The sequence below is a fragment of the Gymnoscopelus microlampas genome (genome assembly GCF_963454915.1).
Source record: "Gymnoscopelus microlampas genome assembly, chromosome: 11".
NCBI lineage: Eukaryota > Metazoa > Chordata > Actinopteri > Myctophiformes > Myctophidae > Gymnoscopelus > Gymnoscopelus microlampas.
Window position 1 is genome coordinate 37,851,156 of NC_139948.1, and position 64,258 is coordinate 37,915,413.

General features: G+C 41.3%; 6 protein-coding genes across 15 annotated transcripts in view; 2 read left to right on the plus strand and 4 right to left on the minus strand.

The window, feature by feature from the left end:
• Positions 1-829: 829 nt before the first annotated feature.
• LOC311054733 (grainyhead-like protein 3 homolog) lies at positions 830-2,567 on the plus strand (the record flags this gene model as incomplete). The annotated part of the gene is made up of 1 exon (XM_084070738.1): positions 830-2,567. Exon 1 carries the CDS (start codon positions 948-950, stop codon positions 2,565-2,567), a length of 1,620 nt encoding a protein of 539 aa, XP_083926864.1. The 5' UTR covers positions 830-947.
• Positions 2,568-24,083: 21,516 nt separating this feature from the next.
• Positions 24,084-31,412, minus strand: slc25a10a (solute carrier family 25 member 10a). Its single transcript, XM_084071789.1, has 11 exons — positions 31,310-31,412; positions 29,015-29,134; positions 28,773-28,887; positions 28,637-28,685; positions 27,487-27,528; positions 27,317-27,360; positions 25,859-25,929; positions 25,678-25,770; positions 25,517-25,594; positions 25,023-25,079; positions 24,084-24,880 (listed from the first exon to the last, which is right to left on the minus strand). The coding sequence occupies exons 1-11, from the start codon at positions 31,397-31,399 to the stop codon at positions 24,779-24,781; spliced, it is 861 nt and encodes a 286-aa protein (XP_083927915.1). The 5' UTR covers positions 31,400-31,412; the 3' UTR covers positions 24,084-24,778.
• Positions 31,413-38,357: 6,945 nt separating this feature from the next.
• mrpl12 (mitochondrial ribosomal protein L12) lies at positions 38,358-43,157 on the minus strand. The gene is made up of 5 exons (XM_084071687.1): positions 42,975-43,157; positions 42,015-42,216; positions 41,781-41,849; positions 40,307-40,444; positions 38,358-38,968 (listed from the first exon to the last, which is right to left on the minus strand). The coding sequence occupies exons 1-5, from the start codon at positions 43,031-43,033 to the stop codon at positions 38,852-38,854; spliced, it is 585 nt and encodes a 194-aa protein (XP_083927813.1). The 5' UTR covers positions 43,034-43,157; the 3' UTR covers positions 38,358-38,851.
• A 1,278-nt stretch (positions 43,158-44,435) lies between these two features.
• On the plus strand, positions 44,436-46,277 carry LOC311055469 (methyltransferase-like 26 B; the record flags this gene model as incomplete). Its single annotated transcript, XM_084071658.1, has 6 exons — positions 44,436-44,638; positions 45,366-45,528; positions 45,711-45,770; positions 45,903-45,970; positions 46,063-46,141; positions 46,230-46,277. The coding sequence occupies 6 exons, from the start codon at positions 44,436-44,438 to the stop codon at positions 46,275-46,277; spliced, it is 621 nt and encodes a 206-aa protein (XP_083927784.1).
• A 461-nt stretch (positions 46,278-46,738) lies between these two features.
• Positions 46,739-59,806, minus strand: hgs (hepatocyte growth factor-regulated tyrosine kinase substrate). 10 transcript variants are annotated; one of them, XM_084071744.1, is made up of 20 exons: positions 59,672-59,806; positions 57,509-57,593; positions 57,268-57,343; positions 56,946-57,038; positions 55,973-56,090; positions 55,027-55,079; positions 54,863-54,931; positions 54,622-54,746; positions 53,930-54,032; positions 53,404-53,502; positions 53,201-53,296; positions 52,603-52,641; positions 52,269-52,511; positions 51,688-51,901; positions 50,698-50,870; positions 50,444-50,584; positions 50,020-50,197; positions 49,729-49,859; positions 49,435-49,617; positions 46,739-48,388 (listed from the first exon to the last, which is right to left on the minus strand). In XM_084071744.1, exons 1-20 carry the CDS (start codon positions 59,706-59,708, stop codon positions 48,260-48,262), a joined length of 2,385 nt encoding a protein of 794 aa, XP_083927870.1. In that variant the 5' UTR covers positions 59,709-59,806; the 3' UTR covers positions 46,739-48,259. The 10 variants fall into 10 exon arrangements, with proteins under 10 accessions (XP_083927870.1, XP_083927866.1, XP_083927869.1 ...); XM_084071740.1 differs by having other exon boundaries at positions 53,930-54,059; XM_084071743.1 differs by having other exon boundaries at positions 55,973-56,093.
• A 3,801-nt stretch (positions 59,807-63,607) lies between these two features.
• cldnk (claudin k) overlaps positions 63,608-64,258 on the minus strand; it is a 6,395-nt gene continuing 5,744 nt past the window's right edge. Inside the window, exon 2 of the mRNA XM_084072589.1 lies at positions 63,608-64,258. This exon is cut by the window's right edge and continues 486 nt beyond it. Within this exon, the coding sequence (XP_083928715.1) occupies positions 63,881-64,258 (378 nt within the window). The 3' untranslated portion in view covers positions 63,608-63,880.

Here is a 64,258-nt window from a genome sequence, read left to right on the forward strand (position 1 = left end):
TACATAATGAAGCAGTTGAAACACTTTAAAAAAAAACAGTTTTAAATAATAACATATTGTATTGGTATTGGCTACTAGATTATAATGACCAGTGATTTTTTTTCTATTTTCATTTATGTAAGCTTAGTTTTTTCCTTTAACCTTTACAGTTTAAATTAGAAATATATAATAGTCCTTTCCACTGTCAACAGCTTTGCCACTTAAGCTCTATTTGTAGATATGTGCTAATCTTGTAGATTATCTATTTTTGAACATTTATTTTAAATGTTGAAAGATTTTTACATTAGTTTGAAAATGTTCAGCTATAATGTCATGCCCAAATAGAGACGTCATTAGTGGCTAAATCTAATTGTGATCCTCTCACTGGATTTGACAACACCAAAACAAAAACAAAAAACAATCCCTGACATGCTTCACCGAATAGATACCAAAATGTCCATATCTGCATTGGAAATTAAACTGAAAAATGATACTGACAAACTATTAACATCTTAAAGCTCAGTTCCTCTCACTCTCAGACTTATTGTCGAGCACTTAACACCTTGTCGATCCAATCTCACTCTTTTGTTCAACGTGATAATGAGATGCATGATCCCCTGCCTTGGATTGTCCTGCAAAGTGGTCCCTAGTATCACAACATGCTCATACATACACATGCAGCTTTTAGTTTCTTCCCAGCCCAGGAAGGGTTAATCCCTCTACACCTGTCCTATCAGACAGTTTGAAGGCTCTCGACCAATCAGATGAAGAGTGGGAGAAACTACCTGCTGGCCTTAAATAAATCTGGGCCCCAATGAGGAGAAATCACAACTCTTGACTCATCTAGACATGTCTGATCATCTCTGTTGTTAGTTAGACTGACTTATAACACTGAGAGAGGAACACACACCTGGTTAAAGAGAATACAACTTAAAGGAAAATATCTCCACGTGACCCCGACTGAAGACATGACCAAAGATACTGAGACTCTGGGACTGGTCCAACAGAACGAGAACTTCAACTATAACCGCTACACAAACTACGTCATGGACTCCTGGAACTATCTGGAGAGCCCCATGACTGACCTGAGCAGGTCCAAGTCCAGATCTCACCAAACAGAGGACATGACAACTCTCTCCACGCTCTATGAGCAGTGCAAGAACCTTAAAGGTCGCAAAATGTCTCCCTGCAACGACGGCAGCAGTGTCTACAAGCCAACAGAGAGGACTCTTAGTAACTCGTCCCCCGAGCTGGTTTCCTTGGAGACGCCCCCCAGTATCATGAAGATGCTGTCTGACAAAATTCCGTCCAGCCTCCCCCAGGAAGCGCCAACGTCTCCCGTCTGCAGCCCCACCAAGCAGAGCGTCTCTCTGCCCGTCTCGGTGGCCCCCGCCGCATCTGATGTCGACGCGCCGTCTAGCACCGTCTACTCAGACTCCTACACCAGCAGCCCCCCTCCCGAGGGGTACAGGAGCGAATTTCAGTTCACCCTGGGCGCTCCCCCGGCCACCTCACCCAAGCCGTGTGAACTGCCCATGGTTTACCTGAACAAGGGACAGTTCTACCCCATCACCCTCCACGGAATAGACGGCACTGCTGGCCTTGCAGTCGCCACGGTCAAGACGGTGGTCATGGCTGTGTTTGAAAATGACAACAGGACCCCAGAGGTGCAGCTTCGCTGCTGGAACCACTGGCATGCACGTCAGCCTACCATCAAGCAGAGGGTCATTGACATAGCCGACTATAAAGAAGGGTTCAGTGGCATCAGCCATGTAGAGGAGGTGGCCTTCAATGCGCTCTCTTTCATCTGGAACCCCAATGAAGAGGCTAAGGTGTACATTGGCATCAACTCTCTGAGCACTGATTTCTCCTCACAGAAGGGCGTGAAGGGACTGCCACTCAACCTACAGATAGACACGTATGACTTCAGCATAGGAACCGACCGGCTGATACACAGGGCTGCCTGCCAGATCAAGATCTTCTGTGATAAGGGTGCAGAGAGGAAGATGAGAGATGAGGAGAGGAAGAGGACAAAGAGGAGGGGGGCCAAGAACTCTAATGAAACCAGTGCCGACAAGGGTTTGTCCAGCTCCATGAGCAATGACCACACCTTCCTCCAGGCCGTGGATGACCATGTCACCCAGCCCGTGCTTTTCATCCCAGAGATGCACCTCTCCGACCTGCAACGCTGTGGCTTGGCCGCTCCCCCGACAACTCTGGATGAGGTCGAACGGTGTTCTATGAAGCGGTTGCATCCCGACAGAGACCAGAGTAGCCCTCCTCCCAGCAAGCGGGCCCGCGAGGACGACTCACAGAGAGTTCTGCTGTACGTGAGAGCAGAGACTGAGGAAGTGTTTGATGCGCTCATGCTGAACAGTCCAACGGTGACAGGCCTGAGAGAAACTATTTCAGAAAAGTACGGCATGCAAAAGGACACCATTGGGAACATTTTCAAAAAGTGCAAAAAAGGGATTTTTGTCAACATGGACGACAACATTATTGAACACTACAGTAACCGATCCGCCTTCCTCATCGATATCTCCCAAGCCAAACCTGGTCAATTCCAGATCACCCTCGCCGAGCTATGAAGACCCCCAACCTTTTTTAGTCACTGCCTTTGTAAGTTCCACCCGCCCAGTGTTCTCCTACTGGTTCTGTTTTTATCTTATTTTATTAGTATTATTGATTTAAGTATTTTATATAACGTGAGAGCAATTATATTATGCTGTAAATATTTGTTGTAAATAAAAATTAATATGAACTTGTTTTGTGTTTGAATAGTTTAATCCATGTACCATGAATTGTGACATATTTCAATATGAGTTTTTAGACAAATTCTGTACATGATTTTTGTACAGTTATCAGCATTGTCAGAGGATATCATTCTTGCTGCTTGCAACAGGATATGAAAAGCCAATGGTGCCTTTTCTCATGCAAACCATAGCTATCTCCTTTGTGGCCATTAAATGGGACTATAAGCCCAAGGGGCAAATAGGCGATAGGGGTGAAGGCTTCAGGGCCTACTAAAGGGGCCTCTAAATATTCTAAATAGCAAATAAGAAAATCTAAATCATATGAATACGTAAAGCCAAAAGCAAATGAGTAAATGAACACAGCAAACACAATCCAAACCACGCAAAATTGATTAAAGGCCCAGTATAATATACCCATTATCTCAGCCCTACATGACCCTTGACAAAAACCCAGTCTGTAATACCGAATATGAAGTATGACACGGGTGGGGAAAACAGTGAAAGGTTAGTTGTCCTCCTTCCTGCAATAAATAAAATCAAACATATAGAATGCTACTCATTAAAACTGTCACCATATTGCTAATATGAATTACAAAAGCATAATATTGGTTCACAAGTTTCCTTCCCAGTATTAGGCTGTAAACCTCAAGCCTCCAAGTCTTTCACCAAACACCCAAATGCAGGCTTCTGGCCAAACAGAAGGCCGCAAAACTGGCCACCCTTTTTATGCACTGCCATTAAAGGGGTAGTGCTACAATAGCTTAGTTTTTATTTCATGTTTATTTATGTTTTTATTTAGTTGTATCAGTGAAAAAAAGGTAGTCGACAATTGTTTTTTGTCATAGTCTTATTAGTCAACTAAATTAATAGTCCTGAGCTCTGACAGGAAAGGCATGGTCACGGTTTGTCTTTAGCCTCCACTCTGGCTCTAGAATGTATGTGATCTTACATACATTTCATGTATTCCAAATACACAGCCATAGATTGGTCCCATCCGTGCATACTGATCTGCGTGACATAAAAGTGCTCGCTGTGTGTGTAATCACCCAATAATTAATTCCTAAGACTTGGAGTCAGATATTGTCCTCTATAGTTTCATATCCATTTGAAAGTTCTGCCAGAAGACGTGTGTTTAGTAAAATATCTCCACTTTTCCACGAGCAGCACACGGACAACTTTCTGTCCGGGCAAGGGGCCAGAAATGAGTGCAGGACTGAGTGAAGCACAAATGTATGGGGCACACAATTGGCGGGTGGTGTGATTTATTACCCCGCACCAATCGCAGGGGCGGCCTTAATGATCTGGAGGCCCGTTTCAAGAGCTCATATGGGGCCCCCATATCCCCCCCCCCCCCAAAAAAAAAGAAAAAATGGTATTTTTCTCTTTTAAAAAAAATGTTTTTTTATTAAAAAATAATTTGTGGACTGAAGTTGGTTTGCTTCCACAATCCATAATGGTGCATTTTCGAACTAAATTAATTAGGCTATTTGCACTTCCACCATGGACAGACAGCTAAAACAACTCTGAGCTGAGCTCTGATTTAATCAGATCTACATCCTCTTCTTGCATGAAATTCTTGGACGTCGGCCAGCCGGAGGCGGGACCCGGACTGGGATGCGATGCGAGTCAATTTTTTTTTTTTTTTTTTTTTAAACTTTGGGGCCCCCAACCTGTGGGGCCCTGAGGTTGGGGTCCCGTTTCAATTGAAACGGGTGAAACATAGCAAAGGCCGCCACTCGCAACGCACCTGTCAATTGTGTGCCCCATTCGTTTGTGCTTCCCAAACATCGACTGTTTCCAAAGGAAGTTTTCATAAGTTCAGTCCAGCAGTCATTTCAGGTCCGGCCTCGTCGCTGGCAGAGAATGTTGTCCGTGTGAATCTTGTGGAAAAGTGGCGATAAAATTCTGTTTTCAGAATCAGTGGAGTCAAATAGTGCTGGCATCGTGTCTTTGGGGCTGTTTGCCTGTTTCATAAAACTTTAAATGTGCCTCAAGGGAGAAATACTGTATCTGGCATAATATACCCTGCGTAATTACAATTATGGCTTATCAACACCCAAATATCACCATCCAAGCTGCTTATTCAATGGTAAACCATCACAAATCTCATTTTCTTTAATACCATTACTATTATTACATTTTAATTTGCTAGTAATGACTTAAACACCATAAAAAAAAAGCCAAAGGAACAAAAGCTATAATTGCAATCCAAGAAAATGTCAGGCTAAATTAAGCAGCCCAGCATTCAGGCAAAATGATGAGTCAATGTGTGCATATTAAAATGAATGTTGCTTTGAATCTTACTTTGCCAGAATAGTCTCTTACATGGACGTTTCTCAAAGTGTATTTGTTGAATCCAAAGGTTGAATAAATGCTGCGTCGCATCATGTTATTAATATAGCTCATATCTATGGTTTCAGAAAGACTGAAAGCCTGTTTTTCGGAATTACCTCCACATCTGTCCTCATCTGTCTGCTTTTGTTGCTCTTGGGTCTCTGGCTTTGTGTTTTATGGGGTAATTAACGTTTTCAAAGCGTATCAGTCTACTACTTAAAACAGCTGGTATAGTCTTCCAGTTGCAGTTAGGAGTGTTTCTTGCTCACAAGAAATTATGCAAATGTCAGATTACAGAGCTATAGCATCTCCAGGGGTGTTTTCATTATCTAAACCAGATTTATTATAGTTGCGTGCTGGTGTTCCTCACCCAAGATCTGCTATTTTTGGTGCATGCGACACCACGTGCAATGAAGTATATCAAGCCCTTAAACAGTAGGGGAAAGAAACACTGCTTTGAATCTGGATCTTTAGGGGGGGAACACTTATCACCCCGTATCTTTCTGTGAATGCCTCAGTAATACTTACAGCTGGCTCAGGATTCAGAGCTCTCTCACTTGTTTTTTTAATCATTATTTTCTCAAGTGCACTTGCGGCTGCACTGTTTGGTCAGAAAAATAATTTGCAAGACTGGAAGTAAAACCCCCCCAAAAAAGCAAACCAATAGCAAGCAACATGTGTTGTAAAGCATTAACTCATGGTTTCTACAGCGGGGCCAATCCCTAGATCTCAGCTTTCAGGAACACAGCATGTTTTAGCTCATGAGTGTACAGTATAGGCTACTGTATTATTGGCATGCCACTTCATTTGTAATGTGTCTTTCATGCCAACTGAAACGCAAATTAATCCACATGAGTTTCTTTTCCATGAACTATATAGATATTTTTAACCACTTTTAAACCCTATACTTAGAAGGCAGGAGTAAGCCAGGGCTCTATACCATGGGTCCCTCTCCTTTTCCCCTCTACGCCAAATCTCCTAGCTCAAATTAGCCAATCTACAAGCTCAGCCAGGGCATTGGAGATGAGCAAATTTCCAAATTCTGGTAGTTTTGTTGCAAAGACTGATCACCCTTCTCTCACCATTCTCTTCCTGACTCAAGAGTCTGTGTTCTTTGTCTTCTAATCCTCTCTACTTGACTGTGTCTCTTTCCAGGAGTCAAAATCTTGATAAAATAGCTGTTTAATCGTCAAACCATGCATTAATGGCTCCACTGACTGAACCTCAAATTGACGTTCAAATAGTATCCAGTTTCCTGACTTTTTCAAACTCCTGCTTGGCGTGCATACATGGACCATGGGATTACTGTGATAATTGGAAGCAACGGCAGAGAGAAAAAAGGGGAGAGAGTTATCTCTGGATGTAAGGTTGAAATAAATCAGGACTCATGGAAACCGTGTGTTTCACACCTCATTGCAGATATAACGGAATTTCCATATAGAGTAGTGGAAAGGGAGAGCAGAAATGTCTCAAACTGTCAGAAGATAGGAGGATCATGGGAGTGCAATAGCATAGTCTGACTCAATCTTCTGCATTGACATTTGTTGTACTACTACCTACTACTTCTAACGCGTGTGTGTGTGTGTGTGTGTGTGTGTGTGTGTGTGTGTGTGTGTGTGTGTGTGTGTGTGTGTGTGTGTGTGTGTGTGTGTGTGTGTGTGTATGTACGCGTGTGTGTGCACGTGTGCGTGTGTGTGTGTGTGTGTGTGTGTGCTCATTTGATTTATGTGCTCTATAGTGTTAACATGACATTGAAAGATACTCACTTCAGCTCATGGCTGGACCACTGCAGATGAAAATTGAATGAATGCATAAAACTTTTCAAACAGCCATAATGTAAACTGAAAATACTTTCTACTTGTATATCTTTAGGCCATTCAAGATTGATCTATTGTGCTCCAAAGTTTAAAAGAAATGCAACATTGCAGCCTAAAAACATTTCTCCACTTTCAGCAAGAGCGCATGCAGTGAATCAATTTAAAGTCACTGTTGAAGAAATGTATACCCCTAGGCGCTCGGGTGGCACAGTGGTAAAGTCACTGCCCATCACCGCGGAGGTTGTGGGTTCAAATCCACCATGGTGCAACCGGCTTTGTCAGCGTTTTCACAAACACAATTGGCCTGTGTTAGGGGGAGGGGAGGGTGATAATGGTCACTGCAAGTACTCCTACGGGCTGGGGCGGCAGGGAGTGTTGGGCGGGAGGAGTAGAACGAAGGTTCTACACCCCCCCCGGTGGGGGCTCCTCACTGGCAGGTGAGTCAGTAGGATACGACAGCAGTGACAACACAGATATATGTGTGTGGGGAGGAATTAATTGGCCTAACGACTAAATTGGGGAGAAAATGGGGTAAAAAATAATTGGCTACTCTAAAAAAAAAGAAGTGTACACCCTGCATGAAGAAAGGGTCTAGCTTTTTAATCGTAAGCACTTAAACCTTTAGCACTTAAACCTTAACCGTTAAGCCTGAATTATACTTTGTCATGTGATTGTGTCACAGCAAAAATAGCCAATCTACAAGCTTATAATGTGTTGCAATGCGCCGCCTTATGAGCTTGTAGATCAGTTGTTTTCGCTGTGTGACCAAAATAGGGACAGCAGGGTTAACATTAAACATGTCGTCCCTCGTGGCCACTGGCCAGCCTTTAGTCAGCACAAAGTATTGCCAGTTGTTATAGAACTCTTCCTAATTCATTGGGGACAGAGATGCCTTGAGGCACAGCTCAGCACTTCTTCTCAATGCCACACAGCAGTAGATAATCTGCAGGGCAACCCATTATACACAAATTCTGAAAGGGTGAATGGCTGTTACCAGGGTTCGATTTGCTGGGGGGGATGGGGGCGGGGCGATACATTCCTCTACTTTTAATATGCCACTCTGGTCATTCATTTTTAGCGCCGGTGGGCATATGTTTTATCCCTGCTTCTGGTCAGACTGAATTAAATATATGTTTGATATTGAAGTTAGTTTGTTTTTTTATTCACAAATAGCTAAGATATGAGATCTTGTAGATCTGCTGTATTCACCACACTACACACGATGCATCACAATGTGATATCCAGCTAACAATGTGAGCTGTATATGTGTAGATCGGCTATTTTCACAATTTTGTTTTACAAATTGAACCCTGGATGTCACTGCTGGGCATGTTGTTACTATTCCTATGCCAAGGAGGTGATATTTCATTGCACCCCTTTCTGTTTGTCTGCCTGTGACCAACATCCCAAAATGTTGTGGCCGGATTGCCATTAAATGTGCTGTGCACTTTCATGTTCACATGGGGAAGAAACCTATTGATTTTGGTGACCCCGTGACCTTTCCTCTAGCACCGCCATCAGGCCAAATGTTCAGTTTTCAACTGGCTGTATCTCTCGACCCCATTCGCATACACAGTTTACAGTGTGTACAATCATACTCCCAAGAGGGAAAATAAATCCTGTTGATTTTGGTGATCCCATGACCTGTCCTCTAGTCCAGTGGTTCCCAGACTGGGGGTCCCCAAATCATTTTGGGGGGTCCCCAGATGATTAGCTTAATGTGCAACATTGTTTTCTCACTCAACATTAACAAACCAACATAAGGTATTGTATACAGGGTAGGGTATAGCACATTAGCACATTTCTCAAATGAATAACTTGTAAGACCTTTTAATACTGAGGTCATGCTCATAAAATATGGGCTACTGTACACTAGTGGTGGATATGTAGTGGTGGGTTGTAATTTACAATAAGCACTCCCAGAATAATCACGGTCTCCTCATAAAAGTGATTTCATTGTTTACATTTCTGTCTGCAGTTTTGTTGATCATGAGCAGCCTCTCCAAGCTCTCTCACAAGCTCACTCTGACTGATTCTCCACCACCATCTGTTGAAGTTATTTCTACACTGACGTGACTGACCGTCTCCCCCTCTATGATTCAGAGTCGATGGTGTGTGGGTCATAATGACATGGCAGCGGTGCGAGCCCCAGACGAGATGATTACCCTGTCAGCCAAAAGTATTAGTGTTTTGATCATGCATGCGCCTCTAGCTATATGTTCATTCCACACCAGCCAAGGGCAACGGGATGATGAGCAAGAGAGTTCACAGTATGCTGTTCCTACTCCTCCAGAGCAATGTACTGTAATCACAAATGACTTTAGCAGGACATTTTAATGAGACAGTTTTATCTGTCATGGGGATTCTCGATATGACATGTAGCCTAGCCCGGCCCCCATCTGAAGCCCAGTAGCCGGGCTTTGGTTTCCCACTCAAAACACAAGTTGATTTCCATGAAGACTACACTGTAAATTCTGAGTATTATATAAATTTGCGAGTACAAATATAACCAAATGGACCTTACGGGTCAATTTGGTTACATCTGTTATGTGTACACCCTCTGAGTTGCGAATGGATAAATGGACACTGTGTTACTGTGTAGGCCCTATATGTTTGCATACTCCTAGTTAAAATACATATTATCCATTGAAGGATATACTAGAACTGGGATCGACTGTGTTTATGAAATTCAAACACATCAATTAAACACAAACAGTCTTGCAGGTGAAGTATCTCATTCCAGTAGGTACTTGTATTATGTTGTACAAAGTAAGTGTAGAGTAGACTACAGTAAACTCTACCAAGAGCCCTTTTGCCGGGTGCAAAACTGTGTCAGACTGATGGATTAAAGTTAGTCTTGCGTGCTTACAGTCACCTCTCGCGCAAGTATAATGTACAACTGAAAACGGTCGTTTATAAGGCAATACCAGCACTTTTGCTGCCAAGGAGGGCATGTGAAAACTGTCTCTCCCATTGCCATTCCACCAAGTTATGCAAAATAATATTTGCCTGTAAAATACTGGCACTGTAGTGAAAACACAGCTAAACTGCATTGCCCTGCTAGTAGCTAAGTTCTTATCACAGCCTTTACATATACACAGCTGGTAATGTATTTGAGCATGTCAATGAGCATGCATCGATCAGTTATTTTTGATGAAGAGATTTGGTGTAGAGGAAAAAAATGAGGGGGCCACTCCTGGGGGACCATGGTCAAAGTAGTATATAGGGTTTAAGTGGTTAACAAGCCAGCTGCTTAAGGAGTTGTTGTGTGGCAACACATAAACACGTGCACCTTTTGACATTCCATTCAACCAAATAACTGTCCTGTGTGAGAGTGCATCTCAATCAGGATAATTGATCAATTAGAGAATAGAGAGGCATGTGGTGCTACTGTGTTCCTGAGTGGGATTAATGGGCGTATTAACTTTGTGATGGAGAGCTATATAGGCTCACCAGGGCCTCTGAAGCGAGATTACTGTAGATGTTGTTTGCACACATGAGGTAGCCTGGGTGCCAGCCTGCTTCGCTGCGTTCGGTGGACTTTTTTTCTCTCCCAGAAGCGCAGAGAGAAAAAAAAATCCGCCGAACGTAGCGAAGCAGGCTGGCACCCAGGCTACACATGAGGCATGGTGAGATCACATCCAGGTTGAAATGTACTCCATTTTAAACTCCACCCTGTTGTGCTCCGTGAGTCAGGAGTAATCATGTCCCGTTGTCTATATTTAATAAGCACCGGCGGCATTCTCGCTCACGGTCTCCATATCACAGTGCAGTGTAATTTCCCTGCATGGCTCATTTACCTGTTCCATTACCTCCACCGGGACTGTTTCAGCCTGAGGATCACGGCATGTGTGCATTAAATGCAAATCACCCAACATGATGGGAAATGGTTGATGCAGAGATGCGTTTCCATTCCCTCTCGGCTCTCTACTTGTACATCCCGAATTACTATCATTAAAGCTCCCACATGGGGAAATATGCAGGCCTGGCAAAAGACACCCACATTCCTTCACAATCTTTGTCCACATCACGGGCTAGAAAAACCCAAAGAGCACCTTGTGAATTATCCAAATCAACCTGAGCACTGGTGCACCATTAAGCCAAACTTTGCCATAAATCAGCTCAATAGTCCCATAAATATGAGGAAGCAAACCTTTGTTCTCTGGCTTGAATTTACACACATAAGCTATGGTAATTCTATTACAAATAGACAATACACAGTAAAATCCTCTGTGTCTATTCATCCATTTGTAGGTCTGAGAGTGTCCCAGTGTATTTTGTACCCTCTCCCTCTCAGACTTAACCATTAAAACCGGGAAAGAATCTGTGTCATTTTATGCTTTGGCTATTAAAAAATAGCAGATATACAAGGTCATAGCACGTCACTTTGTGCCGCGCTATGAGCTTGTAGATCTGCTATTTTTGAAAAAGAAAACGGTCCGTGACCAAATACATATCATTTTGGGGGTCCTTGACATGAAAAAGTTTGAGAACCACTGATATGGAAACATACGTTTTTCAGAAAACTGTTAAGATTTAAGAAGACTTTGTAGAATCGGAACCTCAGGTCTTAGTGGGTTAAATGAACACTGAGGATTGTACTGTGCCTGAATGAGTTGACAATAACTCACAGTAGTTATTGTTGTCTCATATCAGAATCAGCAGGCTTAATCATACGTTTCACACATTGTCATTCAGCACACGTTAGTCACGCGCAGCCAGGACCTTTTGACCTGTTGCAAACATGGAGGGAGATGTTCTCTCTCCGCTCATGAGGTCACATACACCAAGCTCTGCTAATGAGTGACATCCACGTCCCTCATGAGGTCACACTGACACACCAAGCTCTGCTAATGAGTGACATCCACCTCCCTCAGGACTGTCGTCATATCAGAGGCCAAAGAGTGAGAAAAACAATATCCTGCTAAATGGCCTCTTCCGCTGCCAAATAGAGGAGCCACAGTATATTGGGTTTGTAATGGCAAGGTCAAATATGTCACCAACATTGCAGTTCCAGCTTGTGTACAAAGCAACATTTGTGCCATAACGGCAAGCCTTTTTATCTGAAATATGCATTCACTGGTGAATGTACTTATTTGAAAAATCTCAATTTATCAATCAACTGGGCAAGAGGAAATGTCTGTCTGTCTGTCTGTCTGTCTGTCTGTCTGTCTGTCTGTGTGTGTGTGTGTGTGTGTACTGTATGTTAATGGACAATGTACAGGCCCTGGGGATCAGTATATATATGCTAAAATATAACGGAGGCAGAAGGAGAGCGGTGGGTCGAGTTCATTCAATAACCTCAAAATTGTTTGGTCTAAATGTCAGCCAGGCCTAACCAGGCCTGCAACAAATAAGAATAAAATGGAGGGGAGCACTATGGCGTGTTTATTTTAAAAAGGGCTTATTCTCAGTCTGCATGTCACAAGGATACGTTGGCTACACTGCAACTCCCTGTCCCTGGTCAAATGAGCACTCAGGATTTGTATGTGTGATGGAGCCAAACTCAAGTTGTATGTAACACAAGGGACATACATCTCCACTGAGTGGATGCCAAATTACTGCACTAAAGCAGCAGGAGTGAATACACCTGATAGCATGGTCTGTTTACTGTACAGGGACAGAGGTCCCACAGCTATACAAACCATGACCCTAAATATCAGAGCGGTACACTATTATTGTCTCCGCCAGGCCGAAAGGAATGGCGAGAGAGTATGTTTTGCACCCTGTCTGTCCGTCCGTCCGTCCGTCCGTTCGTGAACAGCTAATCTCCGGCACCGTTGGCTTGATCGCAGCAAAACTGTGCACACACACTCCCTGGAAGCCAATTCAGAACCTCTGGACCACATTTTTCACATGGGCCTGTTATAGCGCCACCAGGAGGCCACTTTTTGCAAAACTTTTTTTTTACCGTACTCCTACAGATGTTGTCCAAACATCACGCAAATCGGTACACAGTATCTCTATAGTCATTAAACGAAACAGGTTTTTCAGATTTTTCAGATTCTATCCCGATTGGCTAAGAATGGCCTCCAAAGTTTGCAGGAGTACTCCGTTTTGAACAAAATGCCTCAAATCATGAACACAGCGTGCAACTTCCGTGAAATTTTGCACAGACATTCCCACTAGGCAGAAGAATTAATGCCACTTTAAATATTTTAAATCAGATTCATGGTGGCGCTAAAACAGGCCGATTTGTGTTTTTACCTATAACTCCACCGATCTGTGTAAAACTTTGTGCACTCCCTAGAGGCCAAGGAACAACCTTTGCCCTGCATTTCTCACATCTGCCTTTTATAGCGCCACCAGGAGGCCGACTTATGTAAAACACATTTTTGGATATTACTCCTTCAGATTTTATCCAAATCTCACGCAAATCGGTACACATGATCTCTATAGTCATATGATTGGATCTGTTTGAATTTTCATATTCTATTGGCTAAGATTGACATCTAAAGTTTGCAGGAGTGGCCCATTTTTAACAAAATAGAAGCGTGCAGGTGCAGAGTATCGTCAAGTGTTAAGTGTGAAAGGTGAAATGACCAAGTCCAGGCCTGGATTTACACAGTCCCCTTGACCTTTTGGTACCTACCAAAAAGTGACCTTTCAAATGACCAGGTCCAGGCCCGGATTTTCAGAGGCTTATATCTAAAAAGTATTTAATGCAAATTCTCTCTGTCACACGCACGCATGCACACACACACACACACACACACACATCCAATAACAGCCACAACACAGCCGACATAGTCTAGATTCACATCAGCCTTCAATTCCAAAGCCACAAACAAGCAGTCACTGAACATGTTTCACTGCCACACCGAGCCCCAACAGAGCTACATCTTGAACCACATCAGCACATGACACGAACAGCATACAACACAAACTGCAGCAGCAGCATCCAACAAAGGAAAATAGTGACAGAAAGAGGTTCCTACTTTGAGCCGTCTTCATCAGCCGTCTTCAGGGGAAACCCCGAGAAGGACGAGGTATTCGGCCGTTTGACCGTGCAGACCAAGTCTTCGGAGGAATCCCCCATGCAGACAAACCCATGGATAGAGAGAGATCTCGTTCTCTAGGGCAGGGCATCCTCGGATGAGCCTTCCAGCGGCGACTCCCGCCATCTCCATCCTCCATACATCTGGTTAGCTTCACCAGTACTTTATTAGAGGTGGATAGTCTGAGAGGGTGTTACACTGTAGGCGAGAACCTCAGTCTTCTGGGCATTGACGATGCATCGTGCATCGTCATATGTACAGTATGTGTGTGTGTGTGTGTGTGTGTGTGTGTGTGTGTGTGTGTGTGTGTGTGTGTGTGTGTATAAAAATTAAAAAAAGACTACATCAGGGAGCCATCTAGACCTCCTAGTTGTAGTAGTGAAGCCCAGTTCTTGCTCCCCTCCTCCACTGATGTCTTATTGCATAGTCCAGGCTTATAATGAAGAGGGGGGTGTCCCCCCTGCAACACCTCTGCCAGCCTTGAGTATCTGAAAGAAATAAAGAAAGAGATTCATTCAAGTAACCGAGAGCCACATATACGTATTGTATCCTGTCACAACATACAGCCTAGTAAACTAAAGTACCATGTGGTAAAGACAGACAATGCCTTTCCCACTTTACCTTTATAGCCTCACATGTTCCACTATATTTCTCATGATTTAATTATTTTCTGTTTAACATATGCATTCTTATCATGCTACTTATTTCGTGCTGTAGCATATTCACTATTCCCATATGTTACTATTGCAATATATTCACCATGGCCTTTGTAACTAGCCTGACACTCAGCCTGAATTTTCATTTTGTTTCATTCCATTATTCAGTCTCAAAGCCCTCTCAGTGCAGCAGATTTCTGAGATGGGGGCGTGGTCAAAGTTGGACTCTCTGGCGATTGTTTAATACTGGATTATCCTGATCCCGATTCGCTGTACAGATTTTCAACCGAGAAAAGCCCGCCTTTGACAGCGTCACCAGACCAGACCCTGAATGCGAAGCTAGCGATTCAGGGGGTGGAGCCAGGCTACTTTGTAACAGATCTCCATTACATTTTCTTTAAAAAAATCATTTCATATTCATTTCATTTTTACAAACAACACATATACAATTGTTTGTTTCAAACATACAGTACCACTTTATTAATCGCCACAGTTTAAAGCTCATCTTCATCACCAAACAAACACACATACTTGCCATGTCCTCTTCCTGGTTTGAGGATCAGAAAAGAGCACCACATGACCACAGTGCTCCTTATATAGAGGGGTATGGTAATTGGGGCATACCATATGAAAGGGGAGTGTGGTATTTTTCTGTGTACTATATATTCTAGAGGAAAAGAGTTGTGCTGCTAAAAACATGATTAATACTTACCTTTTGGATGATAATGATTTCTGTAAAGTTTGGGAAATGTTTTGTTTGTTGATTTCACTAGTACTGTAGGTGAATGTGTTGAGGCAACCTGTCCTTTAAGAAAGATGGTTGAGGCCACTAGAGGCCATGCAGGTAGATTATATGAGTCAGTTTTGTCTCAGGCACTGGAGAGTGAAGTCATGTGCACAATGCTGAGAAGCTCTGCCCTTTAACTCAGTCTGTCAGCGTCAGTGTATTTGCCTAGACTGTTTGCTTGTTTGAAAAGCATGTAAGTTTATTGTTTTGTATTTTTTTGAATAATTTTTTTTCGGGGAGCCCGATAATTGGAGGACTTAAAAAGCCAGCCCCTACCTCCCTGCTTCCCAGGGAGCGTGGAGCAATAGCTCCACGCTAGCAATAACTACCTTCCAAGGCAGGGTTTCTCGTGGGTGGGTGCCCCGTGGCAGACGGTGGCACCCTAAGGTGCCGTGACACAAGTCCAGGGGTGACACAGCAGGATACTAATATTTGGAATTCATCAATATCACTTCAGTTTAACCACTTAGACCCTCTAGATTTAATTAGTAAACCGGACCTTGCGCCATGTTGTGAGCTTGTAGATCGGTTATGTTTGGCTAATGTTCCCCCCAGAATAGGGATGCTGGGGTTCAAGTGGTTAAATGTCAAGTATAAGGTCAATCTGTCCAAAAGGAATTATTCTCTCAAGTTTTAACTGTGACACGCTGTATCTTAGGGGGAAAGATTTACATATTTGCGTTGCGTAATTTTGACATAAATGTAAAGTGGTATAAAGTAACAATGTTATTCAGGGGTGCCGTGGATGAAAAGGTTATTTACAGGGATGACCTGAGAGATATATAAAGTAGTTAAAATGATGGTAACGGAACAGGAATTAAGATTTATTCTCATCTATTAATCTGATCATTATGTTTCTGATCATTCGATTAATCTATGCAATGTAGACCACCCTTTAAGAAAAATACAATAAGAAACTAAATGGACATCTACACATTGTGTTTCATATATTTGACTTAATTCCCCTAGAAGTGAAGAATTCAACAGCTTAGCGTTGCCAGGAATCCTCTGGGATATTTGGTCTTAGAATTGCATTAGGTCCACCCTCATTGAAAATATATGAGGATATTATTAACTCTGGCCCATTTCATAAAGCCTCCGTGCTGACTCTGGAGCTGGATCAGATCTGACTAAATATTTCATCTACAGTATATACTGTAGATCAGTGGTTTTCAAACATTTCAGGCCGCGACCCCCCAAAATAATCATATTTGAACTGGGGACCCCCCGCCCTGACAAGATCTTGGAATTGTAGATTTAGTTTGACTGGGTTTGACTGGGTTCCACAGATAAATATTGTGAAAATAGCCGATCTACAAGCTCACAACGCGAGCTTGGTCAGTCGCTGGCATCAACCCGAAAGAGAAAGTGTGTGAAGAAGTGAGTGAAGTCTGTGAAGCTCCCTAACAGGTAGCTTATATTCAAGATGAGCTCAAAGTATTCAGATACAAGCTTATTAATACATCATCTAACTTTTAAGTTCAACCTACTCTAAAAATGATTCATGAAACAGCTTTGTTGCAAAGCATTTAATGATGTGATTATGTTGAAGCCGTAAATCAAATCCACAAAAACACTTTTGACTGTAAAGCCAACACTTCATACTCCCACATGGTGGATCTGGTGCATGAATGATTCCAGGCTTTCTGTCGGAGCCCCGAATCCCCATCCTGTTCTCTTTGATACAGTTTGTTCTCCCAGAGTAAACACAGAGAAGATCAGATATTTCACCTGTCATGGTCAAACGTCTGTATGAGAGAGAGGCTGATAAACAAAAAAGACACTCACATCCCAGACCTATTCTAGGCTGGGTGCTGGATCCAGGGTTGCATTGCTCATGGGACGGCCTTGCACGCTGTGCAGGAACCTATTTGACCAGGAGCACGCGCAGGCACACGCATAGATTTAAAACAACTTTAAATTCACACCTCAACAAAGTTTCACACCAGGTGGATTAACATAGGAATGAACCTAGATGCATATCAATTGTCCATTGTGTGACTGCGAGTGCAACCACGTTCCAATTCAGCATTGCAACACTGGCTGGATCAAAAACAGTAACAGTATATAAGAGTAAAAAATCTGCACACCAGTATTACTGCTTCCAAATACAAGTTTACTTATGTAACGTTTGTATGCCATTTTATCAATAATCTCTTTTCCTCACGATGAAGGGATATTCGCTTCCAGAGACATGAGGAACGGAAAGCTGTCCTCACCACAGGTACTACACCACAGGAGCTGCCTGGGGAGGCCAAAGCACTCAATGCATGGAGCAGATGTCTCTGCAAGCCTCAAAATCAACCAGCCAGGGTACCTGGTGACTCAGCTCGGATTCAATCGGATTCAAACTCGGTTGCTTGCACTCACATGGAGCATATGGTCTGTGCACTAACTTGACCATATGCTCCTTGTGAGTGCAAGCAACCGAGTTTGAATCCGATTCCTGTCTTGTCTTGTATGCGTCTCCTCTCTCTGCCCTTGGTTTCCTGTCTTTCTACTCTCCTACCTGAAATAAAGCATAAATTGCCAAAAATACATCTTTGAAAATAAACTACCCCAGTGAAACTAACTGAGCCAGCTTCATCACCCCGGATAATGAGGTTAGTTACGCCTCGATCCATTAATCATGTAAATGAATCAACACCGTGATTCATTTTTAACGAGGGCTGATTAAAAAGACATATTCAAGTGATGCTAACTGATGTCTGACATGTCCTCTGTAATACCACTTCTGTAAATGATAGAGCCGTGATAGAATTTTGGCTGGTCAATGTGCATAACGACTTTATCAATGAAGTGAAGTATAAAGCACTTTATTTCTGGGGTAATTAGTCAACTGAAGTCTGACTTTAATTATTTGACTGATTTATGAAAATATATGTCCTACCAAACCTTTCAAATACTAACACACCAAAACATGTTGGGTGAAAATATATTCTTAAAGGATTCATATACTGTATGAATTACTATTTACATCTAACTTGCACTCTGGCAGAAAACACCCTTGTCTCAGACAAGGACTCAAAACCTTTTTTTGCAGTGAAAACATAAAACAAAATAAAAAATAAATAACTATGTGTATTGATAACATAAGTGTAAGAATGTGCTGTTATTATCATCTTTGTTTAAGCCTCCGCTTCACTGTCTGCGCTTGGGTCCTTGCCTTCTTGCCTGCCTTCTTATGGGAACCTCTGTCATCATCAGTCATCACCCAACACCACAGGAGAGCAGTAATGCTCTTAACTGCATTTCTAACTATAAAAGTTTAATGTGTTTGCAATGTGCAGCTCTCATACTTTTCTGTTAATTGTTCCTTTTAAGTAATTTTGTTGTGCCAAAAATATTTTTGTATAATATAAATGTCACTTTTGAATGTATGGCTTATACCCCAGGGTATCAAGAAGAGAGAATAATAAAAACAAGCTAAATTCCAGACAGCATGAGGGAAACCCCCAGTGGATTAACTTCTCTCACTGAAGCTGGAGATGTGCATGAGTGAGCTTTATGGCTTTGCACATTCACTCACTTAATCACAAGTCAAAGTTAGAGCAAAACAAGAGTAATGCATGTGGGATTAAGAAACGTAAACAAATTCAGGCCCAGGTTAAATATAAATTATTTTAAAGCCCTGCTAGCAACCCATGACTTACACAGCCCTGGCTGCTCAGAGGAGTGCACTTTTCCAGTTCATATTTTCCCCACTGTTGAGAGTGGAGCTCTAAAGGAATACAAGACAGGTGGGCACTAGGGACATCTGGGCACCATATTTTTGGGATGACTGAGCACCTGGACGAGTGGGCACCTGGAGTGTTGGGCACCAGGACAACTGGGCACCAAAACCATCTGGGCACAAGAGACATGTGGGCACCTGGAGTACTGGGCACTTAGGGGTGGAGATAACTGGTCACCTGGACAAGTGAGCACCTGGAGAGGTGGGCACCGGGTTAACTGAGCACTGTTTTTTAACTTCACATAGCATGCTGCTTTGTTGTTGGTAAGTGATATTTAACCCACTGTTCTCTAAACCAAAACATAACACAACAATGAGTTTTTTTTCCTTAACTACAACAGTATATCTGCTGGCTGCTGCCATGCTAACGCACTTTATGTCTTACCTCAGGTACTTATCACACCTTATATATCGGTACCATGTGTACATTTGTGTAGATCTTTTTTCTTTCTTTTTTTTTATCTCCCCCCCCCCCTCTTCTTCTTCCCTTTCTCTTATGGAAATAACAAAAACGATGGAGCTTGCACAAAAACGAATTTCACCCGCGCTGTTTTACGCCTGTAAATCTGTGATGTGACAATAAAGTTGATTCTGATTTATTCTGATTCTGATTCTACAAACAAGGATATGAATAGGGAAGTGAATCTTTGACTCAGTGTCCCGGCTATATCAGGCTATGCTGATAAGCAATAGGATTACCTTGGTCTGTCTGTCGACTAATGGCTTCAGTAACATTCACTGATGTTATTAAGGTATAATAATCTACGCAAACCCAAAGCTTTCAGTTAATGATATACAGTAGTTTCACTTCTTGCTGCATGGGCCCAAATGGACTGAAATGAAAGCAAACTAGAAAAAGTGCTCCTCGGAGCACAGGTCTCCGCCAGGTCAGGTAGGTTATTGTGGCCTCCTGGTGGCGCTATAATAGGCCAATGTGAAAAGGGTGGCATTTCTTCTTAGGCCTTTCAATGGGATGACACTGCATTCATGATTTGAGGCATTTTGTTCCAAAAATGTGTTTTGCTAAATTAGACCTGCTGGTGGCGCTATAAAGGCCAATGTGAATGTGAAAAGGGGGGCATTTCTTCCTCGGCCTAGTGGGAATCTGCATGCAAACTTTCACGGAAATTGCACACTGCATTCATGTTTTGAGGCATTTTGTTTAAAACTGACCAATCCTGCAAACTTTGGAAGCCACTGTAAGCCAAATAGGATGGAATATGAAATATCGGACAGATCCATCAGAATCACATGACTATGGAGATGCAGTGTACCAATTTGCGTGTTTTTTGGACATAATCTGAAGGAATAATCTCCAAAAATGTATTTTACATAAATCGGCCTCCTGGTGGCGCTGTAAAAAGCAGATGTGAAAAATGCAGTCCAATGTTTTTCCTTGGCCTCTAGGGAGTGTGCGTGCAAAGTTTCACGCAGATCGGTGCAGTTATAGTTAAAAATGCAAATCGGCCAGTTATAGCGCCACCATGAGGCTGATTTGAAAATGTTCAAGTGGCATTTCTTCCTCCGCCTAGTGGGAATGTGCGTGTGCAATTTTATGGAAATGGCAAGCTGCGTTCATGATTGGAGGCAGTTTGTTCAAAATGGACCAATCCTGCAAACTTTGGAAGCCAACCTTAGCCAATGAGGATGCAATATGGGAAATCGGACAGATCCGGGTTGATCACATGACTATAGAGATACTGTGTACCGATTTGCATGACGTTTGGTTAAAAGCTGTAGGTGTAATGAGAAAAAATGGGTTTTGCACAAATCGGCCTCCTGGTGGCGCTATAACAGGCCCATGTGAAAAATGTGGGGCAGAGGTTCTGAATTGGCATCCAGGGAGTGGGTGTGCACAGTTTCGCAGCGACCGGGCCAACGGTGCCGGAGATTAGCTGTTAACACACAGACAGGACACACACACACACACACACACACACGGACGGACGGACGGACGGACGGAGGGTAAAACATACTCTCTCGCCATGCCTTTCGGCCTGGCGGAGACAATTACTAAATTATTCTGACACAGAAAATTGGCATGGAATGTTCAAATATGACACACGTCTATCTCCATTACTGTTGTTGTTCATGTTGTGTTTGATCCATGACATGCCTTTGTAAGGAGTCTGGCTGACTTAAGCACAGTGGGCTAATAGTATGTCTTCCATAAGCTTTGAAAACAGAAGAAACACAATCATTCATTGTTGAAATATTTCCAATACTCATAGACTAATTGCCACAGAGCTCCTATCAGTTAATGGGTTTCGTGCATTTGTTTCATCATTATCATTAACAGCAGCAGCAGTTTGTCCCTCTCACTCTATTACTCTGGATGTGTGCTGTTACATACCAGTTTTATACAGTAGACTAAGGTCCTTAGTCAATTAGAGACATGAGTAGAGGGTCAAAATAATTGCAAGGAAAAACTGGGACATTCAATTATAATTTGCAGTTTATCAACATTACTGTAAATGAACAATCATTGTCCGACATAAACCTTGTATCTCCATATTTCATACCTTTGTTTCTTTTTGAAAATGAATACCCTACTTTGAATGTCACGCAAAAGTAGTGAAAATAGCAGATCTACAAGCTCACAATGTGCCACATCGCGAGACGTTGTAACTTGTGAGATGGTAAATCAGCTATTTTCACCATTTTAGAAACGTCTTGTAACTTTAAGTGAAAGTGCTTAAAGCGGCACTATAACTTTAATGGATAAAATATGATTTTGTCCAATCTGTATGGTAGAGTACGTTAATACAATAATTATAACTTATACAATTGTGGTGGTTGTATTTTGTCTCCCTGCTCTTCTATTGAGACATTTAGATCCTGTGTACTGTGTCTAGGTGAGACATGACCATTGACACAATCCCGTTTCTCGTTTGACACAAATTTTGACCTGATGGTCAAGATTCAGTTTATCCCCTGAGCAAGCATGCATGCAAAAAAATCCGTGGTCCCTAGTGTGGAATGTTTGCGTGGACTGGTTTCAGCCTACTGATGGAAATAATGAAATTGGAGAATGTGTATATAAAAGGCAAAGCTTGGAGAGGTAGCTTTATTTTGTGTGGTCTTTGTTCACTGTTAGGAATGTTAGTTTTTCTTTTCTTTGTTGTTAGAAAGTGCTGCCAAAGCATCATGCCAAGTAAACACCCTATACAATAAATTGCATCAAGGCTGCACATGATTCTGCAGGTTATTTATTGTTCCTCTGGCTGTTATATCATGAACATGGGGAAATGGATATGGAATCTTGTGAAATTACATAAGCTGAACAAAATAGGCCTGACTCCATGGCCAGGAAAATTGTGATTTAGATTTAAAACATTCAGAATATACTGTGCTGATTAGCAGACACGTTTTCAACACATCTGACACATTTTCTGCTGAGCAGCTCCTCCTAAACCCGGGAGGGATTTCACAACATCGCTCTCCATAGGCCTATATGTACTGTATTTTTGCTTTACTGGAGTACATAATCTCCCCCCTTACCTACAGCTTGGTGGAGATGATGGAGCGTTAATTGTTTCTGGAACCACATCAAACTACTATGCAACTTAGCATGAATGTCTGTTGCATTGCACATCCCTCATCAAACAATGTTATTTACCTTTTTCTTATAAACATTAATTTGTATTAGCCTTGGTGCTCCGTCTGACAGAAGGTTTTTCTGTGATAAAGTCTTCACAGACCCTCTTGTTTTAAAACCATCCTATGCCAGTGGCAAATATAACTGCTACAAAGCATATTTATATTTATACACAGCTGAGCTAATGTTAAAGTCAAGTACCACAGTTTTCCCAATTCAGAGATGAAGTATATCAGTGCTGTGCTTTTGTGGTCTCAGCTTTTTGGTAATTTGATCATCACTGTCCTCCCGTTCCAGGACCACACACCATGAAGTCTGAGATAAGTTTCAAGACTAGATTGTCTGGTCCTTAACTGATAGTTTAGAGATGGGGAGAGAAGGATGTGTGCGCGTGCGCACGCACATGCAGTCATCATTAACTGCATCCCTAAAGGATGTTTTCCACCATGCTAGACTTTCTGTATTGTATCAGTGATAGAGTGCCTGATAAAACAGAAATGACAAAAATAAACCTGCACTCCAAGTTAAGGCAAGGATATCAAGAGAGCTCCGGTCCAGCCACCCAGGTCTTAAATGGTGTATTTAAAGCGTAATTGGACAGTAATCCAGATGACTTTTTGCAGCAGTGAAATTTCAGTTCATATAGATGAAACTGATGGTGCATAGTTCCATAATCTGACCAGTGCCTCAGTTCAGATATATTTACAGTCAATGCTGTATGCCGTATGTTGTATGGCCTGGTAAACCACCCCAGTGGGTTGGTTTACCAGGCTATATGCTGTATTCCAGGGGGTCTCAAGCCAAGAGGAAATCAATTACCGTTCATGTCTGCTACACTGTACACATACCCTTGAAAATAACTCAGCAACATCGATCATTCAACAGGTTGTAATGCATACAGTACTGACATTCAGAAACTGAAATGACACTTGCTATATGTGCCTCTTGCACCACAGAAGGACAAGGAAGAGATGACATGACTGCAGATAGCCGTCAACAGCTATCAAACAGAGACGGTCAATGCAGCAGCCATGTTAAATCTGGGGTAAGGTCAATTTATCGGGCTTCTTTGAAAGCTGAGCATGATGGATTGAGCATCATGGAGAGGAAAAGCACAGCTAGCATATAAAACCATATATAGACAATTTCTCAGAGTTTTTCAATACTCAAAAATAAATAAATAAATAATCCCAACATTTCGGGGAACCAAAATTAAATCTAAACTTTAGTATGTCGAACAACTCTCAAGGTTCCAGCAACTGTTGAATGACATTATGAAAGAAAATGCGTAATGTTTCTAAATCCTAATTGGGGCCTGTTCCCTGGGTGATTAAGTACTGTTCTGATCAGTGATATTTTTGCTTGCAAAGATACCTGGAGGGAACAATTAATTTCCCCAACCTTCAATAAGATGTTAAAATATGCACATACAGTACATAAACCTGGACAGTATTTTATAAATGATAAAAAAAGCTCTCTCTGATACTAATCCCATGATTCTATATCTGCACTATTACACATAAAGACCCTATTACAGGCATTACTACTCTACAATAAATGTACATGACACACACCTGTAATTGACTGGTGTAATACTGCCCTCCACAGGACAGATGATGACCACACAAGTTAAATGAAGACTACTCTGACAAATGGCTCAAAGACAGTTAAAAGTAAAAAATAAAAAATAAAGAAAGTAAAAAGTATTTCGAACTTGAACATCTGTGCCTAATCCTTTCACATATATTCATTGTACAATCCCTCACAATGCAATTATACTAAAGTGCTCGGTCACTGATATTCCATATTACCATATTAGCTTTAATGAGCGTCAATGAGTGGTCAATGAGTCCGTTCACAGCAGAACCCGAGAAAAATTAATTAGTTTACTGGAGCTTCCCGGTGGGGTCTATTTAGATTGGGTTTTTGGGAGTGGAACTTGTCCCATCTTTGCTACCACTGTACACAGTAAATGTAAGTGTCGAGTCAACTAATGGACCCTGGGTCAATTTCTGAATGAAAACTCTGGAATTTCAGTGTGTGCACTAGTTTGTCCAACAGTTAACAAAGTAATGGAGCCTGGCCTTGGAGACTGATATCCGTCAAAGTGCCACAAATCCCTCTCAGGCTACAACCACCGCGCCAAAGTGCTGCCTGAGCTGTTCCAGAAACATGAAGGTCAGAACTGTGTGAGGGATGAGGCGGATAGCAGCTGGAACAAGACCCTTCATGGACGCACAAATAGTGGAGTTAGATCTTAACATTTCCAGAGTAATATTGAAAGCAAGTCAAATGAGAACAGATGTGTTTAAGAATTAAAGGGATTATATGGAATATAATCATCTCATTAACATGATTAGATTTTACCTTGTAGAATGCCCTGGGACCAAGCTTTGCTGTTTCTGTCAGGCAGTGAAAAACACCCTGAAACCAAAGTAAAGAAATAAGCAGAAGCTGGGGAATGTCAAACTGTGCAGTTCTCTAGTTGGGCCAGGAATTAAACTTTTACGCCCTAGCAAAGACGAGCTGAAACCACAGAAATCACCCAAGAAGCAACCCAATACATCATGAACATGGAAGCAGATGCAGTAGACGTGAAGCTTAACATTTCGGTAACACTTCCTATGAAGCACATGTCTATAATGCATTATAAATATACTTATACTCCTGTTAGCTAACAACACTGTAGAGCTCAAGACCCTGATGCTAGATAGGAGAGTGTGGAGGGCAGCAATTCACGAGTCCCAAGTTGGTGTTGGCTAGACCGCACTCTCGCATCGCATCACAAAAGAATAATTATATAATTATAATACTTAATGCTTTATAACAATAATCACGACAGGTCAGTAAAACAGACTCACCCTGTATTCTCCTGCTGAATTCATTAATCTAGTTTTAACAACATCCAGTGGTTGGCACAGGATGGTCGCACAGCCCCCCTGTGTAGAAAAAGGAGATAAGAAGGCATTTGACATTGATTCTTACTGTTGTAGTATACCAAGACGGGAAGTCAGTTACTCACTGCAAAGACACTGGCCAAGAAGTGAGTGAGGACGTTGTCCGCCAGGTAGCCAGTGGCCAGAACCAGCTGTTTGATCTGGTCATAACAAGCCAGCTGCAGGGACATAACAATATATTGTACCTACTGTAGATCTAAGTCATACAACATTTTGTGACACAGCAGATAACCAAGATGTCCTCACCTGTCCTACAGTGACAAGTGCACCTCTACTAGAAGCCATTGTGGCTCCAGAGAACAGTTTCTTCAATCCCTCTGGAATAAAATGGCCCAGTGGTCATGCTTTAGTAAGAAAATCAAATCCTGACTACATCTACACTTAAAGCATTACATTAACAAGGGAAGAAATTATTAAGAAATGATTAATCAAATAATTGATTAATAAATTCAATTACAAATGTAAATCAAATAAAAATGTAATAATGCTTATCGGCCTATATGTAAACAATTTTTGATATGTTCTATTTCTCACATACCCAGCCTATTTATTAGCCTGTTTATTTACCCTGGGTGAGGTGAGTGATAGACAGGAGGGTGATAAGCTTGCGCTGATTCGTCTGCAACCATATCTTCCCCAGGAGTTGATTGGCAATGCACTGAACTGGCGCCATGAGCGACCACTACTTAAGGAGCTTACCATTTCAAACAGATTAAACAAACATGGTTGCTGTGGATGGTTTGGTAGGATTCTCACAGCTGAGGAGACACTGGAGTTCATCCAGACACAAATGTGCCAAAACACAGAGCGGAAATCAGTGACCTTCAACGGTTCACAGAAATAGCAGATGCATGTCTTCTGAGGCCTGAGACAACTCTTGATCCAGACTATTATCTTCACTGGGGGTGTTCGTCATTGACAGAAATGTTAATCTATTGTAAAGTTGTTGCCTGGGTCGAGACCATAGACTCCATCAATTCAGTCTGATATCAGGCTAGTAAAAGTGTTGATCAAATGCTATTTTCTTGTTGTCTTTGTGCATAAATACTATAGGATTATGGGTAAGTGATAAACTAATTATCACACAGCATTCATTGTGGTCGGTTGGATTAGCCTGATAAACCGCCCGGTCGCGGAAATCGCATTGCATTTGATTTCAGCGGACTGCAATGCGATTTACGCGCCCGGGGCGGTTTACCAAGCTACGGTTGCATAAGCTTGGGCATTATATTTATAATATAATATTTTGTCGCTGTCGGCCAGAAACCTTGTATGTCCAAAACCTTTCAGGAACTGGAAAAAATAACCTGTGTTCCAAAGGATCCAATGTAGTTATTATTTAGTCACAAGCTTGTTAATACTTTTAATTGGTTAAATACTTATAGAACCCACAAACATACTGAATCGCTTTCAACCTGGCATCCCTACTTTGGCCATGTAAAAATGTATAGTGAAAATAGTAGATCTACAAGCTCACAATAGCAATCTACAATCACGTCACGTTGTGAGCTTGTAGATTGACTGTCTTCACAAGAAAATAGGGCATTCATTTGTGAAGAAACATAAAAAGATGAACTGTGGAGATACAAAGTTTCTGCCTGACAGCAACGATATTCTGTCATTTTATGATGTAAATAATAGATTCATCTTTTTTTTTTTAAAGAAGAAGAAAAAAATGGTTAGGTGACCTTAATTGAATCTTACCTTTGTTCCAAACCCGAAACAGTCCATCTAGTGCATGAGCATAACTGGTGGGTAAACAAAACTCACAATGTGCTGATTTGCATAAACAATATACCTTTTATGAATGGGGCTGTAAAATATTTCAAACAATGCATATACAGTATAGTGGACTAATGTTTCCAAATACTCACTTTCTCCTCTGCTCTACTGGCAACTTGACATCATTCTGCATGCTGGATAGAAGTAAAATGAAAAACCTTTGATGTAATCATCATCGGCATGGGTAATTCATAACCTCCCCAGTGCTAGTCTTGAATTCAGTGTTAAATGTAACTGAACAAAGTAATAATACTACTAATGAGTGGCATACTGAACATGAAAATCTGCACGGTGATGATTTTGTGTCAAATTTCATTAGCATTAACGAGAATTACTTTACTAGCAGGGCTATAATACAGGTAGTTGTATTGGTATCTGTGGTTGTGGTATTGCTGCATTGCTACAGCAACTTTAATACAAAAAAAACACATTAACAGCTGATTCATCAGACTGACCTAAAAGCTATCAGCTATCTCATTCATAATGCAGGTGCTAGAGTTTTAACTAGAATTAAGAAAGCTGACCACATTACACCAATTCTCAGATGATCTCTGCATTGATTTCTGGTGAGTTTAGAATTTACTTTTAAAATATTGCTGATCTTCTTTAAAGTGGTTCTTCCAAGTGGTTACGGTTCGTACCACATAGAGGCTTTGATAGGATGACAGTGTGTCCCGGGATCATTTCCCGAGCATGGCGGCGGATTTGCTGTGTGTCTGAGGCCTCCGCCAACTCTTGACTACTTTTAAATCCAGGCTAAAAACATTAAAAACTGTCAACTTGCACCTGTTTCTTTGTGATGCATAATGTGAATTGCACGGTGTGTGTGTATGGTGCGTCCGATGGAGTAATTTCCTACAGTAAGGACAAACACGGTCTTACATACTATAGAGGTTGTCCCTATACTGAACGACAGAGAGTCAGGGTCATATTATGCTTGTTATTATAGTCCCCTTTGGTGCATGGGTTGAAGTACGACGTGTTATGTTGTCCAAGTATAAAATGCCCTGTCACAATATGATAATCCTGACCCCACAAATACACCCAGACCAAATGATTTCTTGTATTATACTTTTAATGCCTTTTTATGACTATGTATAGCACTTTGAATTGCCTTTGTGTATGAAATGTGCTATACAAATGAAATTGCCTTGGCCATCAATCTCTGATCTCTGTTGAATACTTCCACAGAAGATGTTATGTACAATTTATCTCAAAACATGGTGTTACAACATCACTCACCGGACATTTATCATGTCAGCTGGTGTCCCAATGAAACCTCCTGCAAAACCTGCAGGACAAGAATCGTAACACGGCCATCAGACAAAACAGGTCTAAAAGAACTGAACAACAACCTAGCCTGTGTAGCATCACGTACCTGCAAAAGCCCCTAGCAGGACCTTCTGATAAAAAGGCATATCGCCTTTGTTCTGACAGCTCTGCATGTCCCTCACGGTCTCATAAATGGCAAACCGAGACAGAGAATATGTCATCTATCAGAAAGGAGAAGCAGCCATTTTAACACATTGTTAATTACGGGGAATAAACAATGATTGATTGATTTATGCAACTAAAATAATATAGTTGCTTAATTGCCCATGTGCGCGCATGTCCATTCACCTGCCGACAAAGGGATGCACTCAGACCGTTGTAGAGGGCCAGGTATCCCTCTCTCCTCACAACGCTCACCATCATCCCACTCATCTTCATCCTCACCTCCTGCTGTGTCTGTAAGTGCACCTAAAAATAGCAAACCACATACAAGTGAATCAGAGTGACAATAGATACAGTAGATAGGCCTACTTCACACTGTCATTTTAGGGGCAGGGGGCTCAAGGGAACAAAGGGGGCAATCCCACTGGCACATTCTGTACCATTCCCACCCTGATGTTGTCTCACTCACTATGTTCACTATGTTTATATTCTACTGAAACACATTGCTCCATGAAGAATACACAGCTTTTACAGGTTTTCATGAAAGTAATGCAGCCAGACCAGTCAGGGTTTCATTTGTTCTAAGAAAGAACGTTAGGATTAGGAAGGATGCAATATAAATAACAAACTATATCGTTGTAGTGTGTGTAGCAAGGTACATGCATGCACTAGATATATTACATTACACTGTATGCAATCAGCACAGGAGATGATCAAAATCATGTTTTTTTTAAACAAGCTTAGTGCTTTATGAGCCTTCCAGTTTAGTAGACCTTGTATTACTACTTCCATGTACTGTTGTTCTCATGTCTTACTAAATAAAGTACATCAATCAATCAATCAATCAAAATTAATTACTGAAATGTTTATACAAACAAATTCAAAGCTGGACCAAAATGTAGTTCTGAGTTCTACGGACCTGGGACCTGTTCTCCTATTCATAAGACTCTATCAGCAGTCCTACTATGACATGCTTGATATATAAAGCTGGGCTCATGCCAAGCTGTTTGATATTTCACCAGCTTTCAACACCATTCAACCACACTTTGTCGGTGGATAAACTAACGATTCCGACTGTAGTTTGGCTGGTAGGATCCTTGATTTCCTCTCCAACACGACACAGAGGGTGAGGGCGAATGTGAATGAGTTTCATGTCCGGTGAGCTCTCTTCATCTACAGGGTCACCCTGCAGAGTGTATGCTCTCACCAGTCCTGTATACAGATGACTATCTGGCCCCTTTTCCATCGCGTTGAATTTTTAACCAGTTCAGAGTGTTTCCACTGAAAATTAATTGGTTCAGAACCCTAAAAGTTGGTTCGGAACTGGAACCAAAAAAAAATTATATAAACAATGGCAAAAGCAAGCGAAAAATCATCATTAAAAAGAAAAGAAAAGTGAAACTGTAACTGCCATTGACGATTGAACCCCCCCCCCCCCCCCCCGTTAAATGGACACTTTGGCCGCTCATTTATAGTCAGTCACCCTGTTGTTCATTATTCTTTGGTGCAAAAACTCATTCCTTCAACACAATGTATCAAAGACAATAGACATGTCATGTACATTGGTGCATTAATGACACTCCTCCTCCCATGGTGTGACCTGTTGTCAGCTATAAATATGTTGGTTCAATCGTCAACAACAATCTCACTTTTACACACACACACACACACACACACACACACACACACACACACACACACACACACACACACACACACACACACACACAAAGTGTTACTAAATGTAAACAGCGCCTACTTGAGTGATAGCTATTCTGCCAAACTGGGGCTGGAGGGATGTGGTGCTAACGACAAGTTTGATTTGGAATGTCAGACTCAGAAAGAAGCAATGTTAATTGATTGAGGCAAAAACATTTGGGGGACTATGAACTTCTACTATGATTTCATGGGTACATTTCATTTACCTCTTAATTTGATTGCCTAATTAAAATACAAATGCTAATTGTATTTTTATTGTATTTTTTCATGGGCAAATTTGGTGTTAAACACCAGCCAAAAAAGGCTACTGGGAACTTTTCGACCACGTGAACCCAAGGGCAGCAGAACTCAAGCACACCTGGGCCCCTATATGCACATGATTGACCTCTAACTATGTGCATATCAACACAATCTATATTTGTGTAGCTGTAGCTTATATGGATAAGAAATTGTAGAAATTACAAAGAAACTAAAACAAAACATAATTTAATTAAATTATTTCTTGAAAAGGTTTAAAATGAGTGGTTTTAACGTAGGCCTCGAAGAACAAGCTAAAGCTGGAATATGAAATTACCACAGTTTTTTCAGGTCATTGAAGTCAAAGATTAGGCAGCTGATTAAATAGTGGGAAATGCGGCGAAAATGTCTAATCGCAATTAAAGTGTCTTGCAGCTGAGCTGTTGGGGACTCTGCGGTTCATAATCTGAAATCGTTCGTTACAGTAGGCCTAATCCTACTTTAAAATTAAAATTAGCTAGTTACCTTGATCAAATCCAATGGGTGCGTTAGACAGGCGGCTGCGCTGCTGGAAACTCCACCAAAATACCAGCGTGAGATGTGCTTCTCCTGCATAATGAAGGAACTGTGTAGTTAAATTAATATTCATTCAAGTTCAAGAACAAATCCAAAGAAAGCGCATCGCGTCTTCTTGAACTCCTACTGTATCCGTCCACTTCCCTCGAATAGCCTTGTTGTTCCACTCCAATGCTGTTGTTGTTGATTGCTGGCCATGTTCATATTATCACATACACGAATCATGATGGACAAACTGATTGAAAAATAGGGCTATTCCTTATTGTAAAAGTCACAAAAGTGCATTCGATTTTGATTTCTCAAGTAGGCTAAAAGCATTTCCAATGTGCCACATGCGTGCTGCTCCAGTAGTGTGTACACCGTACAGGTCATCTACTCCATGTTGCCAAGAAAGGGGTGCAGCTGGTTATCAGTGGTGTAAAAAAAACTAAGTACTTTTACTCAAGTACTGTACTTAAATGTACAGTTTTGAGGTATTTTTACTTTACTGGAGTATTTCCAAATGTCAGTACTTTTACTTCTACTGCACTACATCTCAGAGGCAAATCTTTTTTGGGTAAACTTTACTTTAAATTATTTGAAAACTTTAGTTACTAGTTACTTAAACTTTGTAGATTTGTATTTTTATTACAAAACATACAGTAACCACTTCAGCCCTATATACATTTCAGCCATTTGAAAATAGCCGATCTACAAGCTCACAATGCTTGCAATGCCATGCATTGTGATCTTGTAGATCTGCTATTTTCAAAATACTTTTTTGAAAACTTGGGACACTCTGCATAACGAGTACTTTTACTTTTGGTACTTTAAATACATTTTGATGGCAATACTTTTGTACTTTTACTCAAGTCAATTTTGAATTCCGGACTTTTATTTGTAACAGAGTATATTCTACATTGCAGTATTAAAAATGTGAGTACTTTTTTCCACCACTGCTGGTTATGGCCCAATAGTGTGTACGTGACCGATACAAAAATAGTTAGCCAGCTCCTTAAGTACTGCTATAGTTTTGTGAATGTGGTAGGCTACACGACAGGCCAGCTGTCAAAGATAGACCCTCAGCAGCCAAGTCAGTACGTGACACAAAAAACGCCTTGGCATCTCAGTGCAAGGAAATCCCACTGCAGTAGGATCATACTTCAGCATGCCTTCACTGCATACTCACCTCAACATGCAGGTCATAGGTCACAGGGTTTGGGAAAACAGTGGTGGGGAAAAGTACTCAAATGTTTTACTTATTAAGTAAAAGTATCAATACTGCAATGTAAGACATACTCTGTTGCAAAAGTCCGGAATTCAACATTTAGCCTATGGTAAAAGTACAAAAGTATTGGTGTCAAAATGAACTTAAAGTACCAAAAGTAAAAAAGTACTCATTATGCAGACTGTCCCATTTCCCAAGTTTTCAAAATGTATTAAAATCTTTTAAAAATAGCAGATCTACAAGCTCACAATCCGTCGCACCGCGACGCATTGTGAGCTTGTAGATCTGCTATTTTCAAATGGCCGAAATGTACTGTATATAGGGCTGAAGCAGGTGATGTATGTTTTGTAATAATAATCAAAGTCTACAAAGTAACTAGTAACTGAAGTTTTCAAATAATTGTAATGGAGTAAAAGTATAATATTTGCCTCTGAGATGTAGAGGAGTAGAAGTAAAGTAAGTAAAATAGACACCAGGTTGAAAGTGGTTAAGGCGTGACATGACTTTAAATAAGCAGTCATGTACTGGTTGTGTGAATGGGGTTTGGCCCCCTAAAATGTGTGCTGATTCCGAGAGGGTCTTATGTCGGTGACATGATAGAAACATGGTAACTGGATACTCACTCTGAGCAATGCCATCTGAAGGGTTGACAGTAGACCATCCAACCAGGGGTCATCAATATGTCCACACTGACAAATGTGTAAGACTTGTCCTTGGCAAATTTTTGATTTTGTTACGTAACATTATGTTCTTATTTTGATCCCAATTAAAGACCCAATTTCTGAATGTCAGTCTCCAGATTTTCTTCAGAATATGTATGACACTGATTTACTATGACACTATGGCACATTAGGAGTCCACCAGTACAGTGGTTTGTACAGTTACAGACCTTTTAATGGTCCATTCGGACCACCTTGAAGCAACCCCGAAAGTCCCTCAACCCACTTTGAGGACCATAGCACTAGTAGTATACATTCAGGGCTAGCTCTGTTTCTGGTAATATTTGTATGTCCATGTAATGGCAAAAAAAATAATTTTGACAAAAATGTCCACCACAACAAGTCGGCATGGCGATGAACCCTGCATCCAACACACAACACAATAACACTAAACTAGTTTACTCTCGAAGCCATAATTAAAAAATTATGTTTGCAACAGACCACCATCAGTCAAGCTAGTTCACATCAGATATCAATGTTGAAAACAATTCAGCTGCCTGAGAATGCCCGGTGAGAATTAGATTTGAAAAGAAATTAGGTTAAAGGAGTAGTTCAGCCAAATAATTACTGATTTTCTATCAATTACACACCCCATGAAGCCTTGAATTCCCATGAATAAATATTTTTTTAGTTTTTGTCGCATTCCAAGACGATAATTTGATGCCCGGTGGAGACTCCAGAATTAATTGCGTCTCCTACTGAGCGGCCACCCGGTCATCTAATTATTGGCTTAGGAATGTGACAAAAACAAAATATCTACATGAATTCAAGGCTTCATAGGGGTGTGTGTAATTGATAGAAATTAAGTCCTTTTTTGGGTGAACTACTCCTTTAAGAGACTCTGATGGTTATCTTTTCAACTGGGGAGGGCTTTCTTTCTCTATATCATACTAAGCATGACCATAATTACGGGGCCAGAGCTCAGCTCTGGACCTGTTTTGTTATTGGCAGTATTCTGTCACTTCTTCTTCTTCTTCTGCCACTTTTCGCAGTTCTGGCTGAACCGTGCTTGCTGTCGCTTTTTACGAAACTCGGCCATATGGTAGATGCTCAGGAAAAACTATCAAGAAATAATTCTCACACTCATTCGTCAAAGGGTGGCGCTATAGCACTCAATTGAAAATGCCAACTTTGAACAGGTACAACTCATGCCCTGTTTGACCTACAGCCATGAAACTTCGATACAGACATGCGTCTCTTCATGCCCGACAACTTTCGTGGTCTGACTTTTGACCTCTACAAGCTCACATCTTGTCTGACCTTTAGATCGACCTTTAGATCGCCCACCATTTTGAATTATATGAAAAACAGCCATTGGCTCATAACTTCTGCATTTTTTCACTTATGGAAAATCCGCCGCTTTTGTTTTGTCGGCAAAGGTCCTAAATTCATGTGTAAAATGTTTCGTGCAGATTACTCAAAAATCCCAGGAGGAAATAGATTTTAACTATTGCAGTTTTATGAAAATTATTCATCTGCCCCTAACACATACATGCAAGACTCACATTTCTTTGAAAATTTGCAGTAATGTACAGGGTCATTCCAAATATCACTGAAACCAATCTTACTCCAATTGGTCAAAGGGGGGTGCTATAGCAATTTTTTGAAAATGCAAACTTTAAACAGGCAAAAGTCATGCCTCGTTTGGCTGACAGCCATTAAACCTGCTTACACATGTGCCTTGACTCATGAGGAACACATGTATCACTTTTACCAGTAAGCTCCACCCTTAGATTGTCCGCAATTTTGAGCAGTTTGAAAACCACTTAAACCCAGGATTTTTCAGCTATTTGCGTGAAATGGTATCATCTGGCTGACCTCCGTTTTCTCTAGATCAGGTCTGTTGGTCCAATGGCTTCCCGCTTAAGTGAATGTCTCACAATATCAAGGTAGCCGGTTCAAGCCTCACTTGGTGCAGATGTCATTTAAACTGCATTGCAAACAACAAGACTGTATCAATGAACACATATGCAATTGATAAAGATAACATGAAATGCTTATTTGAGAGGTTATGTTTTTGCAATACTTCATTCTGAAAATAGCCGATCTACAATCTCAAAACTTTTCAGATAGCAACGTGTTTCTGAGCTTGTAGATCGGCTGCTTTCACTGGTTCATTTTTATCTTCAACAGACAACCTCAGCCTGGACAAAGCTATAGCACAATAGGTAGTAGTGATGCGCGGGTTGACCCCGTAACCCGCGGGTCAACCCGCGGCGCGGGTGGGTCGAGTCAGAATTTCGGAGAAAATTATGCGGGCTGCGGGTGAGCGGGTCACGCGCTCTCACACGCAAAAAAAATAAAAATATTAACATGCTCTTGTTTTGTCTTTATTCCTGATAAGAATGAGAATAATAACAATAAAACAGTTTGAATACACTTGGGGATTATTTTCTAACCATGATTTTACAGAATTTAAAAAAAATCGCGGGGCGGGTTGAGCCATAGATTTATATATGGGTTCGCGGGGCGGGTTGGGTTCCGTTGCGGGGCGGGGCGGGGCGGGTCATGAAAAAACCTGACCCGCGCATCACTAATAGGTAGTGTTGCAGCATGTCAATCAGAAGGTTGAGGGTTCGATTCCTGCTAATGGCAATAGGTTGAGATCCAATCAATCCAATCTGCTTCCATCTCTCTTCAATCTATCCCCCCCCCCCCCCCCTCTCTCTCTCGGTGAGAGGTGGCATTGCAAAAAACATGACCTTAAGCTCAGTCTTCAATGGCTTATTGTGCATATTACTTATAGTTTTGTCTCTCTTTTAATGTATGATATACTTCATTTTGAAAATAGCCGATCTACAACCTCACAACTTTTCAGATAGCAACGTTTTGTGAGCTTGTAGATCGGCTACTTTCACTAGTTTTCGTTCTGAGGAGACACAAAAATGCCTTTATTGGTAAATGGTTTGTGAACCAGTGATCTAGAGTCTTTCGGGACACAGAGGCCTGGTTCAAAATGAACGGAAATACTTATAAATATCAACAGACACTATCAGGGAGGCCATATATCTAGCTCAATGAGAAGAAAGGCAGTCTTGGAGTCCGTAGGTTGCTGGTTCCATCCCTGTCCACGACTATGTATTGAGGTGATCATAATTTGGCATTATTCGGATAACACATAGTGTGTCTTGAGGATAGGCTTAGGCGTTGTTTTACTGAGGTTAGGGTTAGTGAAGGTTTAAAATCCTCATGTTAATTGCATGGTCTTCTTTCTCTCAAGTTCAGTATTCTATGTTTCAATGGCTTATTGTGCATATTACTTATCATTGCTTCTTTCTTTTTTCTCTCTTCATTACCTGGCCCCGTATTATTGCTGCTTGCAGCTATATTTGCACTTGCATTCCTAGCATCAGCCTGATCATTAGTGTAAAATGTTAAAGGCTTTTCTTCAAAAATCTGTTAATTCAACTGCTGCATTTAAATTTTACACACTAGTTAACACACACTTGAGCTTACCGTGTAGATACAAACCAGCGAATGTACCTGCATTAGGCCAAAAACATTTTAAAGTACATGTGAATAATAATATTCAACCCTGTAAGTGACTGGTGACTGGCAGTAATGTGTATGTCTTTGCCTAAAAAAAGAAATACATAAGGACACCTGTGGATAATTCCTATAGAAATTCAATGGCAGATTTGCAGAGTTTACGTTTGTCTACAAATTTGCATTTAAGCATAGGGTCTTGTTTGTAGACCTGTTTTTGATGACATCTAGTGGTTATCGGGCAGCAGAACAGTATCCACATGTGCACAGGGTAACAGTGACTTGACATTGTCAGTTTAGAAGATTAACACATTTAAAGGACCATACCGGTGGTCTGGCATCTTTCCAAAGGATAATGTAGTTCGTATGATTTCCGAGGATATCACTGGATTCCATTAATTTCAGCTCGGTATGAAAATCAACTTGCAGAAACTTATTGAATCCAACACAACAAAATATCATTGCGTGGTTATTTTCTGCTTCATCCATTTAGACCTGAGGCCGATTCTAAAGCAGCAGTAGTTCACACACACTTCAAGATTTTTTTTTAAATGTCCAAAAATAGCAGATGTACAAGCTTGCAGCATGGCACTAAGTGACGCACTGTGAGCTTGTATATCTGCTATTTTTGAATAGCCAAAAATCTAAAATGACACGGATGCTTTCCCGGTTTTAAGGGGTTACCTTAATTTATTGCTGCATTTTAAAGCATTTTATAGTGCGGTTTGATTTGAAAAGCCTAGAAAACATTCCCTGGAAAAGAGCTTTGCTTTTCCCAACTAAATTCAAACGTCCATGTCGACTTCTTAACTGCACAATGATGTTCAATTACGGTATTCAGAATGAATAATTGATTCTGAACCATTTTAATGACTGGAACATTTCTAAACGAACACACAAAATTAAATAAATAAACCTGTTAACAGGAAATTTGTCAATTTATTCACAACATATAGCCAAAGCTGTGAACAGACTGACATGTATGGACGGCAGTATGGACCTTTAAGTCAACACACTCAACATTCGATTGTTCAATAAACTTAGATTTCTAGTTTGCATATCCAGGGCTCGAAATTAACTTTTTTTAATACTTGGTAGCAGTGGTGCAATGTAAATATGGTAGCCTAAATAGAATTGTCATAATTTTATGTCCATAACACATTACAAATGTAGGCAATGGTAGAATAAAGTGTGCGCTTGTGCAAACAAAGCATAGAATAACAGCCTGCCTCTGTAGAAACGTTAAAACAGAGGATGATAGGAGAATGAATGTCAAGCTGAGGCTGTCGTTGAAGATCACACAGAAAGCATTGGAATGTCGGTGCAGCAGCAGTCGGTGACATTGTGCCAATGAGCAAACCATCTCCACGCTACATGCACCTACATACTAGCAGTGCCTACTGTCAGCTCACACGGCGTATTCTGACAGTGGGAACTAGCAAATATACAGCGAGAGGAGTTCGACTGAAATAAGAGCATATGTGACAAAAAACGCTGCAATTTCGAGCCCTGATTTTATCACTAGACCAAGTTCTTTGTACCCAGATTAATCAACCATAAATGAACAATGTAAGAATACATGAAGGAAAATGAATATCTTTACTTTAATCACATTATTGATGACCCTATCAGCCACAGAAAGACACAGCTCTGTCTTCTCGTGTACTAAATGTTTATTTTCCCCACAGGCAATAGTAAGAGTGTCCCTATAGGCAGATGTTCAGAACGAGCCTCATGGCGAGTTAGATATACACAGACAAAATGACCACCGACTTACTTGGTAACCCAGGGCCAGCATTTCTGTAGCTCACAGGCTACATACAGTATGAGACAAATAGAGGAGTTGACACATGGACAAGCAGACAGCGGGCGGTCACTGTGCTCAGGCTAGCAGCCTGCAAAGTTCAGTCTGAGTTCTTTACCGCCTCACCTCTGATAAAGCAAGAGGAAACGTCAAAAGGCATTTTGCTTCACCCCCCCAGGTTCCTTTCTTCTTCAATGTATAAAAAAAAAGGACAAACAGAAATAAGGAATAAGTAGCACAGCCAAACAGTGGAGGGACAGGCTGGATGTGCAGGTCTACTCCAGCACCACGGTGCCACCTGCTGCCTCCAGGGCTGCTTTCAGTTTCTCTGCCTCCTCTTTGGAAACATTGGCCCGGATCTCCTGCGGAAGGGCCTCTACCAGTTTCTTAGCCTGAGTGAGGAGAGACAGAACAACAAAACAGTGAGGCCAGAGAGGTGACAAATCCCTTAACCACTTGGACCCCATGCAGGATTCATATTCTGGAGGGGAACAATAGTGTGTAGCGTGGTGTAGATGGAAATAGAGCGGTCCAAGTACAGAGCCAACTCAGGTCCTGTTTACTAAGTTTTAAGTGGTTAAAGGAATTAATAAATAGTCATTCCACTCCCTTTTATAGAAAACAGAAAAACAAGAGAAAAACAGGTAGCAAGAGACAGGAGTAAAGCCCGATTTATCCTGATAGATTTGATGATTGGCAGTCCGACTAATGAGGTGAGATTTCTGGTACCTCACATCCATTCTTCAACACATTAAAGGTGAATTGGGGATAGAATTGACCTGATCCTCAGTTTCATGTGTTTTGCAGCCATGGTGATCTTCTGACCAAAGTCTAACCAAATATATCACTTTAGAGTGAGCCTACAATGAATTCTGGCAGGGCACTGGGCATGTACTGTAAATGCACCACCAAAATGATCACTAAATCACCCAGTGCATGTCATCAAAACCGGCAAGCTTGTTCTGAAACACTAGCCGGAAACGGTAGACTGAGACTTGTTATTAAGCAGAGCAAACGATACAGGGCATTTCCTTCAATGTCTCATTGAAGGGATGACTATGAATTGCATATAATTTCACACTGAAACGTTCAAAGTTTCCACAGAGACACATGCGTATGTGGACATTCCTTTTACTGAAGTGGTTCTAAAAGAAATGAATCATAAGAAAATGTATCTGATTGATAAAAGTATCGTTTTGATCATTGGATGGCAAGTCAGGTGATACATGTGTTATGTATTGTCTTTCAGACTTTGAAAGAAAGAAAATAAATCTGTGCAAGCGACCTCATTGACCTCATACTATATGTGATTGTGTACAATTACATGCACTGTGCAATCTGCAGCAGTTCTAGAAATAACTGGCAAGTGCCCGCAACAACCTGCACAGAACACACACATGCAGCACTATAAATAATGTTTAAAGTTAATTTCTGCCCTCTGAGACTCTTGCATCAATAACCCATTAGTATCAATGCATTATGTTTAAAGGGGTTTTACTTTTAAGATTACATTTTTGCTAAAATAAGTGTTGAATAGCGATATATATTACGATAATAATTGCTATAGTGTTTGTTCAGTAACAGGTCTCCCAAACTCTCCAGCTCTTTAGCAAACGGAAAGCACATTTTCAGGTCGGCCGGGGATACCAATTTGACCCAATCAGGAGGGAGAACTCAAACAGGATAAACAAGTGAAATTGGAAGTGAACATACAGAAATAAAAAACCTACCTGCACTAGATTCAAGCCTTGGATGCAGTTCTTTACTTCTTTTATAAGTTTAACTTTCTCAGCTGCTTTCATTTCTGTCAATTTTACGGTAAAAACGGTCTTCTCTTTCTTGACTGGGATTTCCTCCTCTTCTGCGGCCTGGGAATACACAGGATAAGATGCAGTGGATTATACATTTAATTTGGATCCCCATTTGCTTCTTCATTAAGTGGATGAATTACTAGAACCAACTCCTCATGAAATACTGACCACATGAGAGCAATTATTTAGCTGTTAAATCTACTTCAGCCATGAAATCTAAATCCAGCCTAAAGCCTGATTTATACTTCGTCATACAAGTGGACTGTGTTGCTCGCCAAATATAGCTGATCTTTAAGCCCAGATGCGTATATACAGTCTACAACAGTGTTCAGGGTCCCCACACATTTTTAGCAATGAATTTCCAAAACTTTTCCAAAACTTTTCCAGAATATTTAGCCCAATTTCCAGGCCTATATAACAATCATTCGGCGCAATAATGTTTCTCTTACTCCTATGTAGAATGCCCAAAGATAGGCAGTGTAGCAAAAATAAAGTTTGAGACATACATTAGGCTGCCGTCACACAGCCCGTTCGGCGAAAAACTACTTATGTTACATATTTTGTGTAATATTATTCATGTTTATGAAAATGTTTTGTTTTAACAAAATCAATAGCCAAAAACAATGTATAGCCAAATATTTTTCCAGGACCCTTGATAAATTCCAGGACCTTTGATGATGTTTGATCAATTTCAAACCTTTTCCAGTACTGGATTTTTTATTTTTTTATTTCAAAATATTTCCAGGAATTTCATGACCGTGGGGACCCTGAGTGTTTGGCTGTTGGCCAAGGACCGCCCATACCTTCTTCTAATTGGTTGAAATTAAAAAACAGGAACTGGTTGTTTCTACCAAAAAGGGGGCAGGGGCAGAGTAAAATACAGCCCGAAACCCCATTCAAGAACTTGGCGCGGATGCGTGCCTCACTAATCATTAGACATCGAATCCCGCTGCCGCCACAATTTTTCCGACAACCGCAGACAATTTTTTCCCGCCGATCAAGTATAGTTTTTGTCTGCCATCTAAAGTGGAATTGAGCCTCGAGAGGCACCGCCGAGCGAGCTCAGACGAACAGGGTTGCTGTGCCGGACGTTGAGAAGTCCGCTTGAGCCGACTGAGCGGCGTCCGAGTTATGTCCCGATAGGAACAGATTCGTAAATCCTGTTTTGGGGTGAGCGTTTGCCTCAACTGCCACTCAAAAGTGACTACTGGCCAATCAAAGCACGTCTTTTCCAGGACTTGGCAAAACACTGTCGTCGATTGTATATACGCAGCTCAGATAGGCCATGTCCAGCAAGCAACAGATACATTACAATGGAGTATAAATTAAGTATAATGAATGGGTTAAAGAATGAAATACTCCATAATGTAATGATTATTCAATCAACTCTTACCTGAGCAGGGGCTCCCGCAGTCATAGCTCCCATCGGCATCATTCCAACATCTTGAATATTGAGGGTTTTCTGTGATAAAGTATGTCATAAGGGGTTTATTATATCATCTCAGGTGCCAATTATCACTATATTACTCAACATGGTATAGCAGATATACAAGCTCATAGTGCCGCGCTATGAGCTTGTAGATCTGCTATATAGATCTTCAGATTAATTCCAGAATATTTCACATACCTTGAGGAGCTCATTGAGGTCCGACACCTCTAATAAAGTGAGGCTGGCAATGTCATTGACCAGCTGTTGGATTTTGGGCGGATATTGTTTGGGGGCTCCATCTAGTGGAGGGGTGGCGATGGCAGCATCACAATAAGTGGCCGGACTGGTCTTGAGTAACCTAAGAGCACACAGTGCCGGCGTCTGCCTCTGAAGGTCTTGCCTGTGGAATGAATGAATGTATGACCCAAACGATTACATACATGAATGGATCCGAGGATTCATCACAGATAGATATGTCCTCTTTAGGAGGCTTGATGCAATCCAGCATTTACGATGTCAGTAGAACAAAACAGCATTTGGAGGCTGCTTTCTTGAATACGTTTGGTTTATACCAGTGTGCTCAAGAACTGTTCAGTTTCATGCAGAACTGAAGCCTTTGGTGAAGCCAGCAAAAACAATTATGCACTTAAAATCAACAGTGAAACGAGCATGACCTTGGCTGCTAGACGCACATCTTGTTGCAGGGAGGACATGGAGGGAGCTCTATAACATTATAATGTTCAGTTATTTAAATCAGGTAAAAGACAAGTGCAGTTCCCACATCACCAGGCATAGGGGAACCTTTATTATGATAAGGATAATGTGCATAAGGTCCACTTTACAGTTAGCTGATGATGGCTAACTGTCAACCGTTAGCGATGCTTTGCTAACTGTCAGGATCTTATAAAAGCAGTGAGTGCCGGGTAGTCAGTCAGCTGATCGGGTGAAACCAAAGCACTTCTCTACCTATGCTGCTACCTCAGACTATAGTGTTTATTCTACAGTCATAATAATGAGCTGGTGGTCTTCTGTCCTTGAGCAACACAGCCTATCCGGCTGATCAGTAGCAGTGACTGGGGTCTTTTCATACCAACAAGACCCCATAAAACCATACTGCCTGCTGGTGACACCCACCCGCTTTGTCTCAACGTTACATACCGGTGTAGATTGGCTGAGATCCGCAGCGCGGTCCGTATACAGCGTCTGGTGCAATACATCCTATTTTAATATAAAGTCCCCCGGAACCTCTCTAGTCCGCCCGCTGGTCTAATGGTCAGACTGGATCAGATCCTTCTCTCCTCAGTCAAAAGCACATGGCGTCCTCGGCTCTATTCCTGACCTACCCACAATGCAAAGCATTACGCAAACCAAGCTGCCTACAACCGCTCACAACTTTATTGACAGGACAAGGACAACAGTGTCAGGGGCTGAAAAGAACAGTGGACGTGGTTCTCAACCTTTTCTCAAATAACTATATTTGAACTGGGGACCACCCAAAATAATCATTTGAACTGGGTACCCCCCACCCAAACAAGCACTTGTAATGTAGGACTTGTAGATCAGCTATTTTCAAAAAGTTTGCCTCTTTCTTATATTATTTGACCATGTTTTTATAGTATAGTTTGTTGATTACCTTTGATGCAGCAATGGTCTTTTTTTTTAGGTATTAAATTAAAAACTGTCATCTGGGGATCCCCCAAAATCACCCACAGGTTGAGAACCACTGATCTAGGTAAACATTTGTGCCATAATTATAAATAAATAACCAAAAAACACAATTAAATACATATTTAAATTCAAGTATTTAATTGCGGTTTTGATTCATTCATTTATGTGTGGTTTATGTATTTATTTATTTATTTACATACAGTAATTGTGGCACAAATGGTCCTCGGCATGGTATAACATTTCCCACAAAAACACAAATAATCGGTAATCGATTCTTAAATCAATTATTATTATTGTGTGTGTGTGTGTGTGTGTGTGTGTGTGTGTGTGTGTGCGTGTGTGTGTGTGTGTGTGTGTGTGTGTGTGTGTGTGTGTGTGTGTGTGTGTGTGTCTGTGTGTGTGTGTGTGTGTGTGTGTGTGTGTGTGTGTGTGTGTGTGTGTGTGTGTGTGTGTGTGTGTGTGTGTGTGTGTGTGTCTGTGTTTTCCAGGGGGATGTTAGTATAGAACTTTGGGGAGGGGCACATGGAGAATCAATCCTCTTAACCAGGTAATCTCTGGACCAATCTGCTTCCATGATCATCTCCTGCCTCAACCTCCACCAATAAGTCATTTCCTCGGCTTGTGGCGGTGCAGCAGAGTACGTTTATGACCCTGAGAGAGAAATAGAACACATCTATTCAACGTTTCCACTTAATTTTGTTCTCTCTTTATGCATTTATTTTGTCATGGTAATACAAGACTGACAGTATCTAGTCCGTTTATTGGTGTGTGCCAATAAACAAGTATAAATGTGAGTACTTGGGATGTGCTACCTTTTGGGGATTTTTTCAATTCCTATTTTTCATATGTATACTGGATTTTGGGTCTAGCACTCCACTGAGAAAACCCATTGTTGATGCACAACCTCTTTTTCTTATTTAGTATCTAGTTGCCTTCTCCCTCGTGCAGACCATGCTGCTGTCTCCTCTAGCGGAGAGGAACTGGGAGGATGTGTGTTCAGTGCTGGAGGAAGTCCTGGAGAGTCAGTCTCACAGGGAGCTGTTTGCCGTAGAGCTGGGTTCTGGGACGGGCCAGCATGTCATACACTTTGCGCAGAAGATTCCCTTCCCTGTCAAATGGCAACCGTCAGATATCAAAGAGGAATGTCATGAGAGGTGCGTACTGGTGTGTACACTGTAAATCTTCTCTGATCATATTAACCCATTCAGACCTGTTTAGAACAGTTTTCTGAAAAACGTATGTTGCTTTAACAGTGGAACAGTAACATTTTCATGTCAAGGACCCCCAAAATGATTTAGCCGCGGAACCCCCAATCTCGAAATATTTTGTTCCAGGGATCCACAGATGCAAAGACTTGAATACAAAATGTTTTCTTTAAAAAATATATATATTTAAAGATTTGCACACATTTTCACGATTTTTGGAAAACATACAGTATATAGCTAAAATCTAAAATGACACAGATGCTTTCCGGATTGAATGGGTTAAAACGTTTGTTGCTTGGCTACCAGCACCATGCTCTTCTCACATATTCAATTTGTGCAGTACTGACCATCCCTAATGGCAACATTAACATTTCACAAATACGGTCAAATATTTGATAGTAAAGCAGTAAGCACCATTCATTGATAGAATATAGATAACTGCTACTTTCACCTCCTGTTCTGCATTGTTACCACCTGTGTACATAATAAAGTTTATACATGTCATCTATCTGTTTTTGAGACCTTACTGTGTAAATCTGTTTTTTATTGTCGCTATTCACTGTAATCCTCAGACAAATTATTTGTACATGTTAAGATACTAGGCATGTGGCGTGTATACAAAGGATACCTTTTATAATGTATTAATATGAAATATCACGTTGCTTGTTTTTAACAGCATCAAGGCCTACATTGCAGCAACCAAAGCAAAGACTGTGTTGCAGCCTGTTCACCTGGACGCAAGTGAACCATGGGAGAAATGGGCGGGCCTTGCCCGTAACTCCTGTGACATTATTATCGCCATCAATTTGCTGCAGTATAGCTGCTTTAAAACAGCTGAGGTACAGTACATACAGAGCCATCTTAAAACACTACATCGCTTGAGTAATTAATCGTCAGTCACACACATGAAAAGCTATAATATTGCAGAATGTGTACCCTTGTAAAACCGCATCAATGGATATGTCAAAGTCCACATCTTGTAAATAATTAGCCTATGTTGTTCATTAATCTCATTCCCTAGGGCGTATTCAATGGAGCTGGTCAGATCCTCAGACTAAATGGCCTTTTGATGCTGTATGGGGCACGTATCTAATAATTTCATGTTTATTGGTGCACGTGCAGTGCAATCACGTAACAAGGAAAATACAACAGCAAGCCATACAAACTGATGCACACACACATCCTCCACTAACTTTCCAATACACTTCTCCAGGCATATGCCATTAATGGCATCATTACACCCAGCATTAATGAAGATCTGGATGCAGAGCTACGAAAGACGTGAGTGTTGCATAATGCAAAAGCAGAAAAGGACATGATGGCTTGGTTTCTGCTGTTTGGGTTTGAGTAGAATCTATGTTTCAACCCTACAGGAATCCAGAGTGGGGCCTCCCTGACATCGATGTGCTGAGACAACTAGCCAATGGGAATGGGATGCGTATGGAGAGGATGGTGAGTAATTGAACAGTTTGCATATTTGCTCCCAACATAGTTGACACAATATGCCTCATTTAACTTCCGAAATGCAACGTTTTTCCAGATTGAGATGGAAGAATACAACAAATGTCTCATCTTCAGGAAATTCTAAAAAGAGGAGATTGTGAAGAATGGAAAATGTGAAGAGATAAAATCTCATACTGTAGTAGTGCACCAATCAAGCAAACTGAACTGGTGTAGTGTCTTGCCAAGGACTGCACACGGCAATATCCTGAGTGTTAAATGGACGCAAAAAGGGTCCATTTGTACACTCTGAGTAAAATAAATACTCAAGATTTTACTGTATGTACACTAATCGATTGTTACTGACTTTAAGTGAGATGTACAACGTCTTTCCCTTTACTAATAAATGTCATATTTTGGCCTTTTCATTTATAACACTAGGCTAATGTGTTAGTTCAAAGTCATGTAATATTTTCAACCTGTGCAAATGTTATATGAAAACATTGTATTTATGAGAATTTAAAAAAGAATAATAATTAAACAGATAATATAGTGTATGCCTCTATTTACATATTATCCCACAAGAAAACAAACAGGATGAAGCATGTGGACAATAAGAACAAGATATTTATTAAATATAATCTTAAAATTACTTTGAAGTCAGACAAATCAGTATGATGGAAGAAAGAACTTCACAGATGGCATTTAAGGGTTACAGAAGTCACTGACTTGGGTGTATGTTACATTACACATGCGACACATCATGTCCATCCCACCACACAGGATTTTCACATCGTTTAAGAGACCCCAATGCGCTTGAGAAAGCAGCCCCCCCACCTGTGTTTACACTGCAGATAACCTCATACATAAAACACAGTCAACAGCTGTGTTAACCAATGACAAGTGGACAGGACACCTGCAGGTGAATTTGCACTTAATTCATTGGCAATGGACCTACACTAACAGTCAGATAGCCGATCTACAAGCTAGGTCGGCTATTCTCAGCGCGTGACACCGTTGCAGTACTTCGCGTGAGGTGGTACTAGCCATTGATAAAGGGATGCAGGGTGCCGTAAGAGTTGCTGGGAGAGTAGTGGATCATGACTTTAGTATCTACACTGTTGCTAGTTTTTTACTCGCAGAATCTATTGCCTCATTGATCATTGTTAGTGAAGATTAAAGTACCAACTGGACGCTTTTGTAACAACCCTTCCAAAATGTTATCTCCACCCTCTATTCCGTAACAGGTCTAAAATAAAACATGTGACAAACAATATGTCAGGCAGTGAACTACAAATAAGTGGCAGAAATGGGGTGCTCTTGCTGTGTGTGTGTGTGTGTGTGTGTGTGTGTGTGTGTGTGTGTGTGTGTGTGTGTGTAGGGGGGAATCGAACTACTTTGGAACTATTTGTGAAGCTGATGGAGATGTACGTTAAGTCCATTCTAGCTGTGGCGTCTGACTGTGCCGTCTGTCCTCGAACATCTCTCTTGAATCCATGTTCCCACTAGTCTCTTAAACACACACAGATGTAACACCATAGCAGCTAAAAGTCACAACGCTCACTCCCATTTCAGAAAAGAATGACAATTTAACACATGCAAATTTTCTTTAGAAAAATATGAGACAGGATGGTATTTTTAACATATTTTCGTACTCATTTTATTTTTTTGAACTCTATAATACCACTGACTATTTTTGAGCTTCTGCAATTGGTTTAATACGGAAATACTACATACATATTGGAGGGACCAAGATGGAAAGAGGGAAGAATTTAAGAGCGTCTGGCCCCCACCTACCTCCCCACCATCTAAACCCACATTCCTGCCCTGTGGTGTGTGTGTGTGTGTGTGTGTGTGTGTGTGGTGGGGGGGGGGGGGGGGGGACCAGGCCAGAAGAACAGTTCTGTAACATCATTACAATATTTTCACATTGCCACAACATCACAGCGAGGTGGACCTGGAGGCAGGACCCATGTGTGTTTCCAGAGGGGAGGGAAGGGAAGGGGAGGGAGGAAGGGGGGTTCCAGGAGAAAAGGGAGAGACCAGAGAAAGGGAAAGATAAGGACAGCTACAGGTGTAGTGTGTGTGTTGGACCCTGCAGGTCGAGGCTATAGAGTACTTGGGCGGAGGTCAGTCAAAGGAGATGAGCTGTGCCTCTGCACTGCCTGGGATGGCCTGGGGCTGTTGCTGTTGCTGTTGATGCTGCTGCTGCTGCTGCTGCTGCTGTGGCTGCTGCGGTGGGCCACCAGGGGGAGCCATCTGAAACAGAAACGCACAGGTTAACCCATTAAGACCTGAGGCGATTCTTAAAAAAAAATCTAAATCATAACAGTTTAACTCTCTGAGTGCCAGGATTGCCAGAATTATTTCAGAATTGATTCTGAAAAGTGCCAGAGTTTTTTTTCACAGAAAACAAAAAGTGCTTAGGAAGCGTAAAAACACGTGAAACACGTTAATGGCACTCAGTGAGTTAAAAAAAAATAAAAATGTTTTCGAGATTTTTCAAAAATAGCAGATCAATATATATCTGCTATTTTTGAATAGCCAAAGACATCTAAAGTGACACAGATGCGTTCCAGGTATCTATGGGTTAAGAATCAAGATTCAAGGTTTTTATTCATTACATCTCATGTAAGTACACAAGAGTAAAACCTTTGGTTTAGGTTCCTCAACATTGTCACATCAATAAAAAAAAAACATTTAAAGAATAACTATAAAGTAGTACGGTAAATAAATAGTATGTACAGTAATCAGCAGACTTTGACACGTGTGCGTGTGTGTGGGGTCCTATTATGTGATTGTGGCTGCCTCTACGTGTGTGTGTGTGTGTGTGTGTGTGTGTGTGTGTGTGTGTGTGTGTGTGTGTAGTAGGCAGAAAGACAAGGTAAGAGGATAGAGTCAGCCCTACACTTGTCAGCTCAATACAATTAAGAGAGTTCCAGTTCACAACTTCACAATGGTATTATTACATACCGTCGGTCATGCAGGGGCAATGTTGTTTGTGTTTGGTGAAACTCTTGCTCACATTTGTGTCTATGTGAATTATATTGTTTTGAAAACAGAGAGTCCCTGGTTTTATAATGCAAACGTTGAGGGTATAAACACAGTGCACGGTGCTGGTTTACTCTCACAGAAGCTCTTCTTATGATCACTACAAATTAAGACCATTCCCAAATAACAAATAAAAGTTACAAACCCAAGCTTGAAATAAAAAGTAAAAAAGTACTCCGTTTCCCATTTTAAATGGCAACTCGCTGCTTGGAGAGGACCACAGGCAAGGCGGTAGAAGGGAACAGGAGACTCACCTGCTGGTACATGGGCTGCTGGCCCGGCATGTAGGGCTGCTGCGGGGGCATGTTGGGATCCTGTCCTGGCAAGGCCGACATCATGTTCTGCATGCTGTACGGCTGGTAGCCCATGTAGCCCATGCCATTAACGGGGGCTGCTTGGGACATGGGGGGCATACTCTGGGCTTGGGAAACCGCATTCTAAAGATGGGAACACAGGCAACAGGAATCAATCAGCAGCCCCCCACAGTTTTATCAGACGCAAGAGGTGAGAGGAGTGTGACAGTGAGCCGTGTGGCTCGCGGGTCATACCTGATAGCCTTGTGTTGGGGTGGGCTGGTAGTTGGAGTAGGCAGGGCTGGTGGTGGGTTGAGGGGCCTGGCCCGGAGGAGCAGGCTGCCCATTGGTGCCCGCAGGCTGGTACATGTAGGCCATGTTGGGATCTGCAGAAGGAGATACATCTCCCATAAGCATCTCAAATGCATGGTGATTTGTTTCACTCTATGTAACACAGTAGTATTATCAAAATTGCATTTTATGTGTTCATAAGATTTTGTGAACAGATGGTTGTACTATTGTTCTTCTTGTTGTTGAGCTCCTGACCTGTAGGAGGCATGGCCTGGTACTGCGGGGGTGCACCTTGCCCAGGCTGGCTCATGTAGACGTTGTGCATGGGGGAGCCCTCCACAGAGCCAGCGGGACTGAAGGTGCCGGGGTAACTTGGTGGGGCACCGGGCTGGTACACCACCCCACCCGCCACATTGGGAGGTAAAGACTGCATCTGTGCCGTGGAACAAATGTAATGTACAGCTAATGAATAATCCAGCATCATAACAGTAGGGATTTAAGGTATTTAGTAGGTATTTAAAATATAATTTTGAGGGTATAGAATTTGCCTCTGCATTGGGAAATGATTGCACACAAAGTACTGATATAGCAAATTAAATTCCACAGTTACAATAAATTACTTTTTACATAAATGCACGTTATGAGGCAAAACTTCATACAATGATACTTATGTGTCTACCTGGGCGTAGGGTAGAGAGAAGGCGGGCATCTGGGCTCTCATCTGGATGGTGTGTTTCTGCTGTTCCAGGCGCATCTGCCTCTCCTTCTCCTGTTCCTGCAGACGCTGAATAGCCAGCTGTCTTTGCATCTCCAGGTACTCCTGAAATACAAAAAAAAAAACACGCTCTCGTTGTCAAGGCACTCATGCGACACACAAACGTAGGTGCGGTTGCAGAGAGAGATTGAGGTTGTGGGGGCTTCATGGTCGCTTACCTGCTTCTTTTGCCTCATGATCTCTAGCTTCTGTGCCAGCTGGATCTGCCTCTGTCGCTCGGCCTCCTCTGCAGCTCGGCGAACCTTTTCTCTGTGTTCGTCCCGGAGGGCATTGAGGGCGGCCCGCGCGTCACGCACCTGAGCCAGCTTGTCCTGCAAGCCCTCGTAGTACACTGCACCCATGAAGAGGGCAAACAAGGGTGTGATAGGTTATCCCATTAAGACCTGAGGTTTATACAAAATGCCTTCTAAACAAAAAAAGAATCTAACACTTTAAAGATTTTTCAAAAATATTCACAAATAGCATATGTACAAACTTGGCACGAAGTGATGCACTGTGAGCTCGTTATCTGCTATTATTTTATAGCCAACGCAAAAATCTAAAATGACAGATTCTTTCCTGGTTTTAATGAGTTATTACAATCCTTGTGAGGACTTTCGACTAATTTAAGCCCCGAGTACATTGTTGTAAAACGAATAGCGAAAATAGCCAATCTATGCTCACTACGCGTTTCAAAAACCTTTAATGTTTTGAAATGTTGTGCCTATAATGACATGCCCAATATAGGGATACAAGGCTGAAAGCAGTTAACCGTTACCCTGATGAGCTGTGTCCACGAGGCCTTTTTTTTGCCAGTGCAGCGTATGTTTTGAATGGTTTTCAATGGGAGCGCTGCGTATTTACGCCATGCTGGACACACCAGCAGCTCCGAGTGTCTATTTTGCGTGGCACGTTCACATCTGGTTAAAATATTTTCAACTCTGGGCATTTGGAAGCGTTTTAGGTGAGCGCCTTGCTTTTTGAGCTGGGGAAAAAAATGCTTTGGTGGACACTGGACACACAGCCTATCAGAACACTAATGTAACCCTATACCAGCCTCTGGAAAAGTGAGGACCAGCAAAATCAGCCAGTGAGGAAAGTGAGGACACACCAGCAAAATGTCCTCACTTTCAGTGATTTTCCACATCGTCTGAAAAGCTAGCACTCACGTCTTTTCTCGTCCAGCTGGTTGAGGATGTCCAGAAGCTGTGGGTGCATGTTGTTGATGGACTGGAAGAGTGACAGCACGGCGCTGTCGTTGGTGATGCTGCGTCCGCGCATGTGGTTGCTCTTCATGCGGTTGAGGAAGGTGGTGACGGAGTTCTGCAGGGCTTTCATGAACTGCTCGTGGTTCTCCTCCGACTCCCCATTCTGGTACTGCTGCTGGAAGGATGGAGGTCAGGGAAGGAGCGTCATTTGTAGTATTCGATTGAGTCAATAGTCTTTTGAATAAAATTCCATTTAATCATATTTTAGTCATCTGAAATGTTATAGTTTTTATTTAGTTTTAGTCGACTAAATATCATAAGATTATAGTCTAAAATGTAGACTGTATTTTATGTATTTTGGCGGTGCCTTGATGGCGTCATAATGGCTGATTTAACACTTAATTGCATGCTTGAAAATAGACGATCTACAAGCTCACAACGAACGTCGACGAACATTTTTCGTCATAGTTTTAGTTGATGGAATCAACACTGCCTAAAATCTAGACAGTTTTGCTGTACTTTGCATAAAAGATTCAAAATACCTCTACTATGTTGGCGGGCTGAGCGGGGACGTGAGCGGGGACGTGAGCAGGGGCGTGAGCAGGGACGTGAGCAGGGACGTGAGCGGGGACGTGAGTCTCCACTGGCTGTGGCTGGCTGACAACGGGTGGCGGTGGTGGCAGGGGCTCGGCTATCGGCACAGGAGCCGGGGCCGAGGGGGTGGGACTCTTGCGAGCCTCTTCTTGTTTCTTCTCCCAGTACGTTCTGTTCAGGTAGCGAGCCAGCTGGAACGTGATCACAAGCTCGTATCAATATCAGTGGGTTATTACTAGGTATGTGGCTTGTAGGTTAATGAATACACTGAAGCAACTGTACCTCTGGGTCCACGTCTTCAGCTGACGGAGCAGAGGAGTTCTGGAGAGAACATACAGTATTAATGACTAAAGACAAGACAGTCTTCCACAAATAGTGTTAACACATAAGAGGCTAATTTATACTTTGGCACATGACTCTTTTAACCCATTAAAACCTGGAACTGTCTCATTTTTAGATTTGAGCTAAAAAGCATTATTTTACACTTTGGGCTATTCAAAAATAGCAGATATACAAGCTCATAGTGCGGCACCGAGTGCCGCGCTACGAGCTTGTAGATCTGCTATTTTTGAAAAATCGTGAAAATGTGTGCAAATCTTTGAATATATATATATTTAAAGCGAACATTTTTAACTCAAATCTTTGCTTCTGGGGGTCCCTGGAGCAAAATATTTTGATGGGGGTCCGCGGCCAAATTCATATAATTTTGGGGGTCCTTGACATGAAAAAGATTGAGCACCACTGATATAGAAACAAACGTTTTTCAGAAAACTGTTGAGATTTAGGAGACATGTAGAATCGGCGTCAGGTCTCAATAGGTTAACAGAAAAGTGTCAACCCAACTAGTAGAAAATACAGAACTGATCTTAAGAAATCTTACAACAGGAGAGGAATAGAGGTTGCTGGCTGGCGGGGCTGAGGAAGTTACTGGGGTCGGCTCGGCTTTAGGATACACCGAGTAGGAGTTCTTCTGCCTCTGTAAATACAAATGCACCCATGTGTCAGCTTCTTGATGTACAGTATACACGTGACTTGCACAGTAACATGGTTGTTGTGGTTGTAGTTTTTCCCTGAGTAACCCACCATCCTCTCCTTCTCCTCAGCCTCGCTTTGGGACAGAGCGATGGCCAGTTGGAGCTCCTCCTCCTCCTGCAGAGCTGCCTCGTCTCTCTTCGGGGGCATCTGTTGAAACACGGGGGAAGAAGGTGAGACCCGAGAGTAACAGCGAGTGGGAAAGCTCTCAGGGACTAGCAGAGTGACAAAACATTACCATGAATGGGTTTGGCAGGGATGGGTGAATTATGGATACAGTAGAAATACACGAAAAAAAACACACCAATCCAAATTGTACAGTATACCAAAAACTACTTTTGGTACATCTCAAGACGATTCTGACAACATGGGGACCCTAAACAACTCACAATCGTCTAACATCAAATGGACACACTCAGGAAGTTATTTAACACACCGAGCTGCATCCAAGTAAGCCTCAACCTCAAGATCTCAAATTGAGCCACAGATTATTATAATTTTTATTTTTGACGAGGCAAAATGTTTAACTTTGACGCCTCATAAAAGCTGGGCAGTAAGTTGCTACAGCTCCACTTACTGTTTCTGAGACCTCTACCTGAGACTGCTGAGAGAGCGGGCTAGTCAGGTACTCCGGGGGCAGCTCGGCAGGGCTCGAAGGCGGGGCTTTGCCCTCTGCTTTCCTAAGCGGGGGAGAGAGGGAGGGGTGGCTGGTGAGGAAAGGGGATCAGGGGGGACAAACAACCTTGTGAATCAGCAGAGGGTCAAACGCTGTTTGAAACATCAACAACCCCAAAAAAAAGTATATATACCATGTACTTCATTATACAATGAAAAGCTAAAATAGCCGATCTAGATCGCATGCCGACGTCCGCATGACGATTGTGTCGCAAGCTTGTAGATATGGTATTGTAGCTATTTAAAATAAACAAAATAATGAGACATAAAGGTGTTGAAAGAAGGTGTTGTAAGCTTTAACGAAACAACACATGCAATTATCAGACATATAGTAAGTAGTAATAAATGCCTCAAGTGATCATGCATATTAGAGTACAGCATAAACACAAAGCAACCGTAGGTTGTAAATTACAGTACTTGAAGCAGTCAGCATGACTGCATTTCCAAATATAAAAGCTGAACCACTGGAGAAATTAATATTTCATTTCAGGGAACAGCTGTATCCAACATGTTGTATGCAACATACTTTACACTCATAGAATGGAATTCTAGTTATTTCACCCCTCAGTTCCACCCTCAGTTCTAGCCACTCACTTGTTTAGAAGCTCATAGCAGGGCTCACACACACGCACTTCCTTCTCGATGCCAAACTTTGGAATGGTGGAGTATTTAGAGGAACATTTCCCACAGAAGATCTGACCACAAGCACGGCAGTGGTGCTGGCAAAGCAAGGGACAGAAACTAGGTCAAAAGCACGTCAACATGTGCCAACGTTAAACAATTACTCCACACAATACTGTCACTCAATAAAGGAAACCATAAACAGTCGGCCTACCTTTCTTGTCATAACACCAAACTGAACTCTGCACCGGTGGCACTCTTCAGCATCAACCCAGTCTGGGGCCTGGATAGGACACAGAGCACAGTACATACATTTAAGAAATGTCACCCAATTAATACAGTCAAACCACAAGTAGGAAATACGAGAAAATAACCCACCCTCTCAGCTGCAAACATTGCATCACTCTCCTTAAACTCAGGAAACACGTGACCTATGTAAAGAGGAAACAATTTATTTTACTATAGAGTGTATGCCATTATTACATGCATTTCAACGTAGTTTAGAGGTATAACAGTGTATAATAATGATATAGATGGGTGTAATGTGCACGTGTACATGGCTTTTACTGAAATGTATTATACATTTCAGTAAAAGCTGTGGATTAAATAGGTTTGTCAACAAAAATAAATGTTGCTGCACCATAGCGACATTTATTTTTGTGACCAAACTTTGTTGTTGTTGCTAGTATTTTCTCCGTCTCTCTGACTTGAATATTCCATGTCTCGACTCCTTCCATAACTGATGCACTTTGAATATTGTTGAAACTCCCAACACGGACTAGTGCAAGTGAAATGTTTGTGAGCAGTAATGTACCCACCATTCATGCTGTATTTAGAAATTGTATGTATAGATTTATGTGTAGACTGTTGGAGTCAAAGAATGTGTTCATTGTGGCCTTAACAGGGTTCACACCGAGTGATACAAGGCGTTCCTCATGCTTCTGGAAACACTGGAGGCAATGATTATATGTTTTAATTGATCTGGGTTTATGGAGTGAAATCAGTCTGGTGCTCAGGCTATCTCTGTGTTGTTGTTGTCCGTCTTGTATCTCTGTTTTTATATGGATCTATTGTGTCTGAAATACGGTTTATCTATCCATCTATCTATCTATCTATCTATGTAACACTCTAGAGAACTAAAGTCTCAGAATAATTGCATCAATATGATATCACTTTAAGGACACCTTCAGAGATTCTGTGTGGCCTAGCTTAGCAGTGCTTAACACTAGAACATTTTGACCGTTTTTGGGGGCCCACTTTTGCCCTCTCAAAGTTAAATTGACATTCAGGATTTTGTAGTGTGGTGGTAAAGAATGCCACCTACCCTCCACCTTCATGATCTGGTAAGTGTCTTGGACCACTTTGTACTTGGGCTCGTTGCGGAAGGCGTGTGCCCAAGCCTGGATGAGGTACAGGATCTTATTCTTGACGTTAGGTTCAGTCTGCTTCTGTGAGAAAATCAAAACAGCTCAATTTTGATTTACTAAAAGCTTCACATTTCTGGTTAACTATACAAGTATGACAATATAATACAACCTAAAAAATACAATATACCTCTGTGTTTAAATCTCTAACAACTAACAAGCATATCACATTTCAGAGTGAGGTGCTAGAATCATTGTCTTGCTCCACTCTTTCCCACAGGGAAGTCCCTTGCTTTGGTCTGACCGAAAACAACATGTGACCAGGCGGTGACATCACCAGGAAGTAAAACCAGCATCAGCTGTGTGAGCCTGTGTCACATGATGAAGTCAGCATCCAATCAAATATTGCTAACTCATACCATAATGCAGACAGCTCTGAGTGCAGAAGTAAGTGATTGTGGAGCCAAGTGGTGGGTGGGTTAGGTGAAAAGCCTTAGTTAGCTATAATATAAATTCACACTAATCACCAAGACACATACATTACAAAACAGAGATAAATAAATAAATAGCATATAAATAAATAGCATATAATGGTGACTGGTATATGCAAAAGATACAAATAATGTCCTAAACGTATTTCTTTCGATTTTTTTCCAGGGAATTTGATTGCTTTCGGCAGGCTGATGATAGTATGGTCCAAATGTTTCACATTCTACAGCTATTTCAAGTTAACAGTTACTGGTGTAGACTGGTGGTTTAAACAAATGTAAAAGCTAATGCAAATTTGTGGGTTGGGTCTATGTAAGAACTGGACTACAAAGCAGTCTAGTAGAATATTTGATACAAGTAAACATTGGGTTGAGTGATGTGAATGGGTTAAGGGGATTACATCCAAAGTGGAATGAGGGAACCTTTTAACGGGACAAAGGTCACCTTGAGTAGATCCTTTAGTTCCTCCATGGTCAGTTTACTGGCCACCTCATCGTGGACTGTCTGACCACAGTTCTTCACCACTGACTCTAGGACCTGGCGGAGTACAACATTAAAACATGAACAAATCGATCACAAGATCCATAATGCAGCCTCAGCGATAAGGCCATTAGTCTAACAAGGCTGTTTTCAGAACAGAAATAACATTATAGAACTATAAACTGATAATGAAGTACAGGTATCCAGTTACTAAAAGTGTCAGCTGTCTTTTCAAAAGCTCATGCAAAATGAATCACTTCAAAATCCACCATGTACCCCCACCTACCTCTAGTGCATAGAGGGCAACATGTGGATTTTTGTCATTCAGCTTCTTCTTGATGGCTCCGATTGCATATTTAGCTCTGCAGTTGAGATAAATGGGAGAAAAAAAGCACTGAGCTGAGAGACGGGTGATGAGGCATTATTCAAAATCATTTGTCCAATAAAAAACTCAACAGAACTCTTGACCTTCCTTGGCCGTGTCAGCATCATGGCTATGGAAGTGAAACAATAACATGATGACTCACTGTGTGTCTCCTTGCCGAATTAAATCACAGATCTGCAGGATGGACTCCCAGTCTGTCTCCAGCAGAAGTTGACTGGTGGCTTTATCTGCAGCAGTAGAGCAAAAACACCAAGGGGTCACACAACTTAAATCTCCATAACGTCAAATAAATGCTATATATGACTGGCATCTGTGTGTGGCATAAAAGAAACCCTCCATCTTGTGATGTTATTATAGTTTTTTTGTTACAAGATTTCAGCCAGGTATTACAGTAATAGACAGTCAATGTCGAACGCCAATGCAGAGCTGAGTTTCTCAAGCCTCTGTCAACTGTAATCCTACATTTGTCCTACCATTATGGAAAAACACCTCAACAGCCGTTGATATTGAAGGGGCCTATTAGGTGGCACACAAAATTAGGTCCATGACTTCAGGTAAGCTTAGCTTAGACTGTTGTGATTTCCCATTAATGCAGATGTTATAAATATTTATGTTCTTTACAAAGAACATTGTGTGTCTGCATTTAGTAGTAAGAAATATTATGTCTTTGTAAATTATTAACCATCTACTGCTTGACAGCTAAACTAGGAGGCCAAACATCGTTGACCAGCAATGTGCTGGACAGTGACACATCTCTAAGCCACGTGTAGACACTGTAGTTACAAGCATTATCTGATGCAATTGTCGATTATCAAAGAATATTAATAACACCACAACAAAAGTCCTCGTTGGGGTCACAGTAGAAAGGAGACGCTAATGGCATTGGTAATTAACCAGGTTAAACATTAGTTACATGTAAAGCTTTTTCATTAGCTCCATTTGTTACACATACACAAACTAAAACAAGACAAGCAACAACTGAACCTAGTTGTAAACCATTAATAAGCTCTTGTTTGTTAAATGTTCAGCTAAATTACAGCGCTGCTCCACGGCATCATCAGTGTGTAATGACTCTTATGCCATCTTCATCTGCTAGATATGAGCTGGTTCAACCATGTAATATCATGTTATAACGTTATATCACTAGTAGTTGACAATGAGCAATGTCTTCCAATCCAAGCGAATATAAACTAGACTGGATCAAGAAAAGCATAGTCTTAGATGGACTTTATCGATACAATACATCTATGATAGTCTTGATCCAAGGCTAAACTGGTTGGTTAAACCATGTAATAATATCATGTAATATTACTAGTAGTTGACAATGAGCAATGCCTTCCTGGCAAATATAAACTAGACAGCTGCTACAGTACAAAGATCACAAGACTTAATGCACGGCAGCACTCAATTCTTCGAGTATTTTTCTGCCCTATTAATTTTATTATTTTATGAATTTCTGCTGTCTTTAACGTAATTTCGTTTTTTTTCCAAAGCTGCTTGCAGATGGAAAACAAAACGAAGCAAATAAAGCAATCTTTGAATCTTGAATGTCATGCAACAAGGGTGGATAAAAACTACATCGACGATCACTATTCACACAATGCATTTAAACATATATGTCACTAGTACAAAAGTGTGCACACACAGCAGTTTGCATCTGTAATATCCTTGGATCAAGACTATAGATGTATTTTACCGAGTCTGACTTTTTACTTTCGTATCTAATGATGATATACAAATGTCAAAAATCGATCAAATAACATCTATGATAGTCTTGATCCAAGGCTAGCAGACGTATTTATATCCAAACTTAGGGCCTCGATCCGATCCTAAACAATAGCTGTGGGTTAGCCCAGTGGTTCTCAACCAGTGGTCCGGGGACCACCAGTGGTCCTTGAGTGGGTTCCAGGGGGTCCTCCAGCCGAATGAATAGTTATGAGTAGTTGAGTAGTTAAATGGACCCTCCATTTGGTGTACACTCTCAGAGTTAAATGAACACTAATGATGGTGATACTTCAGTGTAGATTGGGACCCCCAAGACATTTAAAATGGTTGAGTCCCTGGCATATATTTTCAAATGGGGGTCCCTGGGCTAATATGTGTCAATTTGGTGGTCCTTGACACGAAAAAGGTTGTAAACCACTGGGTTAGCCTGTAGCAGCTCTGTCTGTGGCCTGGCAGGCTGTGGAGCCCCGGCCCAGCGCCCTGCTGTCTGTCATAACAATACACACCAAACATCGCACTTTTCGTCGTTAAACCACTAAACTATATAAGACACAAAAGCATGTCCATTATTATATTTTACCCAGCAGTCGATCAAACGTGCCGCCGCCTTTCCCCATGATTACGATCCAAGTGTCAGACAGTCAGACGGCGGAGTGACTCTTTAGTCTTGAAACGAGACTGTTGTTTTCACCGTATATGCGATGGATTAGCTTGTTAGCTGTTAGCCACCTATGAGGCACAGCCAAGTGTTGCCAGGTTCTGTGAGAGACATAAGCAAACGAGGTCTATGAAAACAAGCCCAAAAAGAAGCAACTGGCAACATAATGAGCCCTTTAAACCTATTTGAAAATAGCAGATCTACAAGCTCATAACACGTCGCGTTGTGAGCTTTTTTTTCCTCCAAAGAAATCTAGCAGCAAATGTGGAATCTTTTTTTGAAACATTTTATCAACACAAATCTTGGGATCCCTGACATAAAATATATATGTCAGGGGGTCTGCCGACAAAACATATTCATTTGGGGGTCCTTGACTTGAATATGTTTGAGAAACACTGGTTTAAACATTATCAGGAAAGAAGCCCAATAAGCAACTACACTTTCGAAACAAGCCCAAAAAACCGCAACCCGCCGCAACTACTAACATTTACAAGCAACTTAACCGAAAAACAAGCCCAAAGTTGCTTATAATAAGCGGACATGGCAACGCTGAGGCACAGCTGTAAAGTTCTCCTACTTCCTGTTTCCGGTGGAGTTAGCCAATCAGTGTTTACTGTTGAATGTGCTGGGAATTTTGCTCCCTCTAGCGTTTGACGAATGTACTGATTTATTACCTGATAAAAACTTCAAGCACTTTATGTATCTTGTATGTATTGTGAATTTTGAGCTTTTAGGATATTTTCCTTTTAATCCCCATTATCCCATACCATCTTGAAACGTTTTTCAGTTAATATACTCTTGTCACTGCAACTCAATACTCAAAAGTCATGCTACCCAATATCTCTTCCTCTGTTTGTGTGTCCCAAGGAAAGTTTAATTTTGGTTGAAGAAAATGAATTAAATTAACCACTCTGGCATGTTCCTCAAGTTATAACAAATTAAAGAAATGCTAATTGTATCAAAGAAATTCATGAGGAAACAATTTTATGTTGTTAGCCATATTGACATAGGCTACATAGTTGTGTAATGTAATGTGTTACCAATGACTACCAATTAACGCTCTGTTATAACTTCTAGTGTAGCAGTGTATGTCTTTCCAATGAGCCTCAGCCAACAGAACTACAGAAGCATCCTGACCAGTTTGACCTGAATGGGAAGAGCCTTAATTATTAGTGGGAATTGGATTGCTTTGGATTGCTTTCAGCAGGCTGATGACAGTATGGTCCAAATGTTTCAAAAAAACGTGCTTCACATTCTATAACTATTTCAAGTTAACAGTGAAAGTAGACTGGTGGTTTATACAAATGTAAAAGCTAAATGCAAATTTGTGGGTGCATGGGTCTATGTAAGAACTGGACGACAAAGTAGGCCTAGTCTACAGTAGTATAATTGTTACAAGTAAACATTGGGTTGAGTGATGTGAATGGGTTGAGGGGATTACATCCAAAGTGGAATGAGGGAACCTATTAACGGGACAAAGGTCACCTTGAGTAGATTATTTAGTTCCTCCATGGCCAGTTTACTAGCCACCTCATCATGGACTGTCTGACCGGTAACCGTCTTCCATGCCGACATCTCGCCATGTAACCTGTCTGACCACAGTTCTTTACCACTGACTCTAGGACCTGACCAGTTTGACCCGAATGGGAAGAGTCTTAATTATTAGTGTCATTAGTAACACCTGTGAAGGAAGCAACATTTCAAATATGGACACCATGAAAATGGTCTATTGTCTGTGGCAGGGCCTGATATTTAAGGAGCGAATTGTGTATACAAATATATTTTATTCAAGCATAAAAAACATGCTGACATGGCATGATATGTCCTGGATCGACTCAATGTTCAAATTCAAGATAAGATTTTTAGAAGTGGAATTGTACATTTATTGTAGAATGGCTCAATTATATTTAATAATAATAATAATAATGTATAATACTATTTTCATTCAAAGCAAAGATTGCCTGTTTTGTATGTTATGGTACAGAATGTGGTACAGAATGTGGTGTAAAAGTAGCACACTGACTCCATTGGAAGCTCCTGCAAGATGTTGCTCTGCTTGTTTATTGCCCATAGTGCCGTTTTCATGCTCTGTCTAGTGTCTACACAATGACACAAACTGCCTTACTGTATTCACAGCATTACTTTAGTTCCAGCATTGGTATAGGCCTACTTAGGTCATACATGAGTCACTACCTGGTACTTGGAACACTAGTGTCCATTGTCATCGTGGTGTTGTAATGCTCTGTACAGTGACAGTGTGGTGCTCTGCCCTCAGCCGTTACAAAAGGACGGTGGAAGAAAATGAATGGGAGCCAAGTATGCTGTCATCATTATGGGCTAGCTTACGGTTTATACATCTACAGTAATACAGTAACATTTCTGATCTTGTACGATATCATTAACCATCCAGACCTCTCAGGTCATCTGAGAAAGGCCTGCTTTTTGTCCCTACAGCGATAATCAAAAATAAACGTGGGGAAGCAGCATTTAGCTTTTATGCATTATGCACCACATATCTGGAACAAACTCCCAGAAAACTACAGGCCTGCTGCCACTCTTATTTAGTTTAAGACAATTAAAGGCCTTTCTGTTTGCCGCTGCCTTTGATTGAGTTATTTTTTCTCTTTTCTTTTCTCTTCTACACGGTAACTGTATCTATACAATTTTACTTATTGTGTTTTATGCATCCTAATGTCATTTTATAATTTTGATAATTGTGTTTCCTTGCCTTGTTGTTGAAATGTGCTACACAAATAAAACTGCATTGCCTTGCCTATGTGCAACTAGAAAAATAAAAACCATTGAAATTATGAAATCCAATAACCATTATATATTGCTGATATGTGAATGTCATCATAATCAAGAGAACAAAGTTCTACTAAGTTCTTAATACGAATTTGCTGTTTTTTTTTCATAAATAGGGATCGTGAACAGCCATTTAAATCAAAAAAATGTAGCACAAGACACTGAGAGATTGCAACAATGTCTCATGAATAAAGATATGCTCCATAGTGAGCAAAGATCATCCCACATTACATGCTTACACAAAGACACACACACAGACTCACACTTTGTATTTCAGTCGGTTAAATCTTTCTGCATTTCAAAGGATCTTATGGAAAATGTGTATTGTCTTCCATCGTTGTCATTCAGAAATTAAGGAGGAAGTGTCATGATTGTGTGTTTGGTTTATTGGTCTGGCTCCGTCTGTGCTAAACCATGGAAGGATACCAAGTCTTTGTAATCTTGGGACCTTATTAACCTTATTATTATTATTATCATTTTTATCATTATTATTATTGCTATTTCTTCATTACTGGATAGTGGAGAACAGAAAATCGGGCGAAATACAAGTCACGCACACAATCTCTCTCACACTCTCTTTCTTTCTTTCTTTCTTTCTTTCTTTCTCTCTCTCTCTCTCTCTCTCTCTCTTTCTCTCTCTCTCTCTCTCTCTCTCACACACACACACACACACACACACACACACACACACACACACACACACACACACACACACACACACACACACACACACACACACACACACACACACACACACACACACACACACACACACACACACACACACACACACACACACACACACACACACACACACACACACTTGTCAACAGTATGGCACCACAGACAAACGTAAATACATCCCTATTGTTCTATTGTTCTGCCCCAATCAACACAGCACTACTCATTATTGTTCACATGAATGAAAAAGGCCTTCAACGCTGCAAACTATTCAATAAAACATGTGCTGTAGAAACAAATAAAATGTTTAATGAAGAGCTACTGTGTTTCTGTTTATAAGACATGAAAATACACACAATTTTCTCCTTTGGAGGAATTGGAAGACTGAAGACTTTATTGTATTTTACACTGACAAACAGAGCAAACAAGGTTATCAGAGGACATGGCATATGAAATAATAAAATGAGTTCAGATTTCCCCAAATAGCCTCCTGCAGCTTTCCAAGGAAAAAGGCAAAATGGCAACATTAAATATCAAAGAATTAAAAAGAGGAATATTGAGAGAAGGAGAGAAAAAAAAGGTTTTTCAATTTTCACTGGTCAGGGTGGATTTGTGGGTCTGGGGTATTCAAAAAAATGTGGGCACTCAGACGTAACCTTTGACCTGTGAGGCAGGTGCCCTACGCGGACTGCTGTCTCCACTGCTGAAGGTGGGAGAGCCAGGCATGCCAGGAGGACTCGATCCAGCGTAGAGCAGAGACCCCCCTATAAGGATCAAGGCAGAGGCCACCCAGCCGATGTAAAGGGCAGGGCCCAGCTCACGCTTATGTGGCGCTGCTACGTGTGGGTCATAGAAGTCCCTGATGATGGCATGGGCAGTCCAGCAAATGGGCACAAGGTACAGGAAGCCTGCGATGGCGAAGATGGCACCAGAGATGCGAGCGACGCGGGCCTTTAGGCTGTTCACACCAATGCACTTGGTGCACTTGACTCCCACGACACCCAGAGCCAAAGAGAGGGCACA

What these genes read in the sequence shown, in the direction of transcription:
- slc25a10a (XM_084071789.1), bottom strand. Translation starts at nt 31,399, where the DNA reads ATGCAGGAGAAGCACATCTCACGCTGGTATTTTGGTGGAGTTTCCAGC. An exon ending in CACTTGTCACTGTAGGACAG is followed by an intron (nt 25,771 to 25,858) that starts GTGAGGACATCT and finishes ATGTCCCTGCAG; the next exon opens with CTGGCTTGTTATGACCAGAT. An exon ending in ATTCAGCAGGAGAATACAGG is followed by an intron (nt 25,080 to 25,516) that starts GTGAGTCTGTTT and finishes CTTTGGTTTCAG; the next exon opens with GGTGTTTTTCACTGCCTGAC.
- mrpl12 (XM_084071687.1), bottom strand. Translation starts at nt 43,033, where the DNA reads ATGTATTGCACCAGACGCTGTATACGGACCGCGCTGCGGATCTCAGCC. An exon ending in ATCTCAGCCAATCTACACCG is followed by an intron (nt 42,217 to 42,974) that starts GTATGTAACGTT and finishes TTCATTCCACAG; the next exon opens with GCAAGACCTTCAGAGGCAGA. An exon ending in CTGCGGGAGCCCCTGCTCAG is followed by an intron (nt 40,445 to 41,780) that starts GTAAGAGTTGAT and finishes GTGTATTCCCAG; the next exon opens with GCCGCAGAAGAGGAGGAAAT.
- hgs (XM_084071736.1), bottom strand. Translation starts at nt 59,708, where the DNA reads ATGGGGAAAGGCGGCGGCACGTTTGATCGACTGCTGG. An exon ending in ATTCGGCAAGGAGACACACA is followed by an intron (nt 57,344 to 57,508) that starts GTGAGTCATCAT and finishes TCTCAACTGCAG; the next exon opens with AGCTAAATATGCAATCGGAG. An exon ending in TCATGAGGCAAAAGAAGCAG is followed by an intron (nt 50,585 to 50,697) that starts GTAAGCGACCAT and finishes TTTGTATTTCAG; the next exon opens with GAGTACCTGGAGATGCAAAG.